The sequence below is a fragment of the Phyllobates terribilis genome, unplaced genomic scaffold (genome assembly GCF_046119375.1).
Source record: "Phyllobates terribilis strain yellow unplaced genomic scaffold, ASM4611937v1 Scaffold_11__3_contigs__length_659146591, whole genome shotgun sequence".
Taxonomy (NCBI): Eukaryota; Metazoa; Chordata; class Amphibia; order Anura; family Dendrobatidae; genus Phyllobates; species Phyllobates terribilis.
Window position 1 is genome coordinate 324,547,884 of NW_027362771.1, and position 60,948 is coordinate 324,608,831.

The following is a 60,948-nucleotide window of genomic DNA, read 5'->3' on the forward strand; positions in this document are numbered from 1 at the left end:
TTGCACCTCTGTCTTCACACCCAGACATGAGTATATGCTTCCTGATTTTGTCTATTTGCTCTTGTCCTCCTCCGCATCCTCATTATCCACCAGGATATCACCTTCATATGTACCATATCAACATATCTATGTCTCTCGCAAGGGGCATTGGAGTTCCTCCAAATTTTTGCCAGCCGTTGCTTCACTGCATAGGCAAACAGTATGGGAGACCCACTTCCTAATAATGGGAACATTGTTTTCAGGAGGACCTTCGACCTCTACGTCTCTTGCAAAGGACATTGGAGTTCCTACAAAATTTTTGGCAGCCGTTGCATTCACTGCATAGGCAAACAGTATGGAAGACCCACTTCCTAATAATGGGAACATTGATTTTAGAAGGCTCTCTGACCTCTACGTCTCTTGCAAGGGTCATTGGAGTTCCTCCAAATTTTTGGCAGCCGTTGCTTCACTGCATAGGAAAACACTATGGGAGACCCACTTCCTAATAATGGGAACATTGTTTTAAGGAGGCTCTCTGACTTCTATGTCTCTTGCAAGAGGCATTGGAGTTTCTCCAAATTTTTGGCAGCCGTTGCTTCTCTGCATAGGCAAACGCTATGGGAGACCCACTTCCTAATAATGGGAACATTGTCTTTAGGAGGCACTCTGACCTCTATGTCTCTTGCAAGGGGCATTGGAGTTCCTGCAAATTTTAGGCAGCCGTTGCTTCACTGTATAGGCAAATACTATGAGAGACCCACTTCCTAATAATGGTAACATTGTTTTTAGGAGGCTCTCTGACCTCTATGTCTCTTGCAAAGGGCATTGGAGTTCCTCCAAATTTTTGGCAGCCGTTGCTTCATTGCATAGGCAAATACTATGGGAGACCCACTTCCTAATAATGGTAACATTGTTTTTAGGAGGCTCTCTGACCTCTACGTCTCTTGCAAGGGGCATTGGAGTTCCTCCAAATTTTTGGCAGCCGTTGCATTCACTGCATAGGCAAACAGTATGGAAGACCCACTTCCTAATAATGGGAACATTGTTTTTAGAAGGCTCTCTGACCTCTACGTCTCTTGCAAGGGTCATTGGAGTTCCTCCAAATTTTTGGCAGCCGTTGCTTCACTGCATAGGAAAACACTATGGGAGACCCACTTCCTAATAATGGGAACATTGTTTTAAGGAGGCTCTCTGACTTCTATGTCTCTTGCAAGAGGCATTGGAGTTTCTCCAAATTTTTGGCGGCCGTTGCTTCTCTGCATAGGCAAACGCTATGGGAGACCCACTTCCTAATAATGGGAACATTGTCTTTAGGAGGCACTCTGACCTCTATGTCTCTTGCAAGGGGCATTGGAGTTCCTGCAAATTTTAGGCAGCCGTTGCTTCACTGTATAGGCAAATACTATGAGAGACCCACTTCCTAATAATGGTAACATTGTTTTTAGGAGGCTCTCTGACCTCTACGTCTCTTGCAAAGGGCATTGGAGTTCCTCCAAATTTTTGGCAGCCGTTGCTTCATTGCATAGGCAAATACTATGGGAGACCCACTTCCTAATAATGGTAACATTGTTTTTAGGAGGCTCTCTGACCTCTACGTCTCTTGCAAGGGGCATTGGAGTTCCTCCAAATTTTTGTCAGCCGTTGCATTCACTGCATAGGCCAACAGTATGGGAGACCCACTTCTTAATAATGGAAACATTGTTTTTAGGAGGCTCTCTGACCTCTACGTCTCTTGCAAGAGGCATTGGAGTTCCTCCAAATTTTTGGCAGCCATTGCTTCACTGCATAGGCAAACACTATGTGAGACCCACTTCCTAATAATGGTAACATTGTTTTTAGTAGGCTCTCTGACCTCTATGTCTCTTGCAAGGGGCATTGGAGTGCCTTCAAATTTTTGACAGCCATTGCAGTCACTGCATAGGCAAACAGTATGGAAGACCCTCTCCTTTCTAATGAGAATATGTCGTTACTGTGGCCCTGCTCTATGTGTCTTTATATTGATAGTGGGGTTTTTCCTAAATTTTGGAAGCCGTTGAACTACATACCCTGTAACTGTATAGCAGCCCCTTTCCTTTCTAATGTTGTTCTCGTTACTGTGGCCCAGCTTTATGTGTCCTTAAATTGTTGATGGGGTTTTTCCCAAATTTTGGCAGCCCTTGCAGTCACAGCATGGGCATTACCACTATAGGAGACCTGCTCCTTTATAATGGGAACCTCAAAGCATAGCCGGCTGATGGCTCTCTAACAATAGCGAGGGCCGACTGCTGGCCCTTTGAGAATGGTAAGGGCCGCCTAATGACCCTATAAAAATAGGCTTTGTGACTTTCAGAGTCCCTCCATCATAAATGAAACAGGATGAAACAGGATGTGTGTGATGATGTGTCACACAAAAACAAACAGCATAGCCAGAACAATAAACAGAATTTTTTAAAAAAATCCCAAAGTCAAATTAGAAAACAGTAAAAAGGCAATGGTATTCACCAGCCAAGATGTCAAGAAAAATGCACACCAGGACGCAGCCGGCCCCCTTTTGTTAGAAGGAGGTAACACAGGTGCAGAATGCTGATGAACAATCACTCTCATCCCTTCTCACTGGAGTAGCGACTGCCTAGCACTAAAACTGCACACAGATGAAACTTGCAATAGGGTGCAATTCACACACACGCGGCACGGTGCCTAGTCAGCATCCTATTACACTCCCCTACTATTCGATTAGGCGGGATGCCCGGCACCCTATCTGTGCATCGCAGAGGTGCAAATCCCCTAATTCACAAGGTCACCATTAATGGGCCTGGCTGCGCCCTGGCAGATATAAAAAGTGCAAAAATATCATATGAGGTATTAGTTAATATTTTGACCAAAATACGTAAGTTCGCAACCCAAAGGTCAACGTCAATACTCGGGTGCTCGATGCTCGGGTTGAACACATTGGAATACTCGGGTGCTCGACCCGAGCAACGAGCTCAATGTAAGTCTATGGGAAACTCGAGCATTTTTCAGGCGGCTCCCCATCGCAGTATGCAGAGGGCCTAAAAATTGCCCAAATCGATGGGAACAGTGCTCAAATGACATGGGAAAAGCATGCGGAAGACTCCTGGAAACATTTCTGACTCCCAGGTCACTGCTGTCAACAACGTTGTCAGAGGTATTATGCCACTTTTACAGACTCACAATAAAACATACAAAAACTAAACCAAAATGGATTTTCCTGGGAAATATGTTAAGAAACATCATTTCCAGGGTAATGACTTGTATATAAGGCAAAATAAATATACAAAAGCAAAAATGCTCCTCCACACCTTGGGCTATGTTCACAAGTAGCATTTTTGATGCCTTTTTGCACTTTTGCATTGCTTTCAACCAAGACAAATGCATTCACCAGGAAATGTCATTTTAACATTTTACAAACTTATCTGGCCATGTGGTGTGTGAGACATCATCAGACACATGCATACAGTGCTGAAAAGACATGGAACAGCATGAGGAAGACTCCTGGAAGCATCTCTGACTCCCAAATCACTGCCTAAAAGTGTGCCCATCATAAGTGATCCTTGGCACATGTGAAGATAACTCCCGCCATGCACCTGTCGTTTCAGACTTGCAACAATCACCGTCCACGTCCTTGTCCCAGTGCAGCGTTCAGTTGTCCCTACCCTATTCCTTGAAATGCAAGCACAAGTATGCAGCCAGCCACCCACCCACCCACAGGCTGCAATACTATACTGTCAAATTTTTGACAGCTGCTTGCACTTGAAATGTGGCCTTTTAGGCTTGTGGATGTGGAAGCTGTCCACAACCTTATGGCGGCAGCAACCGGGTATCCATACTCGGTCCCCAGCTGCCACTAGTTGTCCCGGTGTTGTCTCCGCCTTCCACAAGCACGGGTCCCACAAATTACCGGTGACCTCCCCAGTGCACTCACTGGGAAGGACTGCCTAACCACAAACACGTGGTCAAGTAAATATGGCCAGGGACGGTACGGAGCCAGTCCACAGCTTGTCGATGAGTTGTATTTCACCACAGACATATTCTTTAGCTTGGTGAAAGGACTTGGGAAACAGTATCTACTCCAGCTGTCATTTCTCCCAGGAAGTCCTCTAAAGCTGCTTGCACCTGAAATGTGACCTTTTAGGCTCGTGGAGGCGGAAGCTTTTCACAACCTCATGCCGGCGGCGGCCGGGTGTCTATACTCGGTCCCCAGCCGCCACTATTTGTCCCAGTGTCATCTCCTCCTTCCTCATCCACAGGTCCTACAACATTACCCGTGCCCTCCCCAGTTTACTTACTGGGAAGGACCGCCTAACCACAAACACGTCGACAAGTGAATGTGGCCAGGGATGGTATGGAGCCAATTCACAGCTTGTCGGTGAGTTGTATTTCACTACAGCCATATTTTTTAGCTCGGTGAAAGGACTGACTTTTGGGAAATCATATCTACTCCAGCTGTCATTTCTCCCAGAATGTCCTCTAAAGCTGCTTGCACTTGAAATGTGGCCTTTTAGGCTCGTGGAGGTGGAAGCTGTCCACAACCTCATGCCGATGGCGGCCGGGAGTCCATACCCGTCCCCAGCTGCCACTATTTCTCCCGGTATCATCTGCGCCTTCCACAAGAAAGGGTCCCTGAACATTACTGCGGGTACTTTTCTGTGGGAATCTGCTTGCCTCTTACTAACCTGTAATATTTCCAGTGAACTATGGTACAACGCCATGGTATTAGCACTGCCTCGAGTACCAGTAGTGAAGCCATCCCCAATTTCCTTCTCAGGAATTCTATTTGGTAGACAGAGTGGCTGTCCAAATACATTAGTTTCTCACAAAAGAGCTGAAGATAGAGTGCCAGTAGGTGCAAGTTTCTCCAGCCTGTTAGATATCACAGGATGAACGGTAGCACATTGGCTCAGTGGTTAGCACTGAAGCCTTGCAGCGCTGGGATCCTGGGTTCAAATCCCAGCAAGGACAACATCTGCAAGGATTTTGTATGCTCTCCCCATGTTTGCGTGGGTTTCCACCTCAGTAAAAAAGCAGCCATAGAGTGTCCGGGAACCTTCCCACACACTTTTCTTAGCCAGGACTGCTTCTAGGCAAGGTTGGACAGTCCCACCAGAGAGTCCTCGGGTGGGCCGTGGCTTCTGCATCAGGAGAGTTCATGATAGCGCAAACTTTGCAGCAGCTATGGGACTCTTGAGCGGGGGAGAAAGGTGAGCCCTCAAAATAAAATCCTCTGGTGGGCCCAATGTTTGTCAGGCTGCTGTGTTACAGCTTTCAACAACTCTGCAGCACTGAGTGGTTTGTCACCTAAGCATTAAGCATGTTATCTTCAGCACATCCTGTTGCCATTTGGACAAGGCAGTGCTGCAGTGCTTTCAGCTTGTGACTGATGTGGTAATTTCGGAGATGGAGGAGGAGGTTCAGGAGCAATGTGATTACATTGAGGTTGTATTGGCGACTCTGTTTTTTATACTAAAGAAAGATCCTACTGTTTTTTTTTTTACATTATTTTTTAAGACAAATGCATTCACCGGGAAATGGCATTTTAACATTTTTCAACCTTATCTGGCCATGTGGTGTGTAACACATCATCAGACACATCTTGTTTCATTTATGATGGAGGGATTCTGAAAGTCACAAAGCCATCAGACGACACTTACTATTCTTAAAGGGCCAGCAGTCGGCCCTCGCTATTGTTAGAGAGCCATCAGCCGGCTATGCTTTGTTGTTCCCATTATTAATGAGTGGGTCTCCTATACTGTTATTGCATATGCCAAAAATTCGAACGCAACCCAATACCCCTTTGAATAGACATAGAGGAGGATCTCAGTAAAAAAAAAATTCCCATTATAAAGGAGCGGGGCTCCTATAGTGGTAATGCCCATGCTGTGACTGCAGGGGCTGCCAAAATTTGGGAAAAACCCCACTAACAATTTAAAGACACATAGAGCAGGGCCACAGTAATGACATGTTTCCATTACAAAGGAGTGGGTGTGCTATACAGTTATAGGGTATTCAGTGAGTCCAACGGCTGACAAAATTTAGGGAAAACCCCACTAACAATTTAAAGACACATACAGCAGGGCTACAGTAACAACAAATTCCCATTAGAAAAGAGAGGGTCTCCTATACTGTTTGCCTATGCAGTGAAGTAACGGCTGCCAAAAATTTGGAGGAACTCCAATGCCCCTTGCAAGAGACGTAGTGGTCGGAGAGCCTCCTAAAAACAATGTTCTCATTATTAGAAAGTGGGTCTCCCATAGTATTTGCCTATGCAGTGAATGCAAAATCTGCCAAAAATTTGGAGGCACTCCAATGCCCCTTGCAAGAGATGTAGAGGCCAGAGAACCTCCTAAAGACAATGTTCCCATTATTAGGAAGTGGGTCTCCCATAGTGTTTGCCTATGCAGTGAATGCATAAGCTGCCAAAAATTTGGAGGCACTCCAATTCCCCTTGGAAGAGACGTAGAGGTCGAAGAGCCTCCTAAAAACAATGTTCCCATTATTAGGAAGTGGGTCTCCCATAGTGTTGGCCTATGCAGTGAATGCAAGGTGCTTCCAAAAATTGGGAGGCACTCCAATGCTCCTTGGAAGAGACGTGGAGAAGGGCCTCATAAAAAATGTTCCCATTAGAAAGGAGCGGGTCTCCTATACTTGTAATGCCCATGCACTAAGTGTATGGGCTGACAAACATTTACCCCTGGGGGTATACATGAACTTACTGTCTAAAAAATTTTTTTTACAAGCATCATTAACACCCTTTAAAAAAATTATGTGGGTGTTGCCGAACAAACTGTGACCTCTGCCGCCAGCGTTTTCAGATGGTAACTTTTTTAATAGTTCCGCAACAAGGGCCTTCTGGTACTGTCCCATTTTTGTAGACCTGTCTGCCTGAGGAATAAGAGATATAAAGTTCTCCTTTTAGCGTGGGTCTAGATGTGTCAACAACCAGTAATGACTGTCACCCAAAATTTTGAGAATGCGAGGGTCATGGAAAAGGCAGTGTAGCATAAACTCGGCAATGCGTGCCAGACTGCTAACAGGCAAAACTTCTGTGTCCTCACCAAGAGGACGACTGACCATGCTCTCCTCCTCCTCCTCTCTGTCCTCAGGCCACCCACGCTGAACGTATGACAGTTGTGCAGGTAGTACCATCTAAAGCGCATGAAACTAGCTCCTGTACTTCCTCCTCCTCCTCTTCCTCATTGTCACTCAATCCACATTGGGATGAGATGAGGCTGGGCTGTGTGTAATCACCCTGTATGGTTCCTTGCTCCATTTCATTGTGCGCCACCTGCAATGCATCCTCTTTGATTGTGAGCAGAGAGCGTTTCAGAAGACAGAGAAGCGGGATGGTGACGCTAATTATGGCATCATCGCCACTCACCATCTTGGTGGAGTCCTCAAAGTTTTGGAGGATGGTACATACGTCTGACATCCATGTCCACTCCTGAGGTCTTATGTGTGGAGTCTGAACTGAATACTGACGGCCTTGTTGATGCTCGTACTCAACAACTGCCCTCTTCTGCTCACAAATTCTTCCCAACATCTGCAGTGTAGAATTCCAACATGTGGGGGCATCATACACCAGTCTGTGAGCCGGAAGCTGCAAACGCTGCTGAAACACGGCAAGGATGGCGAAAGCTGTAGGTGACTTTCTAAAATGGGCACACTGGCGACATACTGCCCGTTGCCGCTTGGCCGAGGCAGTGCTGCAATGCTTCCAGCTTCTGACTGATGTGGTGATTTTGGAGATGGAGGTGCAGGAGCTGTAGACTATGGAGGCAACCCTGATTGACCAAGGCCCGCAATCCTTGGCTTCGGGAGGGCATATTCCGTCCCAAGGTCCGACTGGGTCCCGGCTTCCACTATGTTAACCCAGTGTGCCATCTGTGAGATGTACCATCCCTGCCCACAAGCACTTGTCCACGTGTCCGAGGTTAGGTGGACTTTCCCGGTAACTGTGTTGTTGAGGGCACAGCTAATGTTTTGGGACACGTGCTTGTGTAATGCGGGGACGGCACACCGGGAGAAATAGTGGTGGCTGGGGACCGAGTACCGAGGGACGGCCGCCGCCATCAGGTTGCGGAATGCTTCCGTCTCCTAAAAAGCAACATTTTGAGCCCAAGCAGCCGCGAAATGAGGGAATTTAGTAGTGTGGCCTGTGGGGTTATAGCTGCGTATTTGCGCTTGCATTCCAAGGACTGGGGTATGGACAACTGAACGCTGCGCTGGGACAGGGACGTGGTCGTGCTTCCTGATGTTGCTACTGGAGAGTGTGCAACGACAGGTGCAGGGCAGGAGGCATCTTCGCATGCACTATGGACAAGGGATTGGCTTACATGCATAACAGCGGAAGAAGCAGTGGTGCCACCTGCAGACACTGTTCCTGGACCCTGGGGTTCGGCCCACAAAGTCGGGTGCTTTGCTGCCATGTGCCTGTGTGGTGCCCCTGCGGGTTCAGTCGCCACAGAGGTACTGCATCTCACCCAGAGGTGTGGTATCTCACTCTCAGGTAAGGATGGAGTACTGCCCGGGACCCAAACATCTGCATCCAACACTACACTACTCCAGACCAGCAGGAGGGGCAAGATTCGCTGCTCCTCTGCTGTGCCCTGTACCTGGCTGGAGTGGTGGGAACCAAGAGATGGGGAACCATGTAGTGGGTGTGAGTGGAGGAAGAATATCAGGGGAGCACTTCAGCCGGTGTATAAAAAGGGATGGAACCATCTAGAAGGGTTCCAGTCAAAGGAGAACAGTGAGTGGAGCAGGAGCTCTACAGGAGCTCTGCTCAGAAGAGCGGGCCTATTGAGAGAGGCCCAGGACAGACTGGAGAGAGGAGAGGAGCAGAAAGGAAGGCTCCAAGAAGGGAAGAGAGGATCCTAGGGGTAGGGAAGTGCTGAAGGCCACCCATACGCCCGAATCTACCAGGAGTGGAAGAATCAAGCCGCAGGGGGGACCAGCCCCTAACTAGTGAGAATTGCAACATTCAGCTAGCAACCAGAGGCTTCTGTACTTTTAGGGTGCAGTTGCCACAGCCATAATTACAGCGCCAAAAAGGTGGCCACAGAGGGTCCAGGGGACTGCAGGTCACCCGACATGATCCAAGGCTACCGGCTTGGGACACTGATTGTGAGGCGCAGGGCAGGAGGGTGAGAGCCAGCGCAGGAAGACGACTGAGAAAGGCACACAGAAAGGGGTCCGTTAAGTGCTCTTGAATTATCTGAGGGATTGCTGAACCCCTTCCTTGGTGAAAGCAGGATGACGTGGGTGGTTATAATCCGGAAAGTGTAACCTGAGGAACTAAAGAACTGTGAGTAAACCCCTGAAGACTGCACCCCACTGTCTCTGTGAATAATTGCTGCGCCATCACCTTCCTGCGCTACACAGCACCCGTCACATCTACCTTATGCAACATCTATACTGCCCTGGAGCTTAGCTCTACCTGTGGAGAGGTAAACCAACTCTGCTGCATTACCAACAGCTCCAGAGGACCTGCTCCGCAGCGGCGGCTCAAAATAGCCGCATACCACAGGTGGCGTCACGAACATTAAACATAAAAACTATAATCCCCTTTCAAAAAAACCCCTTTTTTATTGACCGCCCTGGGTCATGGACCGGGTCACCGCCACTGTGACATTTCCCCTAGAAACGACCGGCCCGGCTACCGAGTACCCCACGGCCCAGGGGGCGTGTCACCTGATCATGCTGGTGGTGGCCAGGCTGGTAGTTTTGCTACCCCTGCTTGTGCTGGCCTGGCAGGTGGTGCAAATGGCCTTTTTCGGGTTATCGGCAGAGTCTTTAAAAAAACAACCAGAGTCGGAAAGACCTAGCAGTTGTACTGGCAACTTCCGTCGTGTTGGTGTTACGGGAAACGGTTGCCCGCCTTCTGTCTGCGGCCACCACACTGCTTCTTCCTGCCTGTTGGGATGCTCTGCCTCCCTCCCCTGTGTGCTGCTGTCCTCGCTCTGCATGTCCTCCTGCCAGGTTGGGTCAGTTACTATATCATCCACCACCTCATCATCCACTTCCGCACCCTGGTCCTCCTCCTGACTTTCTGGCAATTGTGTCTCATCATCGTCCACCTCTTTTGACACTTTCCTACCGTCGCCTTCGTGTGACGGTGGCTGCTCAAATATTTGGGCATCGCTACATGCGATCTCCTCTTGCCCCGCTTCAAGTGGACCGGGTGAGAGACCCGAATCTCTAAATGGAAAAGTGTCCAAGTGTGGGATTAGTTGTCTCTGGGCACTCGGCATGGTGGGAGGAAGGAGGATCAGGGTGAGTAATATGCGGTCCAGACTCACGGCTACTGAGACTTGACCGTGTGGAAGACAGGGTGGTGGTGGCTAAGTGACTGGAAGCATTATCTGCTATCCAACCAATACCCTTTTGACACTGTTCTGTGTTCAATAGTGGTGAGCTGCGGTCTTCTATTTGTTGGGACAGGAAGGTCGAGGGACAAGATGTGGGTGTTTGTTGTGGTACAATTTCAGCTTGCCCATGGCCTCAGCCTCTGCATGCACCATCACCATCACGTCCAGTTCCCTGTCCCTTGCCACATGCCTTGCCCATTTTAAATGTAGGACAATATCTTCCATGCTCACTACAAATGACTGAATTTGGAGCGAACTTATATGTGATCCGTGTAACGGAGAAAACACGGTTTTAAAAAGCTGGCCTGTAGGTAACTATTTTGAACAGCAAACTGCTGTCAATAGCTTCACTGACACACTGAAACAAATTTTTAATGGAGACCAGAAATGGCAGTATTTTCTGAAAACGTATATGTGATCCGTGTGACGGAGAAAACACGGTTTTAAATAGCTGGCCTGTAGGTAACTATTTTGAACAGCAAACTGGTGTCAATAGCTTCACTGCCACACTGAAGCTAATTTTTAATGGAGGCCAGAAATGGCAGTATTTTCAGCGCAATTATATGTGATCCGTTTTTAAATAGCTGGATTTTTAGCGCTGTAATATGGAAAGGACCTGGCTGTATTCTGCAGTGCCAACAAGCAAATGGCGCAGAAAAACGGTGTTCCTTGGATTGCTTTTTAAGCAAATAATGAGAATTAATATCCCAAAAATAATTATTCCTGGACCCTGAGACCTGGGCCTATTTCTAGAAATATCTAACAGCAGCAGCAGACAAAACTAGAATAGAGCCTTTTCTTGTGCTATATGCACTGCAGTCTGCTATATACACTGCAGTCTGCTATATACACTGCCTGCCTGATATCTCGGCAGATGGATTAGTCCTCAGAAGGACTGTTTGTTGAGATGGATATGTGTCTCTAATATAGTTTGGTATACCTACACTAACTAGAAACAAGCGAATCTCTCCCTAGCTCAGCAGCATCTCTCCCTACACTGTCTGATTCCGGAGTGACTGTGACGAGCACAGCAGCGCCAGGTCTGATATAGACCTGATGACTTTAATCTGATTGACGCCAGGTTCGTACAGGTGCAGGGTCTCAAGCCACATCAACTATCAAGACCAATACCCATGCTCGCTATTGACTTTCCACCCTAGAGCCAGGGGCATTTTACCCAGGTCATTCGAGAGTTACATCTGCAGGTAGGGGCCATGCACTCAAAGTTAATTGATTGTTATGTGCTAGAGGGCTTGCCCTCTTCTGTCGTTCTTGGACTTCATTGGCTTATGCTGCACAATCCCGTAGTGGACTGGCAGGCTTGGGAGGTGATAAGGTGGAGCAAGTACTGTCAAGGACACTGCTTGGGCACCCAGTTAGACAAGGTTGATAATCGGCCTCTGCCAGAATATCTGTCTGACTTTGGAGATGTGTTTTAGGAACTGGAGTGTCAAGAACTCCCTCCTCATCATCCTTATGATTATGCTGTTAATTTTATTGCTGGGGCCAAATTGCTTAAAAGCAGGTTATATAATATTTCTGGTCTGTTGACGCAGGCCATGAAGGACTATATCGCAGAAATATATATATCAGACCTTCCTCTTCTCCCATTGCAGCTTTTTTTTCTTTGTTAACAAAAAAAGATGGGTGGGTTACGCCCTTGCCTAGATTTCCATGAACTAAATCAGATCACGGTCCGGGATCTATATCCTCTTTCTCTCCACCTGGACCTTTTTAACCAGATTGTTTGGGCCAAAATGGATTTCTAAACTGGACCTCAGGAGGGTATATAATCTCATCCAAATCAAGGAGGGGAATGAGTGGACAACTGCTTTTAATACACCTGAGGGACACTATGAAAACCTTGATATGCCATTTGGGTTGACTAATGCTCCCACTGTCTTTCAGCACTTTGAAAGGGACATTTTTGTCAACCAGGCAGGTAGATTTGTGGTGGTCTGTCTTGATTACATATTGATTTATTCACCTGACCTCAGGTCACATCAGGTACATGTCAGGCCGGTCTTACAGATACTTAGAGACAATAAATTATTTGTCAAACCAGAAAAAGGTATGTTTTTAGTTCAGGAGATCCCTTTTCTGGGTTATCGATCACCGATTTTCGCATAAATCCGAAGAAAGTCCAAGCGGTACTGGATTGGGATCGTCCTGAAGACTTAAAAGCTTTACAAAGGTTTTTAGGGTTCGCCAATTAGTAAAGTAAGTTCATCAAGAACTTTTCGGTAATGGCCAAACCTTTAACGGATATGACCAGGAAAGGGATGGACTTTTCCAAATGGTCCAGTCCAGCCAGTGAGGCATTTGATAGTTTAAAGAAATGTTTTGCTTCTGCACCGATTCTTATACAGCCTCACATCATTCAGCCATTCATTGTAGAGATCGACGCGTCAGAAGTGGGAGTTGGGGCTGTATTGTTGTAGGGTACACCAAGTAAATGGCGTCCATGTGCATACTATTCAAATAAATGTCGTCCTCTGAGAACAACTATGACATTGGTAATAGGGAACTCTTGGCAATAAAGTGAGCTTTTGAGGAGTGGCAACATTTTTTGGAGGGGGCGGTACATCCGGTCATGGTAATCACCGATCATAAAAATCTTTTAGATTTGGAATCTGCAGAGTGACTGACACCTACACAGGCAAGATGGCCATTGTTATTCACCAGATTATATTTTTTTGTGACGTGTAGAAAGGGGGGTAAGAGTATTAAGGCAGATGCCTTATCTCGTTGTTTTCCTGGGGGAGGAGGTAATTGTGAACCGGTTCCTATATTACAAAAAGGGGTAGTTATTACAACTATATGTTCTGATCTGGTGACAGATGTCATAGAGGCTCAGGGGGACTCTTCATCTGCCTGTCCTTCAGGTAAACTGTTTGTTCCTGTGAATCTCCGACTTAAAATTTTAAGTGAACATCATGATTCGGTCTTGGACATCCTGGTAGTAAAGCTACCACAGATCTTACTTGTCGTTTTTGGTGGTCTGGGGTGCACCAAGATGTTTGGGAGTATGTAGCTGCCTGCAGTACTTGTGCGCATTCTAAGACCCAATATACTCATCTGTCTGGGGTTGTTCAACCTTTGACGATTCCCTGTAGACCTTGAACACAGTTGTTGCTAGATTTCATTACTGATCTACCCGTATCGGCAGGTAATACTGTAATATTGGTGGTGGTGGACAGATTCAGCAAGATTTCCCATTTCATTGTGCTACTTGCTTTGCCTAATGCCAAGACCTTTGTGCAAATTTTTATCAAAGAAATTGTGAAGTTACATGGGATTCCTTCTGATATTGTTTCTGACTGAGGGGTGCAATTTATTTTCAAATTTTTGAAAGCATTCTGTGCTCATTTGGGAGTCTGTCTTTCATTTTCTTTTGCCTTTCATACACAGTCTAATGAGTAAACTGAAAGTGTGAACCAGAATCTTGAGACATATCTTAGGTGTTTTGTGTCCGAGAATCAGGAGGATTGGGTTTCTTACTTACCTCTAGCTGAGTTCGCTGTGAATAACCGTTGACATGAATCTACTGGCTAATCCCCGTTCTTCAGGCATACAGATTTCATCCTAAATTCTGCTCCTTTAATAGAAATCTTTCTTCTGAGGAGGAACGGTTTTCATCATCTATTATATCAGTATGACAAGGTGTTCTTGATAATTTGAAGAAGATGGGGTCCAAATATAAAAGTATGGCTGATTTGAGATGTTTGGTGGGTCTGGACCTGTGTTTTGGTGTGTTTGCCCTCAAAGGACATTGAATTGAAGATTCATCAGTCCCTATAAGATTATGGCCATCGTCAATCCAGTAGCGTTTCGCCTTGCTTTGCCACCCACTTTTAAGATTCATAATGTGTTTCACCGATCTCTTCTCAAAAAAATACATTGCTTCCTCTGAACCTTCTCCCCCACCACCTTCCCCAGTCATTGTTGATGGGAATCTGGGATTCCAGATAGCGAATATTATCAATTCTTGCTTGGTATGTCAGTCTCTTTAGTATCTGATATGCTAGAAGCGTTACGGTCCTGAAGAGAGAATGTGGGTACCAGCATCTGATGTTCATGCGATCAGGTTGGTCCGGTCTTGTTACGTGACACACACAGATAAACCTGGCCCTGAGGTTCCAGAGGACCCTCTTTGAAAGGGGGGGTACTGTCATGGGGATACCACGACAGAGAGGGGCCAGAAGATCACGGCATCTGGTTTCACAAACTCGTGCACTGGTTAGAACTGCTTCATCATCTTATTAAACAGTGCAGGGTTTTTCCTTGCTGGAAATGCAAGGGTTAATCTGTTCAGTTGAAGCTCCTGGAGCTTTCCTCCTGGCTTGTTTCAGCTGTTTAGTGTTGGCTATTCCCCTCTTCTATATGTGCTCCCCACTGGCACTTGTGAATTGCCAACTTTGGTTCTCACTGCTTGGTTAGAAGTTGGAGGTGAAGTTCTTGTTTGGAGTAGGCGTTTAGAGATTTGTTCAGAAGATTGTTGCATGGACTTTGTTTGTGTTTACAGTTGAAACCAGAAGTTTACATACACTATATAAAAGTCACACATGCATGTTTTTCTGAATATCTGACATGAAATCAGAATAAACTTTTCATCATAATTTTTAAGATTTGCCAAATGCCAGAATAATGAGAGAGAGAATGTTTTAAGGCATTTTTATTACTTACTGCAAAGTGAAACATTTACATACATTTCATTAGTATTTGGTACCATTGCCCTTAAACTGAATGACTTGGGTCAAATGTTTGGGATATCCTTCCACAAGCTTCTCACAATAGTTGGTCGGAATTTGGGCCCATTCCTCCTGACAAAACTGGTGTAACTGATCCAGGTTTGTAGGTCACCTTGATTGCACCTGCTTTTTCAGCTTTGCACATACATTTTCAATAGGATTGAGATCAGGGCTTTGTGATGGCCACTCCAAAACATTGACTTTGTAATCCTTAAGCCACTTTGTTACCATTTTGGCGGTATGCTTCGGGTCATTGTCCATTTGGAAGACCCATTTCCGCCCCAGCTTTAACTTCCTGGCTGATGTCTTGAGATGTTGCTTCAGTATTGCCACATAATCTTCTTTTCTCATGATGCCATCTATTTTGTGAAGTGCACCAATCCCTCCTGCAGCAAAACAACCCCACAACATGATGCTGCCACCCCCTTGTTTCACAGTTGGGATAGTGTTTTTAGGCTTCCAAGCTTCTCCCTTTTTCCTCCAAACGTAACGATGGTCATTATGCCCAAAAAGTTCAATTTTAGTTACAACAGACCACAGGACATGTCTCCAAAAATTAAGGTCTTTGTTCCTGTGTGCATTTGCAAACATTAATCTGGCTTTTTTATGCTTCTTTTGGAATAATGGCTTCTTCCTGGCAGAGTGGCTTTTCAGCCCATGTTGATACAGTACTCGTTTCACTGTGGATATTCCCGAGTGGTATGATGGCTGGACATCCCATCTTGTTTATACTTGTGTATAATTGTTTGTACAGATGAATGAGAACCCCTTCAGGTATCTAGAAATTGTACCCAAGGATGAGCCAGACTTGTGCAAGTCCACAATTCTCTTTCTGATATCTTGGCTGATTTTTTTAGACTTTCCCATGATGCTACACGAAGAAGCAGTGTGTTTCAGGTGTGCATTAAAATACATCCACAGGTATGTCTCTAATTAACTCAGATGTTGCCAAAAAAAACTATCGGAAGCTTCCAAACAGATGACATCATCATATGAGCAGTCAAGAATTTTTTAAAGGCATAGTAATCTTAGTGTATCTAAACTTTTGAATTTGCAGTAAGTAATAAAACCGCCTTAAAACATTCTCTCTCTCTGATTATTCTGGCATTTGGCAAATATTAAAAATTATGGTAATCCTAATTAACCTAAAACAGGAAAGGTTTATTCTGATTTCATGTCAGATATTGAGAAAAACATGCATATATGTCTTTTTATATAGTGTATGTAAACTTCTGGTTTCAACTGTACATCCTCATCCTCTCCCATTTGGTTTCTCCTTCCTATAAATCCCCTGTGTTACATTCTGTTGTTTGGTGAATGTATGATTGTTATTTTCATTTATCCTTATCTTCCCTTGTTTTTTTTAGTTAGTGTAATCCTTTACATTTCGTCCTCCCACTTCCCTGGGTGGGGGAGGGGACAGATAAGGGTTTATATAGGAGCATAGCAAGGCACATGAACCCGGCATCTCCACCTTCAGGAGTAACCCGGGAACAGGGATAACCTATGGCACTCCTAGTTTGAGGGATTGAGTAGGCACCGGCAGTTCCTAGTCACTCTATGACACAATTGCACAGGACTTTTATTCCGGAATTTCAATGCAAGGCAAACAGCTGCAGGGTTGTGGCCCCCTCCTTCTCCCTTTCTGTCCTACCTAGGATTTTAGTCCATCTGGCTCATACAAGGACAGCAGGAGGAGCTTCTACCCTTTGCTCACAACCAACCAGGTGGGAATCCTTCATCTGTTTTTTTACGTACTCTACAAACCAACCACAAACCAAAACAGGATTGTGGAATTAAAAACAACACAAAAGCAAACAACAATGATCGACTCCCTGGGAAAACGGTGTAATTTACTCACTCATCAAATCTCTTTTTATACAGGATAACTGAATTGACTTAGTATACTACTCACTCGGACTCGACTCAGAAAGCATCAGCGGGAAGGTACAGATAAATTGTTTGAAAAAGTTTCCTACTTTTCTGTTTATAAGTGACCGCTTTATCTGTACATTCCAGGAGACATCAATCAAAATAGTCTGGATGGAAGTAGTTGTTGTCCGGTCCTTTCGGGCGCCAAATTTACTGTGGGTGCAACGGGCCCACCAGAGTTGATGGGCAAGGCCGGATTAGAGGTGCTGTGATGAACGAGCTCGGAGAATCAATAGACCGCAAACACACATAGGGTCCAACAAAAGATTCCACTTTAATGAAATGTGGACATGGTTTATATACGCGCAAAACGCGTGTTGGGGCTGCTGGCAGTGCTGGTCCACACAGGTTCAAGATGGGTAAGGTGGTCTCCCTTAATTATAATTGTCTCTTTCTCGATTAGACCTTGTAGCACATTATGTATGTGCTAACTATATGATTCTTATGATCAGTAGTAATAACTAATATTTATGAGTTACATATTTGGCAGATGTGTTTGATCTATATTGTATGTTGTCTCAGATTCCATGCACTTGACCTTATAATTTGTTCTATAGTCATCTTAGATGCGGGAGTTACATAGAGAGTTGATACAATCTGATGATTTGTTAGCATCCTAGCCTGTTTTGTTATGTGTGGATAGAGTAACGCTAGCTTTATAGATAATCTCTTCATTTATCTATATCACACCACCCTCGCTTGTCATATTACAGTGGGCTAGCAGCCATAAATATCCATGTCTTCACTTTTTCTGACTTTTTTATCATGATGTAATGTATTCTGCCTGTTTTTTGCACTTTGAATAAATTTTGGTAATTTTAATGTCAGTGGACTATGACTCAGTGTCTCTTGTAGGAATTATATGCTGGGGAGTGTCCAAGTGGATTACCCACTATAGCCTTTATTTTGGGCATTTGGCTTTAAACATATGAACTAATATATAATGTATGTGTTTCGAATGATATTGACTTTAGAGTTTATAAACACCCCTGACAGATAGGGCTTTATGCCAAGAAGCAAACAACTGTTTTGTGAGGTTTTGAGATAGATGTGTCTAGGTGTCTGATTTGATTCAGTTTCTCAGGCACTTGGAATGTGTAGGAGGGGTTTCTGTGTAGAGGTGCTATGTGATTTAGAGCATAAAATGGGGACTGACAAGACAAAATAGATCCTGATTTCCCATTTCCCACCACTGCCATTGGTGAACGACAGGTTCTCTGCCTAATGTAATAAGAAACAAGTTCTGCAGATCTACTAGTCTTATTCATGCTGATGAAATTTGCTTTCCTTTTATTTATTTTTATATATTTTTTAAAATTAAAGGGTTATTCTGATCTTAGCAAGCTGATTTCTGGAGAACCACCATTGTATTCAGGTATCTCAACACAAGAGAAATACTCTCAAATGCAATTTTATACAATGTGTCCCTCTCGCTTCCATTTAGTTCATCCTTTAGCTTTAAAGATTTAAAACTCATATTGGAAAGCAGATAAGCAAATGTGAAATACAAGTGCATTTGGTTGGAAAACATTTTGCTACATTTCTAGACAATGTATTCGATATGTTTAATTTAGGCTGAGTGCCCACGATGCGGATTTAATGCGTTTCCGCGGCGGTAGTTCCGCGGCGGAAACGCATTAAAATCGCTTGTTAAGATGTCTGCCATGTTTCCCAAAGATAATCTGCATGTGCTGTGCACATGTTGCCAAAATTTCTGCTGCCGATTATCATTGCGGAAAAATCCGCAGCACAACCATTTATTGTGCGATTTTGCGGCAAAATTTCCGCCATTGACTTGCATTGAACCGCATAATATCAGGCATAACTCTCCTCCCACCCAGGTACCATGGTACCCTCAAGTTAAAAAATAATTATAAAGTTAAAGATAACAAAAAATATTTATACTCACCTTTCCGGCGGCCCCCCGGTCTCCCGGCGGCATCCTCTCTCCTCGGCAGCCCGCGGTGTTCTGGCAGGACCTGCTGTGACGTCATTTATTCAGCTGATGGTCACGCGACCACTGACGTCAGCGGTCAGGTGATGATCGCGTGACCATCAGCTGACTAAATGACGTCACCACAGGTCCTGCCAGTACACCTTGGGCTTCCGAGGAGCGAGGATCGTAACCGGGAGGAGCCGGGAGAAATTTTTTTTTTTTTTTTTACTGTAGGTGCAGCATTTTAAGCAGAAATCACAGTCACACAATATAAATCCATGCCAGTTGCATGGATTTATATTGTGTGACCAACTTGTCAAGCCCTTTTCCAAGTGATGCTCAAAATCGCTTGGAAAAGCGCTTGAAAAAAAGCTTGCATAAACGCATGTAAAAACGCTTAAAAAATGCTTCTCCCTGGCAGAAAAAATGCATGTAAAATCTGCATGCGTTTTTTTTTGCGAGGGAGAGGAAAAAACGCTCAGGAAATTTCTGCTTAAAATCTGCATCGTGGGCACATACCCTTAGCCCTATTCATGTGGCAGAAACATAAGGTAATCATTATTTTGTTGCTTAGGCTGTTAATCACACTTGTCGAGAAACGTAATATCATTTATGTTTATTAAGAGTAACAAGCAGCATATACATCACATATATAGTCCATATTTACACACATGGGAAAGTGATGATCATCACATTTTTATTAGAGCAAAGAAAACCTTATAAATCGACATCAAGGTTTGAATTTACAGACGTAGTTCCTGAGTCCTCCGCATCCAACATCGTTCCATTTCTTATATTCTAAAGAGAGAAAAGAATGTCACAAATGATAATCTCTTTACACACAATGTCTTATGCTTGGGATAAATATTAAAATGGAGAGTCATGAGTGGTTGATACCTTTTAATGGCTAACTGAAAACATATTAACAAATAGCAGTGTGGCACCCCAGGAGTTCGGTTGCCACAGTGGCATTGCCTCCCTCACAAGGGGGTGATGCCATGCCTGGAAGCAAGGAGGGGTCCCTTAATCAGGTTTTGCTAGCATGCAACACTTTCCTAGCTCCAGACCAGCAAGGGGAGCTCCTCCCTTTAGCAACTGGGATCTGGAGGCAAGGTTAGTTAGTGTGAGGAGAGCGGAGAGGAGTTGAAGTCAGGAGAGTGAAGAGGAAAGACCTGGGGAGTGGAGCTGCAGGGCAGTTCACCCCAGAGGGAAGCGCAGAAGAACCGGACACTGGAGTCCGAGGTTGTGGGGCACTGAAGGCCCAGCAGCAGAAACTGGAGGGCAGGAGACTACAGGTCTCCTGGCCCCATCAGACGCCTGGAGGCTCAGCAGCACATAGGGTCCAGCACCGCCACGTGGGAGCGACACTCCAGGAGGGCCCGAGCTGCCTGCCATATGGGTGAGCACAAAGACGTTTTACTCAGGGACGAGGGCCACAGCACAGCTATAAGCAGCAGGGCCAAACAGATTAGCGCAAAGGGAAGGCCTCCAACTTCACCTTGCGAGGTGGATTCCCAACTTGCTTCCAGGCCGCCCGGACCTCTACTACCAGCTAGTACTCGTGCCCCGGTCTGCCTAACCACCACAAGTAAAGATAAGAGGAAACCGCCTTTAAGTTGTGGACTGATTATTAACTGCGCCATCCCCTGCACTACACTGCACAGCAGCATCTATAAAATCACCACTTCCTGCCCTGGAGCTAAGCTCTGCCTGTGGAGAGCTGAACCAACTCTGCTGCGTCATCATCAGCTCCAGAGGTTCTGCACCGCAGAGGCGGCTCCATATAGCCGCATACCACAGGTGGTACCCCACGGCCCAGGGGGCGCGTCAGCCGCTTTCCAGAGTGATCAGATCTCTGAGCTTGCTACTTCTTACTTCTTTTGAGTTAGCCATTAAAAGGTATCAACCATTGAGGATTCTCAATATTTAATATTTTCTATCTATTGCCTAACACGGTGCAACAATATATTTTTTATACTTGGAATGTAATAGAGCAACTGTGTGGACTGACATTGAGTAAAGGAAAGATAACTAATGTAAGTTTAAGTGGCAGGCTTTCCATGTTTTATGCCTTCATACTGTTTTCCTGGTTGTTAAAGGGGTTATCAATAGGGTATTTGATAAATGTATGATTGCTGGGGGTCTGACAGCTGGGCTCACCCACCAATCACAGTAATGGGGTTCCATAGTTCCTTGTGTGAATGGAGCGGTAGTGCACATACTGTACATGACGAGAACATGAAATATATTTCCAAGTTACAAGAAATCACTGTTGGAAAGCTTTTGCTAAAATTGTTGTTACCTTTATGATAAATCCCCTTTCAATGAAATAAATTACCTTTTAATTTCAATAAGTAACATTTTGATTTCAATATTCACTCACTTGATCCACTGACTAGCGCAACACAAAATTCTTTCCCTTTGGCATTATCTGGAACACCATTTTTCCAGGCATGGTAATTGAACATGGATCCATCTGTCCATTTCCAGCGGCCGTTCTGCAAATTAAATCATTACAATTAGATATGGTGAAGGTAACTTACCATTTCTGATAATTCGAGGTGGCTTCCACAAAGACTTTATACTTATAAGGGACCTGTCACCTGCAGAAACAATATTTCCCTGCAAATATAGTGGTAATATGCAGGTAAGTATAGTTTAAATTGTGTGTAACCGGCTTATTGGAGCAGCAGGTACAGGGAGAAAATTAACTTATATTCTCCCTATAGCCACTTGCTTTCAGACTATGGGGGTGGAGAAGGAAGCTGGTTTAGTCACTGCTCCCTACACAAAGAGCGCACTGCAATGACTCTCCCTACACTCTGATTGACAGCCTGCTCTGCACACATGCTACATACACACATGCTGCAGAGCAGGCAGTCAATCATAGTGTTAGGGAGTGATTACAGCACACTTAAAGTTTAGTGAGCAGTGAATGTAGTTATTCAAGTTAAATAGAGTCCGATTAGAACTGGACAATACACACATAGGTGGTCACCACCAAATATGTAACTATTAGAAAATAGGAAGGGAACAAAGGAGAAAAAGAATGTGAATAAAATGTAACTTTTAATGTTGCGACTAAAAATATTGATAAAATAGATGATCATACATCCAAAGGGGAAATATATTGGGCCACTGCTGTAATAGATTGTGAACAGCTATGACCCACAATATCCTGGTTTCAATATAGCAGCACCAATATAGAGTATTCCACAACCAATGTCCCCACAATTAAATGGTTGGGTATTTTCAAAATCTCCTATCTAGGGATCCATCCATCCCTGTCGTTGCCTATCAAAATTTATTAAATGTGTCTGATGATGGAAATCATCCTCAATATAAATGGTAGCTGATGTAAAGCCCACCATCCATAGACCTCATATTTTATTGTGTGTTAAATCTGTAGGACTGATATACTTATGTCTATGATGGATGAAAAGACAATAGATATATCGTTATCCACAATCGCTATTGTGACAATGCAATCCTATAGTGAGGAAATTTGTTGCATGCCACAGAAGTGTCAGTAATAAAAACTGACACCCCACGATCGAGTGAATGAGCCACCAGCGCTTGTGTAGGTATCTCGCCGATACATGTCAGAATACAGCGCAAGAGTCAGAGCGGTCTCCCACACTAGACTTCCAGACTGATCATGTGCAGGTGGTGTGCACGCTGTCAGTGCTGTTGAATGGACTCAAATCACAGGAGCACCGCAGCAAGCTGTTTGCTGCATATTGCTCAGTTATATCATGAGGCACTTGAAAAACAAAACCGGCACAAGGCAGGACCAGGGATTGGCATTAGGGTCCCTAGTGTGCTGATACAAACAACATTAACAGGACATCGTCCCTGACGCGCGTTTCACCGGGGTTACCGGCTTTTTCTAAGGGCGAAATCGACCGCCTCCTCAGGATTCTTATACACCCTGTCAAAATTGACAGGTATGGCAGCCAATCAAATTGTAGATATGCAAATATTAATGAAATAATAGAATTAAGTGATATCAAGTTGTGTAAAATAACAAAAATCACAAAATCAATAGATGGATCCCAAATATCATCCCAATCATATCAGTACATAAGTAATCCTAAAGTAATCAAACCCAAGGAGACATGTACATTAATAATTCTAGTTGTGACAGTCTTATGATATATATAGACCTGTTAGTGCTAGATAGATATACCTCAATAATTCCAATTGATCAATATTCTGATACAAAAAAAAATATATCCAATTGATCAATGTTCTAATACAAAGAAAATATATCCCAAAAAATTGGAGGTACATAATATGTACCCCCCACAGAGATAAAAATAAGCCGGAATTAATATTTAACCATAGTGTTCTATTCTAAACACCAATGGATTAAATGCCCACATATACTGTAAAAAGCAAACCAGTCCAAATGTAATGTTTAATATACAGAGGGATATAATCAAAATTCTTATCAGAATTATTGTGGCTAGTGTACATAAGCTTATTATTACTCTATGGACATTTCACATTAGTTCCAACTAATCGTTGTTCTCATAAATGGAAGAAATATCTCAAATTATTGGAGACATATAATCCCCACAAACTACAAATGAGCCAGAATTAATATTTATCCATAGTATCCTATTCCAGACATTGATGAGTTCAATGCCCACATGCTTCACTGTGAGAGATAAAATAGACCACATATTCATTTACTATAAGGAAGAGTATACTCTAGAGATCTCATCAAGGTTTTTGGACCAAAAAGTTTGCACCAAAGAGAGATATGAGATTTCAAAGCTATGAAAGAAAATATATTATAAGAAGCAATCAAAGTTAAAATTCCCATTCAATCCATAAGGATTGACCGTGTTTAGCCTGAATATCCATTGGCTTTCCTTCTTCAGGAGAGCTGAGTCCAAATCTCCACCTCTAATATCCAATTTGTGCTGAAAGATAGCCCACCCTTTAAGTTCTTTCCATCGCAGATCGTGTTTGTACTTAAAATGCTTGGCGATGGGAGTGGGAACAAAAGTTTTTTGTTGTTCTTGACTTGTTTGTTCATCTTTATCAAAATTAATGATTCTCCTAATATGCTCCCTGACACACGTTTTCAAGTCTCTGGTAGTCTTCCCTACATACCTTAGTCCACAAGTGCACTCCAAGCAATATATCACTCCAGTAGACGAACAATTAAGGTGTTGGTGTAAAATGAAATTTTTTCCAGAGGCATCAAGCCCAAGTCTACTAATATGCCCGCATTACAAACTTGTCCTGCCGTGAAGGTTTTTTTGGATTTGGTCACGAAGAATATCTTAGCCTTACCAGATGGGGATTTTAGATCAAGTCCAGACTTTGAGGATAGACGAATAATTGATGAACTTAAACCAATGGAGGACGTTGTCTTCAAGTCCAGTGACAAAGGCGGCAATATTGTTATCTGGCCGCAGGATAAATATATCCAGGAGGCCAAGAGACAACTTACCAACAAGGAATGCTATAAGTCTCTCTGGAGTGACCCCACTAACCAATTTTTGGAAGAGTACACTAATCTTATAACCCAGGGATGGGAAAGTGGAGCAATTACTAAACGTAAGAGGGAGTTCCTGGGGGTTAAGAGCCAGAAGATAGCAACATTCTGTATGCTACCCAAGGTCCATAAGGACCTTGGGAACCCACCAGGGAGACCCATTGTCTCTGGTATAGGTAACCTGACTGAAAAAGCTAATCAGTGGATTGATCAGGAATTAAGAGGATATGTGTATGATCTTCCCTCCTATACCAGGGACACCATGCAGGTTCTGCAAGAGTTGGAAGGCAACAAACTTGATCAGCAAGAACTACTTGCAACATGTGATGTTGAAAGCCTATACACATGTATAGACCAGGACATGGGCTGCAAGGCTGTGAATTTCTTCCTATCCAAAAATCAGGATTTCAATCCAACAAGTAAGGACTTTCTTCTTGGCCTTCTCAAGTTTATCTTGAAAAGAAACTATTTTGTTTTTGATGGGCGTTTCTACCTTCAGACGCGGGGGACCGCGATGGGGGCGGCGGTCGCACCCACATTTGCAAATCTCTATCTAGGATGGTGGGAAGAGGAATTTGTTTTTGCAGAGGATATGTCCATCTATGTAGATCAGATTGTAACGTGGAAACGCTACATAGATGATATTCTGATCATCTGGAGGGGCTCAGGAGATACCCTGACCAACTTTATTGAAATCCTCAATAACAACCAGCTTAATCTGAAGCTCACACTCTTCTTCCATAGGGATTATGTTCTATTTTTAGACATCATGATCCATAGAGATGCAGATGATATGATCCAGACGGATCTGTATAGGAAGAAAACGGACACAAATAGTATTTTGGATGCTAAGAGTGCACATGCATCAGCAACTATCAGAGACATCCCCAAGGGGGAATTCTTGAGGCTATGCCGCAACTGCTCTACTTTTGAAGGATTTAAACTGAGAGCTGAAGAACTACAGGAAAGACTGCTTGAAAGAAACTACTCAAAGAAAATAATTAAAAAGGCATATAATATCGCCTTGAGGACAGAGAGAAAGGATCTTCTGATTCCAAAAAAGCGAAATGAACATTAGAATGACAATGCGAGATTCATAACTGAATATCACAAGGATTGGCAGATAATGATGAATATCCTCAACAAACATTGGGGGGTTCTGAGGTCTGACTGTGATCTTAATCAATGTCTTACACCCAGGGCATCTGTAGGATACCGTAAAACTACTTTCATCTCCAGCCTTCTAGTCTCAAGCCATTTGAAGCGCAACAATAAAGCCATGAACGTAAGAGATCCAGGCTTTTTTCCTTTTAAGATGTGCAAGGCTTGTCAAATTTTGATTCCCATCAAATCCTTTAAAGATGCCTCTGGAAAAAATGTAATTTTACACCAACACCTTAATTGTTCGTCTACTGGAGTGATATATTGCTTGGAGTGCACTTGTGGACTAAGGTATGTGGGGAAGACTACCAGAGACTTGAAAAGGCGTGTCAGGGAGTATATTAGGAGCATCATTAATTTTGATAAAGTTGAACATACAAGTCAAGAACAACAAAAAAATTTTTGTTCCCACTCCCATTGCCAAGCATTTTAAGCACAAACACGATCTGCGATGGAAAGAACTTAAAGGGTGGGCTATCTTTCAGCAAAAAGTGGATATTAGAGGTGGAGATTTGGACTCAGCTCTCCTGAAGAAGGAAAGCCAATGGATATTCAGGCTAAACACGGACAATCCTTATGGATTGAATGGGAATTTTAACTTTGATTGCTTCTTATAATATATTTTCTTTCATAGCTTTGAAATCTCATATCTCTCTTTGGTGCAAACTTTTTGGTCCAAAAACCTTGATGAGATCTCTAGAGTATACTCTTCCTTATAGTAAATGAATACGAGGTCTATTTTATCTCTCACAGTGAAGCATGTGGGCATTGAACTCATCAATGTCTGGAATAGGATACTATGGATAAATATTAATTCTGGCTCAATTGTAGTTTGTGGGGATTATATGACTCCATTAATTTGAGATATTTCTTCCCTTTATGAGAACAATTATTAGTTGGAACTAATGTGAAATGTCCATAGAGTAATAATAAGCTTATGTACACTAGCCACAATAATTCTGATAAGAATTTTGATTATATCCTTTTGTATATTAAACATTACATTTGGTCTGGTTTGCTTTTTACAGTATATGTGGGCATTTAATCCATTGGTGTTTAGAACAGAACACCATGGTTAAATATTAATTCCGGTTTATTTTTATCTCTGTGGGGGGGTACATATTATATTTTCTTTGTATTAGAACATTGATCAGTTGGATATATTTTTTTCTGTATCAGAATATTGATCAATTGGAATTATTGAGGTATATCTATCTAGTACTAATAGGTCTATATATATCATAAGACTGTCACAACTAGAATTATTAATGTACATGTCTCCTTGGGTTTGATTACTTTAGGATTACTTACGTACTGATATGATTGGGATGATATTTGGGATCCATCTATTGATTTTGTGATTTTTGTTATTTTACACAACTATTTGATATCACTTAATTCTATTATTTCATTAACGTTTGCATATCTACAATTTGATTGGCTGCCATACCTGTCAATCTTGACAGGGTGTATAAGAATCTTGAGGAGGCGGTCGATTTCGCCCTTAGAAAAAGCTGGTAACCCCGGCGAAATGCGCGTCAGGGACGATGTCCTGTTAATGTTGTATGTATCAGCACACTAGGGACCCTAATGCCAATCCCTGGTCCTGCCTTGTGCCGGTTTTTGTTTTTCAAGTGCCTCATGATATAACTGAGCAATATGCAGCAAACAGCTTGCTGCGGTGCTCCTGTGATTTGAGTCCATTCAACAGCACTGACCGCGTGCGCACCACCTGCACATGATCAGTCTGGAAGTCTAGTGTGGGAGACCGCTCTGACTCTTGCGCTGTATTCTGACATGTATCGGCGAGATACCTACACAAGCGCTGGTGGCTCATTCACTCGATCGTGGGGTGTCAGTTTTTATTACTGACACTTCTGTGGCATGCAACAAATTTCCTCACTATAGGATTGCATTGTCACAATAGCGATTGTGGATAACGATATATCTATTGTCTTTTCATCCATCATAGACATAAGTATATCAGTCCTACAGATTTGACACACAATAAAATATGAGGTCTATGGATGGTGGGCTTTACATCAGCTACCATTTATATTGAGGATGATTTCCATCACGCAGCACATTTAATAAATTTTGATAGGCAACGACAGGGATGGATGGGATCCCTAGGTAGGAGATTTTGAAAATACCCAACCATTTAATTGTGGGGACATTGGTTGTGGAATACTCTATATTGGTGCCGCTACATTGAAACCAGGATCTTGTGGGTCATAGCTGTTCACAATCTATTACAGTAGTGGCCCAATATACATCCCCTTTGGATGTATGATCTCTATTTTATCAATATTTTTAGTCTTAACATTAAAAGTTAAATTTTATTCACATTCTTTTTGTCCTTTGTACCCTTCCTATTTTCTGAATGTAGTTGTTTCCTGCACCGCCACAATGATTGGAAGTGAGCGGCAGCAGGGAGGATGTAAGTTTATTTTCTCTCTGTATCTGCAGCTCCAGTAAGCCAGCTAAACAGGATTTACGCTATTTACCAACATTTGACCCCTGTATCCTTTAAAGCAAAATAATTTGCATATGTGCCTTGGATGTGAAGTGGCACTCCTATGCTTTATGTTCCATTAAAATGCAGGATGCTTTCTGCCATCAGCTGTGTGGCAAAAAAGTATGTAAAAAAAATAATAGGACATGCAATAAGAAGATCGGCTTTGAAGCCTAAAATACTGCTCTGAATAATATGCTATGCAGCCTTGGATATCATTAATATTTATGAGCACATGCACATTTTATTATTTGGTTATAGATTCTTTTAACTAATTGATGTTACAAACCTTGTCCGGGTCATGTAGGCCTATCCACACTCCTTCTGAGTCTTGGCTAGCAGACACATGGCTTGCAATAATGGAAGCTTCTGAATCGTCCATGATGGAGGCTAAATGGGCTCCATGTCCATAACTTCCACACTCATACTAATAAAAAAGGAAACTTATTACTTAAATAAATCAGTCAGTAAGCTCAACCCTCCTAAACAGTCTATATAGGCATGCAGGTCATAGGAAGCTAAATAAAATGATATCTTGATATTTGTGATCCAATGTCTTAATCCTGAGAAATCCACATTTTTTTATATGTAAATGAGCTGTTAATATCTATGGTCCGGATACAGATCTTGCTGAGAATCTACTTCCAGAGCTTATTTTAAAGAGCGGTATTGGTCTGAGCGATAAGTATTTTTGTTCACTTTACCGTGGACATTAATAAAGTGTTATCCAGTAGGGAACAACCTCTTTAATTCTTGGTGGGGGCAGCTACACTATTAATAGCCCACTATGCTGCATTGTATTTTGTATAATTAATATTATAATGTGATTTTATGTATACAAATGAAAACTAAAATTTCCATAATGCCTCATCTGAAGAAAAAGGAGCTCCAATGAGTTAGTTTTACTTACCTGCCTTAACAAGAGTTGGGCCTAGGTTCCTTTTCCTAATGCTGCCTCCCTTTGCAGTAGTTAACGCCGGGTTTTGTTGGTAACCTGGCAAACTCATCTGACACAACACCCTAGGCCTTTTAAGGCCAGCTCTGGCAAAGGTTAGATGATTGGGTATTAAGCATCATTGTCCACAGTTTATTCAAGTTTGACAGGAGTTTTCCTGCTACTTCACTTAGCTCATCTCCAGGCAAGTGTCTGGCATCTCATCACCGTCTCTTGACTTCCATGCTACAACCATAGTTATTTCCAAGCTCAGTCTAGTTTACTTGGTGTCATCCACACCAAGTTACCAATTTCTCACAACTTTTGGTCCTGTTCACACCTGGCCTCTGCAATCATGTAAACACATCTCTTCAAGCAAATCTTCAGTTTTCCTATACTATACTCCTTTTCTTTGGTTAACCATTTACTTGCCACAAGTCCCAGCTTGCATAAATCAAGAAAATTTACCATTACACTGCAGGAAGATACCAGACAGCATCCCTGTCATGAACTGCTTCCCCGATGGAAGATACCAGGTTCTTTTACAGTAACTCTTCCCATGTGTATCCACACATCTGGCTCCGCTTTTTTTGCCAACAGCTCCACTTGTTTGTCTGCCATCGTGCATTTCCTGCTGTTCTGGCCTTCATTGATCCACGTGTCCTCCATTAAGATCCAGTCCACTGTACTACCACCTTTGGTCCATGCTGCTCACCCAGACCTTAGGTGAGCCCTTAACAGTTACAGTAAGTCTGCTGCCTGAACCATTGGTTTCTCCTAAATTAATGGATATGACTCTCTTTACATTGTGCTGCACTCTAATAGAAGACAGTGGTAAAGTCACATGACTACTATAGGAGTATGAATATTAATTTGGTTGTGAAATGATCTACACCTATAGATGTGATAAGTGAAATGTGAGTTTAGTGCAGTAAAGGTAAGTATATAGTTTGGTCTGGGAATCAATTACGTTGGGGATCTTTTTTATAAGCTGCATTCCCTGAAAAAGCCACTGCAATTTTTTCTTGGACATGCTGCTTCAAGATGGACCTTGGTTCTTTTCTTGAGATATATAATATTATAGGTTATGAGAATTAGATTCTCTGATGGGACGTTAATCCAGGGAACTATTATAATTGCTGTATGTGGAGTCGGGAAAGAATTTTTCCTCAAATATGGAGCTATTAGCATCTGACCAATGAAGTTTTAGCCTGCCTCTAGATCAGTGTTCCTCAACTCTGCTCCTCAAAAGCCACCAACAGATCATGTTTTCAGGATTTCCTTAGTGTTGCCCAGGTAGTAATTGCATCACCTGGACAGGCAAGAATTCCATCACATATGGAATACTAAGGAAATCCTGAAAACATGACCTGTTGGTGGCTCTTGAGGACTGGAGTTGGGGAACACTGCTCTAGATCAACATGTTAGGCTATAGGATGAACTCAATGGACTTAAGTCTACCTTCAACCTTAAAAATGATGAAACAACTATGAAACTATGCTGCTCACATATCACCCTTTAAAGAGCTCTCACAGGCTGATTGTGACATGCAGAAGTAGTGCTGTTGCTTCAAAGCATCCAGCAACTATTACAAGTAACACAAGCACAGGAGACAGGAAGTGTTGTGCTCCAGAAGCATCCACCAACTAGAGGGGTTAACACAGTCACAGGAAACAGGGAGTGTTTAGCAGAGCCCCAGGGGGATTGTGGGGAACTTGTTATTGTAGTCTGGCTGAAGCCAAAGAGAAAGGTGGTGTGTTATCTGGATCTGACAGAAGGCAACTGAACAGGATTCAGATCAGAAGAGAAAGCAAACACATGTCAGATAAACTCCCTGAACTAACAGTGCAGAGTATTATTGGGCAGGAAGATAAGGACTGGAAGGAATTGTGTCACATGGATCATCTCCCTCATCAAACCCTCCCCCCTCCATCTCCATGCAGGATAAAGAATACTGAGTCTTTGTGAAGGAAAAGCCTGTGGTTGTGTATGCATAGAAGTGTGCTGCTAAGAGATTTAATCTATGCTGAATTATGCTACTGAAGAGACTGTAATACTGTGCCTTGTGAAGAAACTACTGTATTCTTACTGGAGCTGGGTGCTCAAGAAACTCAGACTGTAAAAAAAAACAGAGAAACTAGGAGTTTCTTGTACAAAAATATAACAAAATCTTTATTAAATACACATGTATACATATTAGCAAGAAGACAATATGAGTAAAAGCAGTGTGCATAAAGAGCAGTGTTAGAAACCCCCCCCCCCCCCAGAACCAAAAAACTGATCAGAGGTTATCTATGATTGTATACTAGGTATGGGCCGGGAAAAGCGGAATATTTAAGGCTAATCATAACATGTTAATCCAGGTAGTGTATATAAAGCAAGTAATAGGAATATAAGCACACAGTGTGCCTGCTAAAATACAGACTCCCAGGGCCACCATCAACACATATATAAGTACCAGAGTATTGTACCTCAAAGCCTAAGACCGCTTACCCTAATTGTAGCGTCCCAAAGACCCTCAGACCGGTAGCTGGGGTGGATTGGCGTCTTCCCAACGCACGTTTCGCGTTGCCTGTGCTTTGCTTTCTCAAGGGAAGTACTTGAAAAAGCAAAGCACAGGCAATTTTAGACGTGTCCAAACCTACAACATTTAAATTACAAATAGTACATATGCCCCCTTTCACATCACAAAATAAATACATACAACATACACATCAAACCTAAATTTATAGACATCAGACTAGACCCACCTGTATATAGATGCCAGGTCAGAACCTTCTGTATATTGACTCCAAGTTAGACCCACTCCGTTTACAAACCCAAGACCAGACCCTAAAATAGACCTCAGACCAGATGTTCAACTACCCATTCTGGAGCTTCTCTCCATTCCCAAGTGCCACTAGAGACAACATTCTGACAGTGGGACATCAATCAACAGTATAGGCAATGTATTGGACAGTTGAAAACATTTTCTCATATTATTTTACGGTAATTTTTCAAGATGTATAGCGCAAGATTGATGTGAACAGAGGCTTATTGAGTTCAGCATATTACAAAGCTGTGTAATATATCTATTTAATTATTATTTATTTTAAATATACATTTCCTATTTTAGGCTGCACTGAAACAGTGTTATTCTCATTAGTCTTGTAGAAATGGGCCTAAGTGCTTACACGTTACACAAAAGGAAGTTGGAAAAAAGGTTGACAATACAAATAAAATGTATGCCTATTATTTGTACTTTAATGTGCAATTAAATTTTGCTATAATCAACATTTTTCATCTATCCACAGAATAGCTGGTGTCCGATTGCAGAGAGTTCCACCAATCACCAAATGAGAGATAAAACATGGGCGCTGTTGATTCATTTAAAGTCTATAGGACTGTCCGACATAGCTGAGTACAGCATGAATAGGTAATTAGTGTCAATTATGGGAAAACCTATTAAAATTTTCCCATACATAAGGTTTTAATACAGCTGAAAGGGAACATGTCTCCAGGTTTCCCCATATAAAGTACGACCAGCATCTTTCAGCCTTCTGTTACAGCATTCTGGTATGCTGTATATATGTCCCCAATCCCTTCTTCAAGGCACAAAAATACCTTTTATTATACTTAGAGATGGGCATCTCTCGTCTTGATCCGACACCTCCTCTCTTCTTACGATTGCCATCCTCCTTCTCTGCTTTGTGTGGATGATGCATCCTACGTCATTCTCATAGTGCCCACAATCACACTCCTGCGCAGGCGCACTTCTCTCTGCCTTGTCAAGTGCAGAACAAAGAACTACGGGTCATCGGTGCTGTTTGGCCTTTCCCATTGCATGCGCAGTACTTTGCTCTGCCCGCAGCACCTGCATAGGAGCGCAATAGAGGACAGTGTGTGGATAAAGTAGGAAGCGTCATGCACACGAAGCATGGAAGGAGGACTACGATTGTAAGACTAGAGGATGCGCCGGATCAAGGCCAGAGACGCCAGTTGGACCAGACCATGACGTATATGATTATAATAAAAGCTCTTTTTTGTGCCTTGCAGAAGGGGTTGGGGACTTATATAAAGCATTCTAGAATTCTGTATGGGGGGTTGAAAGATGCCGGGATAAACTGGTGACAGGTTCCCTTTAAATGTATTTACAGATCATAATGTTTGCATGAGCTGGACAACTTGACATTATAGCAAATAAACATTAATGATTGTACAAATAGCAGATAACATAATATTATATACCTCTGCATCAGCCCATTTTACTGGGTACTTCCCTACAGCATAGCAGTTTGATCTGTAGAAGAACCAACCAGGGGGGCACGAAGAGCGAACAGAAGCACCTTAAACAAAAAAACATCACATGTATTATATATAGTAAGTGGGAGTATTTCTGTTTGTATTTTATAAGCTGTTTTTTTTTCACAATTTTTTTTTAATTCTTAATTATAATTGTCATCAGTATTATTATTATTTGTCTTTCAGTTGATAATTGATAATGTTGAATGTTTTAAAAATAAGAAAAACAGCAGAGGTTATCATTTCTATGGATTATAACACAACCCTATTGTGGCTATCAGGTGAGACCACAGTTACTGTGCTATGCTCCTTGAATTGCAATTTTTTTTTGGCACACTGGCAGCAAGGTGGCCTTGCAGCGCTTGTGTTCAGGGTTCAAGGAGTTTGTATGTTCTCCCCGTGTTTGAGTGGGTTTTCTCCAGGTTCTCCGGTTTCCTCCCACACTCCAAAAACATACTGATAGGGAATTTAGATTATGAGCCCCTATCGGGACAGCGATGATGATGTTTGTAAAACGCTGTTAAAATTAATGGACTTAAGCGAATATAACAAATAAATATTAGAGATCAGTAAATCTAACAAAATTTGAAATTGGTAGACTTGCTCAAACTTATTTAATGTGAATTGCTGTTAAAAAAGCATTTAATTATGTTGTCAGGTCTACCAGTCCCAAAGAATAATAAACAGATGGGTAGTTAAGAGGTTTAAAAAATAATAAATTATCATACTTATGTAGCACCCTGAGGATTCGGCTGCTACAGGGGTATTGCACCTCAACCCAGAGGTGTGATATTCCACTCCCGGGTAAGGATGGAGTGTGGAACTGAGCTAGTAGGCTGCATGCACTACACACATCCCATTTCCGGGGAACAGACCGATGGTACTCCCACTAGAGAAATGTGCAGGTACGACAGTGTCTGTTCCTGGCTGGAGTGGGAGGGGGGTGGAACATCCCAGTAGTGTAGGGGCAGATAGGGGGAGCAGTCTGGGTAAAGCTAGGAGCTCATTGGGTGCTGGTCACCTGAGCTCACACATAGAGGGAGTATATAAGGTGGGCACCATCTTAGGACAGGGTCTTTTGTAGAGTGGGTCAGTCTGTCAGAGTGTAACCTGAGGAGCAGAGCAGAGAAGCTCAGCCAGGAGGGCTGACAGGGAGTTGTGGTTCCGGCTGGGCCCAGCTCCAAGGCCAAGAGAGAGAGAGGAGTCAGAAGGACCCAGAGAAAACAAGCAGGAACCCCAAGACCCCAGAATACAAACAACAGGGTGAAGGGTTGGCACCTAGGGTACCGGATCCCAAGCTGGCAGAGAGAAAAGCACACCTTAGCCAGAGACCGGAGGTCGTGGGCAGGATCTGCCACGACCCTCACCAAATCCACCAGGAAGGCAGACCAAGTATAGGGTCAGGGAACCCAGAGGAGGTGTACCCACCAAGACACCCGAGGGAGCCGGACATAGGTGGATCCCTGGTGAGAACGGCCAGAAGAGAGGGAAAGTCAGACAGGAGCTCAGGACCACGCTCCAGAACTGCCTGGGGGTTAGCCGAGTCCAGGACCTGGTGGACGCAGCACGGCTCGGGTGGTCGCTTCAGGCCAGAGTGACCATAAGAACACCCGTAAGTAAAAACCCCTGAACTGCACAGCCCGACTCTGAGTCTTCTTGCTGATTCATCCTGCACCTTCACAACCACCATCCTCTACATCTGACCCCCTGAGGCTATACCCCTCCCGTTGGGGGTTATACTACCAAAGCTGCACACATACCAACAGCCTCAGCGGACCCTGCGGCAGCGGCGGCCTTTTGACCGCAAATCAACGGGTGGCGTAGTCGACACAAAGAACTAATAACATCTGTAGGACTGCCACACACTGAGCTTGACACCCTGGGCACGGACCGGGTCACAGCCACTCGGAGACTACAACCCCCATCTGATCCGGCTCCGGGTATCCCTAACAACATGGCCCAGGGGGCGCGTCACTTACAACTGTCAGCACAGCTCTTTGCCGCTTCTCTGCTGGCTTACTAAGGCATCTATACCGCTCTACTCTTCACTCTTTGCTCAACACTTCCAGTGCTGGCTATGCCTCGATGCATGTTCTGATGGCATAACATGCATTAGCCAACGCTGTCATGTGGAACGGTGTACGTCATGATGTTATAATGTGTGCCAAGGCCTATCTGATGCAATAAGTGCTGGCGAAGAATGAAGAGGAGACTGACGCTGGATTGGAATGGGTATATTAGGTATTAAGTGGAGGACCAGCAGGGAGCTGCCACAGCAGGAACAAATATCGGGTGAGGTGAGTATGATAACTTATCGTTTTTTGGAACCCCTTCCTGGACCATATAAATTCATTAAAATGTTGACTATCCGGATATAATTTTGCAGAATTTGCGCAAATTGAATTCTCGACAAATTTGTGTGCATTTTTTACATGCTTTTTTGTCATGTTTTTAAAGCTGCAGTCTTTGTCTCTTTTTGGCATGTTATGTTTTGAATAAAGCTCTTTATTTTTGATACTTCCTGACTTTGACAAAACCTTATTAATACAGTCATGTGTGGATTAGTGATGAGCGAACATGCTCGGTACTCGCCCGAGCATCACGGTGCTAGACAAGCTCGGCGCTCAGCGAGTATTTCCGGGTTGCTCGGGTGGGAACTCGGGTCCCTGCCCTGCATGTTTGGTGCTCTTTAGAGAGCCAGTGAACATGCAGGGATTGCTTGCCACGCGTAGCCGTAGCCATGTTGGTTGTGGGCATTACAGTGATTGGCTGGCCGCATTACATCATCAGGTCTATATAAGACCTGGTGCCGTTATGCTCGTCACATTCTACCCCGAAACCAGGCAGAGTAGGGAGAGCTGCTGCTGAGTCAGGGAGAGATTTGCTTGTTTATAGTTAGTATAGGCATTTCACAACATATATATACATATATACAGTACAGACCAAAAGTTTGGACACACCTTCTCATTTAAAGATTTTTCTGGATTTTCATGACTATGAAAATTGTACATTCACACTGAAGGCATCAAAACTATGAATTAACACATGTGGAATTATATACTTAACAAAAAAGTGTGAAACAACTGAAAATATGTCTTATATTCTAGGTTCTTCAAAGTAGCCACCTTTTGCTTGGATGACTGCTTTGCACACTCTTGGCATTCTCTTGATGAGCTTCAAGAGGTAGTCACTGGAAATGGTCTTCCAACAATCTTGAAGGAGTTCCCAGAGATGTGTGGCGCCCCTGAGGGTTCAGTCGCCACAGAGGTACTGCATCTCACCCAGAGGTGTGGTATCTCACCCTCAGGTAAGGAAGGAGTACAGCTCAGGACCCTAACACCTGCATCCAACACATACCCGCAGTGGGGGCAGGGCGAGATTGCTCCTAAGGGAGAGCACAGTCCCAGGTTCCCTAGCTGGCGGGAGGGGACTATGTAGTGGGTGTGGGTGGAGAAAGCAGCTTAAGGGAGCACATGACAGGGAGAGTATAAATAGGAAACCATCTTAGTTCAGTATGTTCAGTCAGAGGAGGAAAAGTGACAGGAGCAGAGGCTCTGTATGAGCTCTGCTCCGGAGGCGGGCCTAGCCTGTGAGGCCCAGGACTGAAGAAGAGAGGAGAGGGAGCAGGAAGGCTCCAGGAAGAAGGGATCCCAGGGGTACGGGCAGTGCTGGAGGCCAGCCGTACGCCCGAATCTGCTGGGAGGTGGAGGGGTCAGGCCAGAAGAAGGGAACCGCGTCCCTCAACTAGTGAAAGATTGCAAGTCTTAGGTAGAAACCGGGGGCTGCAGTAATTTAAGTCCTGTAGCCACAAGTCCATGCCAGTCTCACCGAAAAGGTAGCCATATAGGACCCAGGGGACGGAACATATGTCGCCCGCCAAGGCCCGCGGGTACCGGATTGGAGTCACTAGGTGTGAGGTGCTGTGAAGAGGCCAGAGAAAGGACACAGAAGGGGGTACTGCTAAGTACTCCGGAGCTATCTGGGGGTGGACTGAGCCCCTCATTGAGGACGCACGGCACGACGGGGGAGATTGCTCTGGTACCTGTAATCTGGACTGCAACAACTGTGAGTAAAGACCCTGGGACTGCACTATCTTGTCTCTGTGTTCCTTGCTGCGCCATCCCTCACTGCACTACAACACCCGCACAACCTGCACAACCACCATCATCCACACACTGCCCTGAAGCTAACTCTTCCTGTGGGGAGTTATACCATCATTGCTGCACAACTCCAGCTTCAGAGGACTGTTCTGCAGCGGCGGACCCCATTAGCCGCACTCCACAGGTGGCGTAGTTGGACTCTTTAATAAAACCCCTATACAATTCCCCTTTGATTGACCGCCCTGGGCCACGGACCGGGTCACCGCCACAGTGACTACAAACCCCAGCATCTACCGGCCCGGCACTGGGTACCCCACGGCCCAGGGGGCGCGTCAGATGCTTAGCACTTGTTGGACCTTTTGCCTTCACTCTGCGGTCCAGCTCACCCCAAACCATCTCGATTGGTCTGGTGACTGTGGACGCCAGGTCATCTGGCATAGCACCCCATCACTCTCCTTCTTAGTCAAATAGCCCTTACACAGCCTGGAGGTGTGTTTGAGGTCATTGTCCTGTTGAAAAATGAATGATGGTCCAACTAAACACAAACCGGATGGAATAGCATGCCGCTGCAAGATGCTGTGGTAGCCATGCTGGTTCAGTATGCCTTCAATTTTGAATAAATCCCCAACAGTGTCACCAGCAAAGCACCCCCACACCATCACACCTCCTCCTCTATGCTTCAAGGTGGGAACCAGGCATGTAGAGTCCATCCGTTCACCTTTTCTGCGTCACACAAAGACACGGTGGTTGGAACCAAAGATCTCAAATTTGGACTCATCAGACCAAAGCACAGATTTCCACTGGTCTAATGTCCATTCCTTGTGTTCTTTAGCCCAAACAAGTCTCTTCTGTTTGTTGCCTGTCCTTAGCAGTGGTTTCCTAGCAGCTATTTTACCATGAAAGCCTGCTGCACAAAGTCTCCTCTTAACAAAGAAGGTCCAAGACAAGATACTTGGAAGGGAGGTAAGAAAATTTCTAATACAATCCACAGGGAGAAGATTGGAACAAGACAAAATCGTGTAAACTGCGTGCTAGCAAATGCCAGAAGCCTGACAAACAAGATGGATGAACTGGAAGCAGAAATATCTACAGGTAACTATGACATAGTGGGAATAACCGAGACATGGTTAGATGAAAGCTATGACTGGGCAGTTAACTTACAGGGTTACAGTCTGTTTAGAAGGGATCGAAGAAGTCGGAAAGGGGGTGGAGTCTGTCTATATGTAAAGACGTGTCTAAAGCCTACAATACGGGAGGATGTATCGGAGGGAAATGAGGAGGTCGAGTCCTTATGGGTGGAGATACATGGGGCAAAAAACAATAATAAAATTATCATAGGAGTCTGTTATAAACCACCAAATATAGCAGAAGCCACGGAAAGTCTATTAATGAGATAAATAGACGAAGTAGCAAAAAATAACGAGGTGATTATTATGGGGGACTTCAACTACCCCGATATAGACTGGGAAACCGAAAGCTGTAGATCTCAGAAAGGAAACAGGTTTCTGTCAATTATCAAAGACAATTATTTGTCACAACTTGTGCAGGAACCAACTAGAGGGATGGCCCTTTTAGACTTAATATTAACTAACAGGCCAGACAGAATAACTGAGGTGCAGGTCGGGGGGCACCTGGGAAATAGTGACCACAACATTATACAATTCCACATGTGCTTCAGTAGGGTGCCCAGCAAGGGAGTCACAAAAACACTGAACTTCAGGAGGGCAAAGTTTGATCAGCTAAGAGATGCCCTTCACCTTATAGACTGGGATAGTATCTTTAGTAATAGGAGCACGGATAGAAAATGGGAAATTTTCAAAACAGTCCTACATAGTCACTGTAGAAGGTACATACCTTATGGGAATAAAAGGGCTAGGAATAGGAGGAAGCCAATGTGGCTAAATAAGGAAGTCAAGAGGGCAATGAAAAACAAAAAAAGGGCTTTCGGTAAACTTAAACAAGAAGGCAGCGAGGAAGCGCTAATATCTTATAGGGAAAAAAACAAAATCTGTAAGAAACAAATAAGAATAGCAAAAGAGGAGACAGAGAGACTAATTGCCAAGGAAAGTAAAACGAATCCCAAACTGTTCTTTAACTATGTAAACAGTAAAAGGATTAAAACTGATGGAGTTGGCCCATTGAAAAATAACCTGGGTAAAATCATAGAGGGCGATAAGGGTAAAGCAAACCTACTCAATAGCTTCTTCTCCACTGTTTTCACAAAAGAAAACAATTTATCGGAGGAAATGCAGAGTGATAAAGTAAACCCTCCGCTAAATATCACCCACCTAACCAAGGAGGAAGTTCAGAAACGCCTAAATAATATCAAAATAGACAAGTCACCAGGCCCAGATGGCATACACCCCCGGGTACTAAAAGACTTAAGTAATGTGATAGACAGACCGCTGTATCTTATATTCAAGCACTCTTTATGGACAGGGACTGTCCCACTAGACTAGCGCCAAGCAAATGTGGTACCAATATTCAAAAAGGGGTCTAAAAGTGACCCTGGGAACTATAGACCAGTCAGCTTAACGTCTGTTGTGGGTAAATTGTTTGAAGGATTTCTTAGAGATGCTATTGTAGAATATCTTAATGATAATAACTGTCTAACTCCATATCAACATGGATTCATGAGGGATCGCTCCTGCCAAACAAACCTGATCGCCTTCTACGAGGAGGTGAGCTCACAGCTGGACCGGGGATTGTCAGTGGATGTTGTATACCTTGATTTCTCCAAAGCGTTTGATACCGTGCCACACAAAAGGTTGGTATATAAAATGAGAATGCTTGGTCTGGGGGATAATGTGTGCAAGTGGGTAAATAGCTGGCTGAGTGATAGAAAGCAGAGGGTGGTTATCAATGGAGTAAGCTCAGGGTGTGTCAGGGTTACTAGCGGGGTGCCTCAAGGGTCTGTCTTGGGCCCTATATTATTTAATATATTTATTAATGATCTAGTGGAAGGGTTGCATAGTAAAATAGCAATACTTGCAGATGATACTAAACTTTGTAAAGTAGTTAATACAGATGAGGATAGGGCACAGCTACAGGAGGATTTAGATAAATTGGGGAGTTGGGCCAAAAAATGGCAAATGGGGTTCAATGCCGATAAATGTAAGGTCATGCACATGGGAAAGAAAAACAGCAGTCACCCATACATATTAAATGGGAAACCGTTGGGGAAATCTGACATGGAGAAGGACCTGGGCGTCTTGGTTAATAGCAAATTAAATTGGAGTGCCCAGTGTCAGGCAGCAGCTGCGAAGGCAAATAGAGTCATGGCATGCATCAGAAGAGGAATAGGGGCATATGATGAGAACATGGTTCTTCCTCTGTATAAAGCGCTGGTAAGGCCGCACTTAGAATATTGTGCACAGTTCTGGGCTCCGGTGCTCAGGAAAGACATATTGGAGCTAGAGAGGGTACAAAGGAGGGCGACTAAGGTAATAAAGGGAATGGAGGGACTAGAATACCCAGAGAGGTTGTCAAAATTAGGCCTATTTACATTGGAAAAGAGAAGGCTTAGGGGAGACCTTATAAACATGTATAAATACATCAGGGGGCAGTACAGAGATCTCTCCCATGACCTGTTTATACAAGGATGGTGACAAAGACGAGGGGGCACACTATGCGTCTGGAGGAAAGGAGGTTCCTGCACTAGCATAGAAGGGGATTCTTTACGGTCAGAGCCGTGAGACTCTGGAACTCTCTGGGAGAGGAAGTGGTGATGTCCAACTCACTTAATGAGTTCAAGAGAGGCCTGGACGCCTTTCTTGAGAACAATAAAATTACATCTTATGCTTAGTTAATTAATCCAGGGATTTAATCTGACTGCCAGATTGGTGTCGGGAAGTGAATTTTTCCTCAATTATGTAAATTGGCCTATACCGCATGTTTTTTTTTTTGCCTTCCCCTGGATCAACGCTGCTGAATAGCTGCAGTGCACAAGAATTAGGCTGAACTGGATGGACGCTTGTCTTTTTTCGGCCTTATAAACTATGTAACTATGTAACTATGTAACAGTTGTTGTAGAGATGTGTCTGCTGCTAGAACTCTGTGTGGCATTGACCTGGTCTCTAATCTTAGCTGCTGTTAACCTGCGATATCTGAGGCTGGTGACTCGGATAAACTTATCCTCAGAAGCAGAGGTGACTCTTGGTCTTCCTTTCCTGGGATGGTCCTCATGTGAGCCAGTTTCTTTGTAGTGCTTTGTAACTGAGCTACTATACAAAGGGGCAGTCCTTGTAAGGAAGCGGGTGGCTCCCAGGGAAGGCGGGCAGGTAGACACGGCAAGTGACAGGAACAGTCTCTGGGTAGAAGGGCAGGTGGTCACGGCAAGTGACGGGAAAAGTCTCTTGACAGGCGGGTGGTCACGGCAAGTGACAGCAGGATAAGAGTCTCTAGACAGACAGGTGGTCACGGCAAGTGACGGGGAAAGTCTCTTGACAGGCGGGTGGTCACGGCAAGTGACAGCAGGGTAAGAGTCTCTAGACAGACAGGTGGTCACGGCAAGTGATGGCAAAGCCTCCAGGTAGGCTAGCAGGCGGGTAGCAGGTGAGCGCTCCCAGGTGAGCGGGTAAGAGTCTCTCGGCTGGCTGGTAGGTGGTCACGGCAAGTGACGGCAGAGCCTCCAGGTAGGCTAGCAGGCGGATAGCAGGTGAGCGCTCCCAGGTGAGCGGGTAAGAGTCTCTCGGCTGGCTGGCAGGTATCAGGCAGGTATCAGGCAGGAATCAGGCAGGTGCCTCCTGATCCACAGGCGGACTGGTCAATAGACAGACTGGCGGATGCTTGTAGACAGACTGTCGGACCGCAGGGAATGCAAGCAGGTAGACAGAGCTGGAAAACAGACTGGCAACGGGAGCTGAGGGCTGAAGCAGAGGTGAAAGGCTTGCAACAACTTTGCTCGGGCACCTCCATTTTGGAGGAGGTGCCTTATATATGGGAGCTCCACCGGCAATTGGCCGGGGACTCCTTAGGACGGCGCGCGCGACCCCTTTAAGAGAGAGGGAGCGCGCGCGCCCTAAGCACAGTGCCCGGGAAGCAGCGAGCGCTGCCAGCAGCGCGGGAGGAGGACGCCGAGGACGGAGCAGGGAGGTGAGGGGAACGGCGTCTCTGCCTAGCAGGAGGCAGGGACGCCGATGCTACAGTACCCCTCCCTTTAGGCCCCCCCTTTTTTAGGCCAGAGAGAAATTTATCAAGGATGAGCGGGTCATGGATATTCTCCCGGGGCTCCCACGTTCTCTCCTCAGGACCAAACCCCTTCCAATCCACTAGAAAAAAGGTCTTTCCTCTTACCCTTTTGGTGGCCAGAATGCTCTCTACCTCAAACTCGTCCTCAGCGGAAACTGGAGCAGGAGGCATACCTGTAGACTTGGAAAAAGAGTTAAGTACCACAGGTTTGAGGAGAGACACATGGAAGGAGTTAGGGATCCGCAAGTTGGCCGGGAGTTTCAATTTATAGGCCACCGGGTTGATTTGTTTGATAACTTCCAGTGGGCCGATGAACCGAGGCCCTAACTTGTAGGAAGGAATCTTGAGCCGGACATATTTGGACGAGAACCAGACTTTATCTCCAGGACGGAATTGGGGCGGATCCAGACGTCTTTTGTCAGCCTGTTTCTTCATCCGCTCGGAGGACTGAAGAAGTGCGGACCTGGTACTTTCCCAAATGGAGGAGAATTCGCTAACAAGAGATTCCGCGGACGGATTATCCACCGAGGCGGAGACGGGAAACGGGATCCGAGGATATTGACCGTAGACAATAAAAAACGGGCATTTGGAGGAAGACTCGCTCACCTGATTATTCTAGGAAAATTCGGCCCATGGTAAAAGATCCACCCAGTCGGAATGGTGGGCATTAACAAAGTGCCGGAGGTAACTGGTTAAGATTTGGTTAATCCGCTCTACTTGACCATTGGACTGTGGGTGATAAGCAGAGGAGAAGTCCAAGGTGACCCCCAGCAGTTTACACATGGCTCTCCAGAAGCGAGAGGTGAACTGAACTCCTCGGTCGGATACGATGTGGAGAGGGAGACCATGGAGACAGAAAATATGATGGATAAAGTCTTTAGCCAACTCAAATGCAGACGGAAGACCCGGCAGGGGAATGAAGTGAGCCATCTTAGAGAAGTGGTCAGCGACCACCCAAATGACCGTGCAACCAGCAGAAACAGGGAAATCCGTTATAAAGTCCATGGCTATATGCTGCCACGGGGCAGCAGGTATGGGAAGAGGCAAAAGGCGGCCGGCTGGCAGATGTCTATGAACCTTGTTGCGAGCGCAGGACGCACAGGCTGAGACAAAGTTTATTACGTCCTTGTGCAGGGTAGGCCACCAGTAATGCCGGGTAATAAGCAGGAGGGTCTTTTTCTGGCCAGCATGGCCAGCTAGCTTAGACGAATGTCCCCAGTGTAGAACCTTCTCACAATCAGGTACTGCTACGAACGTCTTACCGGGTGGGAGACGATTTAGATCCACGGGAGCCACCTGCATCACCTTGGCGGGGTCGATGATGTGCTTTGGCTCCTCCCCTAGATCGGAGAACAAAAAGGATCGGGACAGGGCATCAGCTTTGATATTTTTGTCTGCCGGGCGAAAATGAAGAATGAAATCAAAGTGGGCGAAGAACAAGGACCACCAGGCTTGGCGCGGGTTAAGTCTTTGGGCACTCTGGAGATAAGCAAAGTTTTTGTGATCCGTGTAGATTATTACCGGGAGAAGAGACCCCTCGAGCAGGTAACGCCACTCCTCCAGTGCCAACTTAATGGCTAACAATTCTCGGTCTCCTATAGAATAATTGCGCTCAGATGAGGAGAAGAGTTTGGAGAAGAAGCCGCAGGTTACCATTCTTCCGGAAGACGACTTTTGGGTGAGCACCGCTCCGGCTCCGGAGGAGGAAGCGTCTACTTCTAAGAAGAATTGTTTGTTGCTGTCCGGACGGTGCAGCACAGGAGCGGAAGAGAAAGCTTGTTTCAAAGACAGGAAGGCCTCCTCTGCCTCGGGCGGCCATTCTTTGGGATTAGCGCCCTTACGGGTGAGTGCAGACATAGGGGCAGTCCGGGAAGAGAAGTGCGGAATGAAGAGGCGGTAGTAGTTGGCGAAGCCCAGGAACCGCTGGATAGCCTTCAACCCCTCCGGTCGGGGCCACTTCTGGATGGCAGAAAGTTTCTCAGGATCCATTCGTAGACCGGTCTTAGAGATGATGTAGCCCAGAAATGGAAGCGAGGTCTGTTCAAAGAGGCACTTCTCAAATTTTGCGTAGAGGTGGTTCTGCCTGAGCCTGAGCAGGAACTGACGAACGTCCCTCCGGTGAGTCTGGAGATCCGGAGAGAAGACCAAGATGTCGTCCAGGTATACCACCACGCAGGAGTAGAGAAGGTCACGGAAGATATCATTGACCAACTCTTGAAAGACGGCGGGAGCATTACAGAGACCAAAGGGCATTACGAGGTATTCACAGTGGCCGTCCCGGGTGTTGAATGCCGTCTTCCATTCGTCCCCCTGACGGATACGAACCAGGTTATAGGCCCCACGGAGATCTAGCTTGGTGAAGATTCTAGCACCCCTCAGACAATCAAATAATTCAGGAATGAGCGGAAGGGGGTATTTATTCTTCACCGTGACCTGGTTAAGGCCTCTATAGTCTATGCAGGGACGGAGTGAGCCGTCCTTCTTTTTAACGAAGAAGAAGCCTGCTCCCGCCGGGAGTCTCTGGGTAGAAGGTCAGGTGGTCACGGCAAGTGACGGGGAAAGTCTCTTGACAGGCGGGTGGTCACGGCAAGTGACAGCAGGGTAAGAGTCTCTAGACAGACAGGTGGTCACGGCAAGTGACGGCAGAGCCTCCAGGTAGGCTAGCAGGCGGATAGCAGGTGAGCGCTCCCAGGTGAGCGGGTAAGAGTCTCTCGGCTGACTGGCAGGTATCAGGCAGGTATCAGGCAGTTGTCAGGTAGGTATCAGGCAGGTATCAGGCAGGTGCCTCCTGATCCACAGGCGGACTGGTCCATAGACAGACTGGCGGATGCTGGTAGACAGACTGTCGGACCGCAGGGAATGCAAGCAGGTAGACAGAGCATGAAAACAGACTGGCAACGGGAGCTGAGGGCTGAAGCAGAGGTGAAAGGCTTGCAACAACTTTGCTCGGGCACCTCCATTTTGGAGGAGGTGCCTTATATATGGGAGCTCCACCGGCAATTGGCCAGGGACTCCTTAGGACGGCGCGCACGGCCCCTTTAAGAGAGAGGGAGCGCGCGCGCGCCCTAAGCACAGTGCCCGGGAAGCAGCGAGCGCTGCCAGCAGCGCGGGAGGAGGACGTCGAGGACGGAGCAGGGAGGTGAGAGGAACGGCGTCTCTGCCTAGCAGGAGGCAGGGATGCCGATGCTACATGCTTGATGGTTTTTGCAACTTGCACTTTGAGACACTTTCAAAGTTTGCCCAATTTTTTGGACTGACTGACCTTCATTTCTTAAAGTAATGATGGCCTCTCGTTTTTCTTTACTTAGCTGCTTTTTTCTTGCCATAATACAAATTCTAACAGTCCATTCAGTAGGACTATCAGCTGTGTATCCACCTGACTTCTGCACAACACAACTGATGGTCCCAACCCCATTTATAAGGCAAGAAATCCCACTTATTAAACCTGACAGGGCACACCTGTGAAGTAAAAACCATTTCCGGTGACTACCTCTTAAAGCTCATCAAGAGAATGCCAAGAGTGTGCAAAGCAGTCATCAAAGCAAAAGGTGGCTACTTTGAAGAACCTAGAATATAAGACACATTTTCAGTTGTTTCACACTTTTTTGTTAAGTACATAATTCCACATGTGTTAATTCATAGTTTTGATGCCTTCAGTGTGAATGTACAATTTTCAAAGTCATGAAAATCCAGAAAAATCTTTAAATGAGAAGGTGTGTCCAAACTTTTGGTCTGTACTATATATATATATATCCATCTGAACTAACAGTCCTTCTGAGGACTAATCCAGCTGCATATATATTCAGTGGTGATAGCAGGAGTAAGGCAGGCAGGCAGTGTATGTGGCAGACTGCAGTGCATGATACAGCACAAGAGGGTCCATTGAACGTTCTGTCTGCTGCTGCTATTCTTACATATATTTGTAGACATAGCCCCATATACACATGTGGTCAAAATTGTTGGTACCCCTCGTTTAATGAATGAAAAACCCACAATGGTCACAGAAATAACTTGAACCTGTCAAAAGTAATAATAAATTAAAAATCTTTGAAAATGAACAAATGAAAATCAGACATTGCTTTTCAACCCTGCTTCCACTGAATTTTTAAAAAACTTAAACTCATGAAATAGGCCTTGACAGAAATGATCATACTCTTAACTTAATATTTTGTTGAACAACCTTTTGAGGCAATCACTGCAATCAAAGATTCCTGTAACTGTCAATGAGACTTCTGCACCTCTCGACACGTATTTTTGCCCACTCCTCATGAGCAAACTGCTCCAGTTGTCTTGTGTTTGAAGGTTGCCTTTTCCAGACGGTATGTTTCAGATCTTTCCAAAGATGCTCAATAGGATTTAGATCAGGGCTCATAGAAGGCCACTTCAGAATAGTCCAATGTTTTCCTCTTTTTCCATTCTTGGGTGTTTTTACAACCCCTGGCAAAAATTATGGAATCACTGGGCTCGGTGGATGTTCATTCAGTTGTTTAATGTTTTTGAAAAAAAAACAGATCACAGACATGGCACAAAACTAAGGTCATTTCAAATGGCAACTTTAGGGCTTTAAGAAACACTAAAAGAAATCAAGATAAAAAATGTGGTACTCAGTAAGGGTAATTTTTTTCAGACCAAGCAGAGGGAAAAAATTATGGAATCACTCAATTCTGAGGAAAAAATTATGGAATCATGAAAAACAAACACACAAAAGAACACTCCAATACATCACTAGTATTTTGTTGCACCACCTCTGGCTTTAATAACAGCTTACAGTCTCTGAGGCATGGACTTAATCAGTGACAAACAGTACTCTTAATCAATCTGGCTCCAACTTTCTCTGATTGCTGTTGCCAGATCAGCGTTGCAGGTTGAAGCCTTGTCATGGACCATTTTCTTCAACTTCCACCAAAGATTTTCAATTGGACTGAGATCCGGACTATTTGCAGGCCATGACATTGACCTTATGTGTGTTCATTCAAGGAATGTTTTCACAGTTTTTGCTCTATGGCAAGATGCATTATCATCTTGAAAAATGATGTCATCATCCCCAAACATCCTTTCAATTGATGGGATAAGAAAACTGTCCAAAATATCAATGTAAACTTGGGCATTTATTGAAGATGTAATGACAGCCATCTCCCCAGTGCCTTTACCTGACATGCAGCCCCATATCATCAATGACTGTGGAAATTTGCATGTTCTCTTCATGCAGTCAACTCTATAAATCTCATTGGAACGGCACCAAACAAAAGTTCCAGCATCATCTCCTTGCCCAATGCAGATTCGCGATTCATCACTGAATATGACTTTCATCCAGTCATCCACAGTCCATGATTGCTTTTCCTTAGCCCATTGTAACCTTGTTTTTTTCTGTTTAGGTGTTAATGATGGCTTATGTTTAGCTTTTCTGTATGTAAATCCTATTTACTTTAGGCAGTTTCTTACAGTTTGTTCACAGACATTGACTCCAGTTTCCTCCCATTCGTTCCTCATTTGTTTTGTTGTGCATTTTCTGTTTTGGAGACATTGCTTTAAGTTTCCGGTCTTGACGCTTTGATGTTTTCCTTGGTCTACCAGTATGTTTGCCTTTAACAACCTTCCCATGTTGTTTGTATTTGGTCCAGATTTTAGACACAGCTGACTGTGAACAACCAACATCTTTTGCAACATTACATGATGATTTACCTTCTTTTAAGAGTTTGATAATCCTCTCCTTTGTTTCAATTGACATCTCTCCTGTTGGAGCCATGATTCATGTCAGTTCACTTGGTGCAAGAGCTCTTCCAAGGTGTGATCACTCCTTTTTAGATGCAGACTAATGAACAGATCTAATTTGATGCAGGTGTTAGTTTTGGAAATGAAAATTTACAGGGTGATTCCATAATTTTTTCCTCAGAATTGAGTGATTCCATATTTTTTTCCCTCTGCTTGGTCTGAAAAAATTACCCTTACTGAGTATCACATTTTTAATCTTGATTTCTTTTAGTGTTTCTTAAAGCCCTAAAGTTGCCATTTGAAATGACTTTAGTATTGTGCCATGTCTGTGATCTGCTTTTTTTCAACAACATTAAACAACTGAATGAACATCCTCCGAGCCTGGTGATTCTCCAATTTTTGCCAGGGGTTGTAGCTGTGTGTTTTGGGTCATTATCCTGTTGCAAGACCCATGACCTGCGACTGAGACCAAGCTTTCTGACACAGGGCAGCACATTTCTCTCTAGAATCCCTTGATAGTCTTGAGATTTCCTTCTACCCTGCACAGATTCAAGACACCCTGTGCCAGATGCCGCAAAGCAGCCCCAGAACATAACAGAGCCTCCTCCATGTTTCACAGTAGGGACAGTGTGCTTTTCTTGATATGCTTCATTTTTCCGTCTGTGAACATAGAGCTGATGTTCCTTGCCAAAAACTTCCATTTTTGTCTCATCTGTCCATAGGACATTCTCCCAGAAGCTTTGTGGCTTGTCAACATGTAGTTTGGCAAATTCCAATCTGGCTTTTTTATGATTTTTTTACAACATTGGTGTTCTCCTTGGTCGTCTCCCATGAAGTCCACTTTGGATCCAACAACAACGGATGGTGCGATCTGTTACTGATGTTCCTTGAGCTTGAAGTTCACCTTTAATCTCTTTGGAAGTTATCCTGGGCTCTTTTGTTACCATTCGTATTATCTGTCTCTTTGATTTGTCATCAATTTTCCTCCTGCGGCCACGTCCAGGGAGGTTGACTACAGTCCCATGAATCTTAAATTTCTGAATAATATGTGCAACTGTAGTCACAGAAACATCAAGCTGCTTGGAGATGGTCTGATAACCTTTACCTTTAACATGCTTGTCTATTTTTTTCTTTCTAATCTCCTGAGACAACTCTTTCCTTTGCTTCCTCTGGTCCATGTTGAGTGTGGTACACACCATGTCACCAAACAGCACAGTGAGTATCTGTAGCCCTATGTAAAGGCCCATTGACTGATTACAAGACACCTGTGATGCTAATTAGTGGACATAACTTGATTTAACATGTCCCTTTTGTCACATTATTTTCAGGGGTACCATCATTTCTGTCCAGGCCTATTTCATGAGTTTAATTTTTTTAAAAGTTCTGTGGAAGCAGGGTTGAAAAGCAATGTCTGACTTTCATTTGTTCATTTTCATAGATTTTTAATTTATTATTACTTTTGTCAGATTCAAGTTATTTATGTGACCATTGTGGGTTTTTCTTTCATTAAACGAGGGGTACCAACAATTTTGACCACGTGTGTATCAGGGGCCAGAGCTAAATTTTTTTTTTATCTTAATCCTGGTTATTTGCTTAAAAACCAAGGCAGGCAGGGTATGTGGCAGACTGCAGTGCATGATACAGCACAAGAGGGTCCATTGCATGTTCAACTTCTAAGTGATCCTGCTGTGACAAATATTTGTAGACATAGCCCCAGGTATCAGGGGACAGAGCAATTTTTTTTTTATCTTAATCCTGGTTATTTGCTTAAAAAGCAATCCAGAGTACACCATTTTTCTGCTTCACTTGCTTGTTAGCACTGCAGAATACAGCCAGATCTTTTCCATATTACAGCGATAAAAATCCAGAAATTTGAACTGAACGTGGAAAATATTGGCCTCCTTTTCCATTTTGTTGCAGTGTGTCGGTCAAGCTATTCACACTAGGTCTCTGTGAAGAATAGTATTAGTAAATTACAGGCCTGCTATTTAAAACTTTGTTTCTGTGTCAGATGTATCACATATAACTGCGTTCCAAAATCAGCAATTTCTCGTGAACGTGGAAAATATTGTTCTCCATTTAAAATGGGCAAGGTGCATGGCAAGGGACAGGGAAGTGGGCGTGATGGTAATAGTGTATGCAGAGGCCGAGGACGTGGCCATGGGCAAGCTGAAATTGTGCCACAACAAACATCCACATCTTGTCGCTCGACCATCCTGTCTCAATTACTAGGGGACCGCAGTACACTACTATTGAACCCAGAGCAGTGTTAAAAGGTTGTTGGTTGGATAGCAGATAATGCTTCCAGTCACTTTGCCACCACCCTGTCTTCCACACGGTCAAGTTTCAGTAGCCGTGAGTCTGGACCGCATATTCCTCACCCTGATCCTCCTTCCTCCCACCATGACGAGTGCCCGGAGACAACTGATCCCACACTTGGACTCTCCGAAGAGCTGTTCACTTTTCCATTTGTAGATTCGGGCCTCTCACTCAGCCAGCTTCAAGCGAGTCGAGAGGAGAACACGTGTAGTGATGCCCAAATATTTGAGCAGCCACAGTCACACGAAGGCAATGGTGGGAAAGTGCAATTACTGTCGCAAGAGGTGAATGATGATGATGAGACACAATTGCCAGAAAGTCAGGAGGAGGACCAAGGTGTGGAAGTGGAAGATGAGGTGGTGGATGATATAGTAACTGACCCATCCTGGCAGGGTGACATACAGAGTGAGGATAGCAGCACACAGGGGGAGGGAGGCGTAGCACCACAACAGGCAGGAAGATGCAGTGTGGTTGTCGCAGACACGAGGTGGGAAAGCGTTCCCCGTAATGCCAACATAACGGAAGCTCCCAGTACAACTGTTAGGTCTTCCCGAGTCTGGTTGTTTTTTAAAGACTCTTCAGATAACTCCAAAAAGGTCATTTGCACTACCAGCCAGGCCAGCATGAGCAGGGGTAGCAAAACTAGCAGCCTGATCACCACCAGCATGTTCAGGCACATTGCAGCAAAGCACTGACTAAGTGGGCTGAACCCCAGGGTCCAGAAACAGTGTCTGTGGGTGACACCACTGCTTCTTCCGCTGTTGTGCGTGCACACCAATCCCCTGTCCATGGCGCATGCGAAGATGCCTCCCTCCCTGAACATGTTGTTGTGTGAGGGGTGTGTGGAGAATGTCTACTCCACTCCCCTGCAGAACTGTACTGTTTTAGTAATTCTATGTATGTTTTAATCATCTGAAAATGTGTTATTTTCAGGTACGGCCATTAGATAGCAGCAGAGGTACTGTTTGATACTACATTACCCTTATGTCAGTGGGACACAGGGTTAACTAGTTTGGGGGCTGCCCTCAGTGACAGGCTAGAGACTGAGGGATCTCTGGGAGTGAGATTCGGCCATCTTGGTTAGTTAAGAAGCAGCAGTGTGTAAGGAGAGACAGAGAAGAAAAGAGACAGGTGTGTGTGGGAGAAACCAGGAGGATTAACAGGAATGGGCACACCACAGTTTAATCTGTACTCTAAAGGTCAATTTGTGGATCCTGGCCTCTTCCAGCTGAGAGGCAGTAACGGATGTACCTGGACTAGGGAGCCTCAGAAGCGAGGTAGTCCCTGCTAGAGTCAGGTATTGGGAGCCGTGGATAGAAGCAGGAGCTTTCCCACGAGAAAGTCCAGAGGCAGTTTCTCCTAGGTCCAAGTCACACCGTGATTAGCACCGTGTGGGGATTAAGAGATTTTTTTTTACCATCTGTCAATGCCGTGTTTTGCAACAAGTGTTGTACCTGTAATCCCGATTCTAAAGCCGTGCTGAAGAAGTAAATTGGACTGTTTTGTTTTTAAAAGAACGGTGTCGTCTTTTATTCACATCGCAGAGGATCTGTACCCGTCTGAACCCAGGATGAAAGTGAGTAAAAACTTCTACAGCATACAGCCCAAAGTACAGCACACCACACACACCCAGGGACATGCACATCCCCATATTTATGTAGCGGGCCGGGGTGATGAAGGAAACACTGTGACACTCGCCCATGACTACCAGCCTGCTCCCCATTACAGTTGCACACTCTCAACTAGCACCATCAGCAAGCACGTCCACGTCCTTGTCCCAGTGCAGCGTTCAGTTGTACCTACCCCAGTCCTTGGAACGAAAGCGCAAATACGCAGCCAACGCCTCCACAGGCAACACTACTAAATTCACACATTTTGCGGATGCTTGCGCTCTAAATGTTGCCTTTTAGGCTCATGGAGGCGCTTGTTCCCCACCCACCACTATTTCTCCCGGTGTGCCGTCCCCGCATTGCACGAGCACATGTCCCACAACATTAGCCGTGCCCTAAACAACGCAGTTACTGGGAAAGTCCACCTAATCACGGACACGTGGACAAGTGCTTGTGGGCACGGATGGCACATATCGCTGACGGCACACTGGGTTAATATAGTGGAAGCCAGGACCCAGTCGGACCTTGGGACGGAACATGTCTTTCCGACGCTGAGGATTGCGGGCCCTGGGTCAATTAGGGTTGCCCCAACATTCTACAGCTCCTGCACCTCCTCCTCCTGCTCCTCCTCTTCAGCCTCCATCTCCAAAATGACCACATCAGTCGCAAGCTGAAAGCACTGCAGCACTGCCTCGGCCAAGCGGCAACAGGCTGTGCAGAAGTTACTATGCTTAGGTGACAAACCGCACAACGCTGAAGAGTTGTGGACAGCTCTGAAAGAGTAGGCAGATCTGTGGCTGACACCGCTGACCATACAGCCAGGCATGGTCATGTGTGACAATGGCCAGAACCTGGTGGCGGCTCTGAGGTGAGGCAAGCTCAAACCGCGCGCATTTTGAAGCTTTTTTCACTGTTTTCAGAACATTAACAGTAAGAACATGGAAGAGTCCAGGAGCCATTTGGTGAGCTGCATATCCTGCTACATGTTCACAGACTTGCCAGTGGAAAAGCCAAACTTCACATGCCAGAAATGCAAGCTTGTGTCCCTGTTGGAGGAAAAGTTGCGAAATCTAGAAGAGAGGTTAACTACCTTGAAAATCATTAAGGAAGGTGAAGAGTTCTTAGACAGAGCAGAATTATCTCTTCATGATTCAGAAAGAGAAGAAATTCGAACTGCACCTGAGGAAACAGAGGAATGGAAGCATGTGACCCAGAGAAGCAGGAGGATCGAGAGGCAGTCAGCACCCATACTGCTCAGGAACCAGTACCAGGCTCTCTCACAGGAGCACCATGAAGAAAAACAGCAAGATAAGACTTTGCCAGCAATGAATAACCTTGTAAGCACTCAGAATCCTCCTGGATGGAGAAAGAAGAATGTTGTGAAGAAAAAACGGAGAGTGGTGGTCATGGGGGATTCCCTGTTAAGAGGAACAGAGGCCGCTATCTGCAGACCAGACATAACCTCAAGAGAAATGTGCTGTCTTCCAGGAGCAAAAATTAAAGATGTGTCTGACAGGATATCAAGACTCTTCAGACCTACAGATCACTACCCATTCCTGCTAATACATGTGGGGACAAATGACACCGCAAGAAAAGACCTGGAAACCATCTGCAGTGACTTTGTAGACTTAGGCAAGAAAGTGAAAGAATTGGGAGCGCAGGTGGTCTTCTCATCCATCCTCCCAGTGGATGGCCATGGAACAATGAGGTGGAATAAGATTCTACAGGTGAACAACTGGCTACGTCGATGGTGCCGTCAACAAGGATTTGGATTTCTGGATCACGGAATGAATTACCTATACGATGGACTACTTGCTAGAGATGGGGTGCACCTTACAAAGACTGGAAAACATGTATTTGGAAGTCGCCTTGCTACACTCATCAGGAGAGCTTTAAACTAGAACAATGTGGGAAGGGAAGCAAAAGGCCAGAAAAAGCCATACAGCTGACAAATACTATTGAGATCTCTGCTACTGGAAGTGGAAAGGAAGAACAAAGACAAAACAATTTAAATAATAAAAATATGGGAGGAAGAGAAACCAATCACAAACTAAAATGTTTTTATACAAATGCACAAAGCATGGGCAACAAACAAGGAGAATTGGAACTACTAATGCAGGAAAAGAAATATGATGTCATTGGAATCACTGAAACTTGGTGGGACGATACACATGATTGGAATAAAAGGCTAAAAGGATACAACTTATTTGCAAGAAACAGACTTGATAAACGAGGAGGAGGTGTCGCATTGTATGTTAGAAAAGCGTATATCTGCACAGAGATTGAAGCTTCGGAGACTGGGAGTTCTGTGGAAACTGTTTGGGTAAGAATACAAGGAGAGAACAACGGAAAGGACACCATTGTAGGCATTTACTACAGGCCACCTGGGCAAGCTGAAGATATGGATGAACTCTTTATGTATCAAATGACCAAGTTCTCAAAAAAATATGACGTAGTGGTCATGGGAGATTTCAACTATCCAGACATTTGTTGGGAATCTCTCTCAAGTAAAACTAACAGGTCAAGCAAATTCTTATCCTCTCTTGCTGACAACTTTATCTTCCAAAAGGTAGGGGAGAAAACAAGGGGATCTGCTACTTTGGATCTAATCCTTATAAACAGGGATGAAATGGTTGAGGAGGTAAAGGTGGCTGGGACCCTAGGAGGCAGCGATCATGCTATTATAGAATTTTCGATAACTAGAGGAGGAAGACATGTGAAGACTCAAACTTCAAGGTTAGATTTTAGAAAGGCAGATTTTAAGAGACTCAGAAAGAGAATAGGAGGGATCCAATGGCTGGATGTCCTTAAGGACAAAAATGTCCAGGAAGGATGGGAAATTTTTAAAACTGAGATTCTCAAAGCACAATCGTTAACAATCCCGAAAAGTAGGAAGAATGGGAAGCATTTAAGGAAACCAGGATGGATGAACACAGAACTTAAACACATGCTAAAAAGAAAGAAAGAAATGTTTATTAAATGGAAAGAGGGAGGCATATCTAAAGAAGATTATAATGCAGTCTGCAGATCCTGTAGGGCACGTATCAGGTTAGCTAAAGCTGACAATGAATTAAGGCTTGCAAGAGATGTCAAAAGCAACAAAAAAGGATTTTGGGGGTATGTCAAAAGTAAAAGAAAAGTCAAAGATGCTATAGGATTTTTACAGGATGAAAATGGAGAAATGGTAAGAGAGGATGTTGAGAAGGCCGAACTTTTTAATTCCTATTTTGCATCTGTTTTCTCTCAGAAAGAAAATGTATCATCAACTGATCTTCACTGTCGTTTTAAAGGAATAGAAGAATCCAAGTTATCTGTAAACAGAAAGATTGTGAGGGAATATTTAGCTAACATAAATGAGTTCAAGTCTCCAGGTCCAGATGAATTACACCCCAGAGTACTGAAGGAGATCGTAGAAGAAATTTTAGAACCACTCTCCATAATCTTTGAAAATTCTTGGAGAACAGGAGAAGTCCCAGAAGACTGGAGAAGAGCAAATGTTGTTCCTATCTTCAAAAAGGGGAAGAAGGTGGACCCAGGGAACTATAGGCCGGTGAGTCTGACTTCTATACCAGGAAAGATCTTTGAACAAATTATTAAACAACATGTAGGTAAGTAAATGGATAAGAATGAAGTGATTAACCAGAGTCAGCATGGGTTTGTAACTAACAAGTCATGTCAGACTAACTTAATTTCCTTCTATGACAGAATCACTGACTGGGTGGATCAGGGAAATGCTGTAGATATAGTATATCTTGACTTCAGCAAAGCATTTGACAAAGTATCTCACACCATCCTTATTGAAAAAATGACCAAGTATGCAATGGACCAGGCAACTGTTAGGTGGATTCATAACTGGCTTAGTGATCGGACTCAAAGGGTGGTTGTAAATGGCTTCACATCCAGCTGGATGAATGTCTCAAGTGGGGTACCACAGGGCTCCGTCCTGGGACCTGTATTGTTCAACATCTTTATCAATGATTTAGATGAAGGAATTGAGGGTAAACTGATTAAATTTGCCTCATGACACAAAGCTAGGAGGGATAGCTAATACTAGAGAAGAGAGAGAGAGGATTCAAAAAGACCTAAATAAACTGGAGCAGTGGGCAGCAACCAACAGAATGGTTTTTAACAGGGAAAAATGCAAAGTACTACATCTGGGCAATAAAAATGAAAAAAGCATATACAGAATGGGAGGAATAGAGCTAAGCAACAGTACATGTGAAAAAGACTTAGGTATACTAATAGATCATAGACTGAACATGAGTCAACAGTGTGATGCAGCAGCAAAAAAGGCAAATACAATTCTGGGATGTATTAACAGAAGCATACAGTCTAGATCACGTGAAGTCATTATCGGACTTTACTCCTCTTTGGTCAGACCTCATCTGGAATACTGTGTACAGTTTTGGGCACCACATTTTAAAAAAGACATAGACAAACTGGAGCAAGTTCAGAGAAGAGCGACCAGAATGGTGACTGGTCTGCAAACCATGTCCTATGAGGAACAGTTGCAGGATTTGGGAATGTTTAGCTTGCAAAAAAGAAGACTGAGAGGAGACTTAATAGCTGTCTACAAATATGTCAAGGGCTGTCACATTGTAGAAGGATCATCTTTATTCTCATTTGCACAAGGAAAGACTAGAAGCAATGGGATGAAACTAAATGGGAGGAGACACAGATTAGATATTAGAAAAAACTTTTTGACAGTGAGGGTGATCAATGAGTGGAACAGGCTGCCACGAGAGGTGGTGAGTTCCCCTTCAATGGACGTCTTCAAACAGAGGCTGGACAGACATCTGTTTGAGATGATTTAGTGAATCCTGCTTTGAGCAGGGGGTTGGACCAGATGACCCAGGAGGTCCCTTCCAACTCTACATTCTATGATTCTATGATTCTATGAAGTACCATGCCTGGCCCATGTGCTTAACCTCATGGTTCAGCGGTTTCTCAAAATCTACCCAGATCTGCTGTATCTGCTTGTCAAAGTATGCTGCGTGTGTGCCCATTTTAGAAAGTCAGCTACAGCTTCCGCCGCCCTTTCCATGCTTCAACAGCATTTGCAGCTTCCAGCTCACCGACTGATTTTCTATGTCCCCACGCATTAGAACTCTACATTGCAGATGTTGAGAAGGATTTGTGAGCAGAATAGGGCAGTTGTTGACTACCAGCCTCAACAAGACCGTCGGTATTCAGGTCAGACTCCACACATAAAACCTCAGGAGTGGACATGGATGTCAGACATCTGTACCATCCTCCAAAACTTTGAGGACTCCACCAAGATGGTGAGTGGCGATGATGCCATAATTAGCATCACCATGCCGCTTCCCTGTCTTCTGAAACGCTCTCTGCTTACAATTAAAGAGGATGCATTGCAGGCAGAGCACAATTAGATGCAGCAAAGAACCATACGGGGTGATTCCACACATTCCTGCCTCATCTCATCCCAACATGGATTGGATGACAATGAGGAAGAGGAGGAAGAACAGGAGCTAGTTTCCTGCGCTATAGATGGTACTACCTGCACAACTGTCATACCGTTTGTTCAGCGTGGATGGCCTGAGGACAGTGAGGAGGAGGAGAGCATGGTCAGTCATCCTCTTGGTGAGGACACGGAAGTCTTACCTGTTAGCAGTCTGGCACACATGGCAGAGTTTATGTTACGCTGCCTTTCCCGTGACCGTCGCGTTGTCCAAATTTTAGGTGACAATCATTACTGGTTGGTGACACTTCAAGACCCATGCTAAAAGGAGAACTTTCTGTCTTATTTCCGCACAGGCCAGGCCTAATTAAATGGGGCAGTACAAGAAGACCTTTGTTGCGGAATTATTTAAAAAAATTCCCACCTGAAAGCGCTGGCGGCAGTGGTCACAGTTCGTTGGACAACCAAGGAGTAAAGGCAAAAGAGACACAAATGCAATCCAGCAGAGGCAGGGGAACACTGTCAAAGTTCTGGGACAGTTTTCTCAGACCCTCCAATTGCACAGGCCCTGAGGCTCGGGGTACTCTCGCAAGGAGGGAAAATCTTCGGAAGATGCTGAGAGAGTACCTTGCCGACCGTACCAACGTCTTCCGTGATTCCTCTGTGCCTTTATAATTATTGGGTATCCAAGCTGGACATGTGGAATGAACTGGCTCTCTACGCCTTAGAGGTCCTGGCCTGCCCTGCCACTAGCGTTTTGTCACAGCGGGTTTTTAGTGCCGCTGGTGGAATTATAACCTATAGGCGCATCCGCCTGTCAACTGAAAATGCTGACAGGCTGACTCTTATAAAAATGAACAAAAGGGCTGGATTGGGCCAGACTTTTCAACATCACTGAATGATAGCAGCTTAACATAAACTCAAATACAATGTAGTTTTTTTTGGGAGGACTAACTCTACTCCAGTGTACCTCTGTCTTCACACCCAGACATGGGTATACGCTTGCTGATTTTGTCTATTTGCTTTTGTCCTCCTCCTTCTCCTCATCCTCCACCACCATATCTACCATATCACCATATCTACGTCTCTTGCAAGGGACATTGGAGTTCCTCCAAATTTTGGCAGCCGTTGCATTCACTGCATAGGCAAACAGTATGGGAGACCCACTTCCTAATAATGGGAACATTGTTTTCAGGAGGCCCTCCGACCCATGTTGCCATGTCACTTGAGCACTGTTCCCATCGATTTGGGCAACTTTTAGGCCCTCTGCAGACCGCCTGGGGGAGGGGGGGGGGCGCCGGAAAAATGCTCGAGTTTCCCATAGACTTACATTGGGCTTGTTACTTGGACCGAGTACTCGAGGATTCCAATTTGCTCGACCCGAACAACGTGTACCCTAGCATTTTAGTGCTCACGGCCTTGATGCATTTCTGCAGCGGAAATGCACTAAAAACACATATGCCTTTTTTTCCTGCGGATTTTCTGCATCTAATGCACATAAAATTACTCGCATACTCGCAATAGAAATTGACAAGTTGTGGATTTCAAAAACTCATTGCAGGTCAGTTTATGTAGCATAAAAAAAGTAATGGGCGCAAGATTTCTATAAATTTCATCTACTTTGCTGGAAATGTAAGATAATGCATTTTTTGAACAGCAAAAATATGCAGTATCAAAAACTCACCTTAAATTCATTATGGAAAACCTTAGCATCGATTTCTTCATCTCTAGCATACATACTATATATAATATAGCAGTTCCTAATAATACACTAAAGCTTTTGGTTGGAGAAAAGAAAAAATAATCAAAACATTAATAATTAAGTTTCTGCAATCCCTGAAACAGAATATGAGCTCCTTATTGGTGAACAGAGGATATCTTTTCACTCTGGAAAAGTGCAAAACTAAATTTGCAGAGGAGACGGAGACGTTGTCCACATCAGTGAACCAAAGATGGGTTCTGATTTAGCCGGAAAAGTTGGGAGTCTTGCATGTGCCCAGCAGACACTTCAGTCCTACTTACAGTGAAGAGTTTTTAGGACTAATATTCTGAAGTTAGCCACAGTACTGTGAGCCCACAACTATAAATTGTGTAAGGGATTCATACTTTCTACAGACCAAAGTGAATAGGTCATTAGGGTATAATCCGAAAACAGGTTCCCTTCAAGGTCTCATTCACATTTCTATATTCTGATCAGAATTTTGCATCAGTCAAAGATAAAATTTGGAGTGGATCCAAAACAAACAAAATATGTAACTCGCTCCAAGAAAGTTTTTAGATTTCAAGCCCAGTTTTTTCTGACAAGAACTGATGTGACATACTTCCCAAAACAGGTGGGAAGATCATACATTATAGCTTAAGTCTGAAGAGTCATTAAAAAATAAGATAACTCACCCTCTGTGATCCCCACCATGATGAATAAAAATGCCATGATAGCAAGGACGCACCTTGAGAAGACAGCCATTGGGTAGGTATTGCTATCTGACTAAGTCTTGAGAATAAAGATATGTTATAATGCCTGATATTTCTTTACAAAAGTATTGGCATGTTTTTTTTTCTCTCTTTATAGTATAGACTTAGAGGGGTAGTCATTTAGCCTGGGAGTGGTCTTTGTTGGTGGTGAGTCAGATATTGGAAACACCAATATTTTTCATGGGTTAAGCACATATGTTCCTGTTCCTAAAGACACACCCTGATAAGAAAGGTCAACTGTTAAACAATGCTAATAATAGCAATGTGAAATCCACTCCTTTACGTTCAAAGAATAAAAAAATTAAACTGAAATAAATGAGAAATATTAAAAACCTTAACAAAAATGTGTTGTTATTGCTAGTAAGGAACAAATGTTAAAGATAAGCTATCACTGAGCACAGCAATACATCTAAATAGAATGTCTGTTTGGTGAATTCCACTGCCTTTCGGGAAATGATGGTGTGTACGTACTCATCCTTGATACAGGATGCCCATCCATCATTATTTCTCAATGCTAGGGTTGCTCGCTATGTGCTCTCACATGCAGGAGAATGCGTGCTGCTCATTAGATTGGTCATTATGCTCGAAAGTGCACTGCGCCCTTGATATGTGGAGCAGCAATTATGGACAAGTCCAGTACATCTCTTATACGGCCCACTAGGTCTATGTTTGAGCACCAGCGACACATCCACAGGTCTGGTTCCATCACAACATCACAAGTTGGCACTTATCCACCTCTTCCTTCACCTCCTCAAAGGACA

At 44.2% G+C, this 60,948-nt stretch overlaps 1 protein-coding gene across 1 annotated transcript; it reads right to left on the minus strand.

The window, feature by feature from the left end:
• Nucleotides 1-19,563: 19,563 nt before the first annotated feature.
• On the minus strand, nucleotides 19,564-60,272 carry LOC141165126 (regenerating islet-derived protein 4-like). Its single transcript, XM_073650765.1, has 5 exons — nucleotides 60,110-60,272; nucleotides 33,312-33,409; nucleotides 28,440-28,577; nucleotides 21,346-21,460; nucleotides 19,564-19,760 (listed from the first exon to the last, which is right to left on the minus strand). Exons 1-5 carry the CDS (start codon nucleotides 60,177-60,179, stop codon nucleotides 19,693-19,695), a joined length of 489 nt encoding a protein of 162 aa, XP_073506866.1. The 5' UTR covers nucleotides 60,180-60,272; the 3' UTR covers nucleotides 19,564-19,692.
• Nucleotides 60,273-60,948: the final 676 nt, after the last annotated feature.

Coding starts and splice junctions, on each gene's coding strand:
- LOC141165126 (XM_073650765.1), bottom strand. CDS start 60,179: ATGGCTGTCTTCTCAAGGTGCGTCCTTGCTATCATGGCATTTTTATTC. Junction 33,410..60,109: donor CATGGTGGGGATCACAGAGG/GTGAGTTATCTT, acceptor TTTTTGTTTAAG/GTGCTTCTGTTCGCTCTTCG. Junction 28,578..33,311: donor TAAAATGGGCTGATGCAGAG/GTATATAATATT, acceptor CTTTTTTATTAG/TATGAGTGTGGAAGTTATGG.